General features: G+C 43.7%; 1 protein-coding gene across 1 annotated transcript; it reads right to left on the reverse strand.

Annotated features, from left to right (window-relative positions):
- Positions 1-30,258: 30,258 nt before the first annotated feature.
- Positions 30,259-32,349, reverse strand: LOC123160326 (putative F-box/FBD/LRR-repeat protein At5g22670). Its single transcript, XM_044578128.1, has 3 exons — positions 31,433-32,349; positions 30,886-31,029; positions 30,259-30,773 (listed from the first exon to the last, which is right to left on the reverse strand). The coding sequence occupies exons 1-3, from the start codon at positions 32,282-32,284 to the stop codon at positions 30,378-30,380; spliced, it is 1,392 nt and encodes a 463-aa protein (XP_044434063.1). The 5' UTR covers positions 32,285-32,349; the 3' UTR covers positions 30,259-30,377.
- Positions 32,350-72,089: the final 39,740 nt, after the last annotated feature.

The following is a 72,089-nucleotide window of genomic DNA, read 5'->3' on the forward strand; positions in this document are numbered from 1 at the left end:
GCATATAATGCTATAAGTTCGGGGTGCCGCACTTGTGAAAGTGTTCAGACTTATCACACCATATTTTGGGGAACTTAAGCCCCTGGTGTATTTGGCCGTACCAAGGCGTATGGATGCAACATGTCATAAGTGAACATATATGGATAAAAAGGAATGCAATAATAGGCAAAAAAGTGATGTATTGCTTGTTCAAAAAATACTGCAATGAAAGCAGAATGATACAAATAGTGCGATAAGCAAGGGATGGGACTGTTTAACATGTCCCCCTCCAGGGGTAGGCTGCGGGATGGTATGTAAAACAGGTATACTGCTCGTAATAGAGACCACCTGAACACTCGACGTAGCTTTTCTGCTTCCCTGGCTGTTGCATCCTGAGTTCGGCAATTGTACTGCCGACAGGGCTTCTGGAAAATGGAGTCCTGCGAATAAGAGAAAAAAGAATGACATAATTGGGAGCCCCTCGTGCGGTTGAGCCGCTCTCCGGGCATGCCGTGGTCGTGCCCCTACCCCTATGCCCATGGTATCTCCAGAGCGTAGTTATGTACGCGTGGTACTGTTCTCGCGATTTCGCGAGGGCTGGGGTTGGGGCCGCATTGCTACGCGTGCTCGGAACGTGCCAGGCGGTCTTGTTGTAGGTTACTTCGGGCGCGCTTGACGGTGTTCGGCCGCTTAACAGACGGACTCGAGAATTACCTTAAAAGGCTGCTTTGTACTTCTGCCGCGAGAGCCTCTGTATGCTCCTCCATTCAGAGGGAGCGTTCGGTGTTTCCGTTGACTGTAATGACTCCTCGAGGGCCTGGCATCTTGAGCTTGAGGTATGCGTAGTGCGCCACCGCATTGAATTTTGCAAATGCGGTTCGTCCGAGCAGTGCATGATAGCCGCTGCGGAGCGGGACTATGTCGAAGATTAACTCCTCGCTTCGAAAGTTATCCGGGGATCCGAAGACCACTTAGAGTGTAACTGAGCCTGTATAGTTGGCCTCTACACCTGGGGTGACGCCTTTGAAGGTCGTCTTTGTGGGTTTTAATCCTAGAGGGGTCTATGCCCATCTTGCGCACTGTATCCTGATAAAGCAGGTTCAGGCTGCTGCCGCCGTCCATCAGGACTCTAGTGAGGTGAAATCCGTCAACAATTGGGTCCAGAACCAATGCGGCGAATCCGCCATGGCGGATGCTAGTGGGGTGGTCCCTTCGATCAAAAGTGATCGGGCAGGAGGACCACGGATTGAATTTTGGAGCGACTGGCTCCATCGCATATACGTCCCTGAGTGCACGCTTCCACTCCCTTTTGGGTATGTGGGTTGCGTATATCATGTTCACCGTCCGCACTTGTGGGGGGAAACCCTTCTGTCCTCTATTGTTCGGCGGCCGGGTCTCCTCCTCGTCATCGCTATGCAGCCCCTTGTCATTGTTTTCTGCAGTTAACTTGCCTGCCTGCTTGAACACCCAACAAGCCCTGTTGGTGTGATTGGCTGGCTTTTCGGGGGTGCCGTGTATCTGGCACAAGGGATCGAGTATTCGGTCCAAATTGGACGAGCCCGAAGTATTTCTTTTGAATGGCTTTTTCCGCTGACCGGGTTTAGAGCCTGTGAATCCGGCGTTGACTGCCGTATCCTCAGTATTGTCGCCATTAATGCGGCGCTTGTGCTTGTTGCGACGTAACCTGCCGTTGGTGTCCTTGGTATCCGAATTACCAGGGCTCTTGGTCATGTTGTTACTACGAGCTAGCCAGCTATCCTTACACGTGCAGATGCGGGTCATGAGTGTTGTGAGGGCTGCCATGGATTTCAGCTTTTCCTGTCCTAGGTGCCGGGCAAGCCACTCGTCGCGGATGTTGTGCTTGAAGGCTGCAAGGGCCTCTGCATCCGGACAGTCGATGATTTGATTTTTCTTGGTTAGGAACCATGTCCAGAATTGTCTGGCCGATTCTTCTGGCTACTGAATTATGTGGCTTAGGTCATCGGCGTTTGGTGGTCGCACATAAGTGCCCTGGAAGTTGTCGAGGAATGCGGCTTCCAGGTCTTCCCAACAACTGATTAACTCTGCTGGCAAGCTGTTAAGCCAATGCCGCACTGGTCCTTTAAGCTTGAGTGGGAGGTATTTGATGGCGTGTAGATCATCACCGCGGGCCATGTGGATATAGAGGAGATAGTCCCCGATCCAGACCGCCGGATCTGTTGTGCCATTGTATGATTCAATGTTTATGGGTTTGAAACCCTCAGGGATTTGATGATCCATTACTTCGTCTGTGAAGCATAGTGGGTGTGCGGCGCCTCTATATTGGGCTATATCACGATGCAGCTCAAATGAGCTTTGTCTACTATGTTCGGCTCGGCCGGAATTACCATATCCGGCGTGACTGTTATCATGATGTATTGTGGGGTGCCCACGCGATCCGTAGATCGATCTTGTTTGCCTTGCCTTGTTCTCGAGTATATGCCGCAGGTCTGGCACATTCCCCCGTGGCTTTGTACTTTTCGAGGGACGCTGGGTGTGGCTGTAGCGGAGGGCTTAGAGGCCTCTCTGTTGCGGCCACGAGGTGGCCGGTTGGGTAATGTAGGTTTGGATGCTTCCTCCTCTAATTGGGGTAGCAACCTGCGTTTTGGATAGCTCTTGGAGGGGCGATCGAGTTTGTACTCTTCGGCTGCAAGGACTTCGGTCCATCTGTCAGCTAGCAAGTCTTGGTCAGCTCTAAGCTGCTGCTGCTTTTTCTTGAGGCTGCTTGCCGTGGCCATAAGCCTGCGTTTGAAACGCTCTTGTTCGACGGGATTCTCAGGCACGACAAATTCGTCGTCGTCGAGGCTTGCCTCATCTTCGGAGGGAGGCATATAATTATCGTCCTCTACCTCTTTGTCTGCCGCTCTCTCATGAGGGCTGGCTTCTCCATCCTCCTGCGCCAAATCCTGCTGGAGGGGGTTGTCTTCGGCGCTGTCCGGGGTGTTATTGTCTCCGGTGCCGGAATCTCCATTTTTGCTGTGATGGGATTTAGAGCGGCGCCGCTGACGCCGGCGCTTAGGCTGTTTCTTGGAGGGGTCATCCTCCGTTGTTCCATCGCCATTCCCATCCTTTGGGATGTCCACCATGTATATGTCGTATGACGAGGTGGCCTTCCAGTGCCCTGTAGGCGCTGGTTCTTGGTCGTCTCCTGCATCGTCGTCAATACCGTCGATGTCTTTGGAGTCGAAGTCGAGCATGTCGGTTAAATCATCGACAGTGGCTATAGAGTGGGTGGTGGGTGGGCATTGAATTTCTTCGTCGTCCGCATCCCAACCTACCTGACCATAGTCCGGCCAAGGCTCTCCTAATAAGGAGAGAGACTTTAGTGAATTCAGGATGTTGCCAAAGGGCGAGTGCTGAAAGATTCGATTGGCAGGGGCGCGGAAGGTTCAGAGTCCAGATAGGAGTCCGGAACCTTGGAGTCACGGGCTTCACAAAGGACAGGGTTGGTATTCGGCTCTATCGCCGTAGAGGTAGCAGCCCCCGAGGTGGTGTCCAGCCACCCGTCCTCGATCGGCGCAGTCGGCTCCGAGCTAAGGGTCGGAGCGGACACTTGTGCGGCCTCCTGGGCACTGTCCGGCAGCAGAGCTAGATCATGCCGATCGTGACAGTGCGACACGCTTGGCTGTGGCTCGAACCCGTCGAAGATCAAGTCTCCGCGGATGTCAGCCGTATAGTTCAAACTTCCAAATCTGACCTGATGGCCAGGGGCGTAGCTTTCAATCTGCTCCAGATGGCCAAGTGAATTGGCCCATAGTGCAAAGCCGCCGAATATGAAGATCTGTCCGGGGAGAAAAGTCTCACCCTGGACCGCGTTGTTGTTGATGATCAAAGGAGCCATCGGGCCTAAAGGTGACGACACAGAGGAACTCTCAATGAAAGCACCAATATCGGTGTCAAAACCGGCGGATCTCGGGTAGGGTGTCCCAAACTGTGCGTCTAGGCAGATGGTAACAGGAGACAAGGGACACGATGTTTTTACCCAGGTTCGGGCCCTCTCGGTGGAGGTAAAACCCTACACTTGCTTGATTAATATTGATGATATGGGTAGTACAAGAGTAGATCTACCACGAGATCAGAGAGGCTAAACCCAAGAAGCTAGCCTATGGTATGATTGTTGTTCGTCCTACGGACTAAAACCCTCCGGTTTCTATAGACACCGGAGAGGGCTAGGGTTACACAGTCGGTTACAATGGTAGGAGATCTACATATCCGTATCGCCAAGCTTGCCTTCCACGCCAAGGAAAGTCCCATCCGGACACGGGACAAAGTCTTCAATCTTGTATCTTCATAGTCCAGGAGTCCGGCCAAAGATCATAGTTCGGCTATCCAGACACCCCCTAATCCGGGACTCCCTCACTCCCTATCCCCGACGGTTTCTGGGTTGTGTGGGAAGTACCCCCCTATTGCCCACACTCACTTGGCGATGGTTCCAAATGGCATCGTGGAAAGGGGTGAAAAACCGTTTGTATAGCACCAACGCGTACCAGTATTCATTCATGATGCTACTGAAAATTATTATGAGAGGGAAAGATATGCTCATATATATTTCAACAAGATCAAGTTTCCTCTCTTTATGTTGAAAGTTTTGAAGTTGCACTTGTTTTGCCTTCCTATGCTAGTTGATTCTTCTTCCCATGAATTGTTTGCTCACAAAATCCCTATGCATAGGAAGTGGGTTAGACTTAAATGTGCTAGTCATATGCTTCATCATTCTCCCGTTGAATTTCAATTATTTACTTTTATGCGAGCATCATTGAAATCATCATGCCTAGCTAAAAGGCATTAAAGAAAAACGCTTGTAGGGATACAACCCAACATTTACCCCTACTTTACACAAGATTAAGCTACCATAGTAACATTTACCAAGTAAAGCCTTTGGGTGATGTGGACGATAATTGACTCAATTCTGTCCAAAAACAAACACTTTTGCACCCAGTAGGAATTTCTAAAATTCACTAGAACGTTCTTTTGATCTGAAATTTTTACATATGATTGATATACAAATTACCTATGTTTTCCTATTTTTTAAGAATTTTTAGAGTTGCAGAAGTATGGTGATTATTCAGATCATTACAAACTATTCTATTTTTGACAAATTCTGTTTTCAATGCATAGTTTGCTTGTTTTCTAGTTTCTATGGCTTATATTGGTAAATCTAAATTGTAGAAAGTAGGCATTGGGTGGAAACAATTATGAATCTTGTCTTGAAAGTACCAAAGTGAATGATTTTCTCTTTATCATACTAACCAATCTCACGAGTTTCGTTAAGTTTTGTGTGACTGGAGTTTTCAAGTTTTGGGTGAGATATGATATGAGGAGAATAAGGAGTGACAAGACCCTAGGCTTTTGGATTCCCAAGGCACTCCAAGGTAATATTCAAGGAAGATCCAAGCAACTAAGTTTGGGGATGCCCCGGAAGGCATCCGCTCTTTCGTCTTCAACATTATCGCTAACCTCACTTGGAGCTATATTTTCATTTGTCACATGATGTGATTTTTGCTTGGAGCATCATTTTATTTTGATAGGATTTGTTACTTTTATTTAGATAATGTTTTGCATCGTTTATTTCAATAAAAGTGGCAAGGATAGCCTTCACGATGCTTATTTTCCAAGTACATGAGTGGCTATTTCAAAACAGAAAGTTTATCTCTGTTGCAAAAATTCCCGAAAAAAGTCAGAATGTGATAAAATGTTGAATTTTTTGCACAATAAGCTCTGATAAATTTTCTACAGTGTGATAATTTACAGAATTGTTGGAGTTAGAGAAGTATGAATCTTATTGCATTCTTTACAGACTGTCCTGTTTAGACAGATTGCTGTTATGATTGCATTGTTTGCATTTGTTTGCTTGTTTAGTGATTCTATTTGAGGATAGGTCTATTAAACATGTAGAGGCCTTTGGTATGCAATGTTAAATTATAATTTTTGTGATTTGCTAAAGTAGAGAATGATAAGGTTTTGAGTTTATTTATACTAACGTATGTCACAAGTTCTTGTTGAGTTTTGTGTGGATGAAGTTTTTCAGATTTAGGGAAACCGTGATATAAAAGAAATTAAGGAGACACAAAAGCTCAAGCTTGGGGATTCCCAAGGCATCACAAAATAATATGTCAAGAAGTATCAAGCATCTAAGCTTGGGGATGCCCCGATAGGCATCCCACCTTTCTTCATCAACAAATATCGGTTAGTATTGGTTGAGCCTAAGTTTTTGCTTCTTCACATGATGTGTGATATTCTTGGAATGTAATTTTATTTTGTTTTGTTTGCTGTTTTAATAAAATACTTAGCTCTGAAAGTTTTTAAATAAGAGAGAGTCCTCAAATAACCACCCATTTACTTGACTACTCACTTGATTTTCACTCATATCTTTTGGAGTAGTTTGTTAATTACTCTTGTGCTTCACTTATATCCTATGAGTAAATTGTTGAAAATTATATGTTCAATCATGCCTAGTAGTAGCTTCACATCGGGTTTAGAAAGTGAAATCTTTTGAAGCTTAACAATCACAATATTAGTCATACAAGAAATTCATGAATGATTAGTATAAGGAAGAGAACTTTCACATACAAATATATTATCCTGGACAACTTATATGATTGTGAATACCCGTTAATTATTTTCAAACTTGAGCAAATTAGTTGAAGTTGGACAAGGAAGACAACATAATGAGTTATGTTTGGGTATATTTGCATAGAAGTTATATTGTTATGGATCCTCCAACATGTGGTGCTTACTTACGATCTTTGCTAGCCAAAAATTCGTACTAAGTAGAGATATTACTTGTGCATCCAAAAACCCTTAAACCCAGGTTCTTGCCATGAGTGTTCACCATACCTACCTATGGATTGAATAAGATCCTTCAAGTAAGTTGTCATCAGTGCATAAAGCAATAAAAATTGCTCCTAAATACGTTTGATCTTTTATTGTAAGGGAAAATAAGCATTGTACCTTATGATGGCAAGGTAATAAAAGCGATGGACTACATAATAAAGTTTGCTATCATAAGGGGCAATATAACGTGATGTTCCTTTCCATTAAGAGATTGTGCATCCAAAAATAAAAAGTGCATGACAACCTCTGCTTCCCTGTATGGGGGCCTATCTTTTACTTTTCAGTATTTACTTTTATGCAAGAGCCAATTGTATGCATTCTCATTTAAACATCAATTATTCTCTAGTTGGCAAGCATCATGTGGTGGGGAAAGATCCAAGCACATATGACCAGTCAAATATATTTGATCATGATTTATTATTGTTGACAATTATCTTTATGATAAATGAATTGGGAGGCGAAACATTAAGCCCCTATCTTTCTCTATGTTCGATGGATCTCATTTGTTCTAAAAATATGCTTTGAGTAGTAGCAATCATAGAAGACTATATGATGATTTAGTATGAGGAGCTCTTACTTAGACTTTGTTGAATACATTGAATTGCAATTTTTTGGTGAGTAAGAATATAGGTTGTTAAGTTTCAAGAAAAAGCATTGTTTGAACCGTAACATGTGGATTGATTGCTACTTTATCACGATGAGTTTTATGAGAAAGAGTTGTTGTTATTGATGCTAGGAAAAGTGATTGAAATTATTATTGATCAAACTTATGCACTATGCTACCATTCACACTTCATAAATTATTTCTTTTATCATTCACCTACTCATGGACGAGCAGGAATTAAGCTTGGGGATGCTGATATGTCTCCAATGTATCAATAATTTATGAAGTATTCATGCCATGTTTACAACAATTCTATATTGTTTTGCTATGATTTGAATGGAACTAACCCAGACTGACGCTGTTTTCAGCAGAACTACCGTGGTGTTTTTTTTGTGTAGAAATAAAAGTTCTCATAATGCACTAAAACTTGTTGACGATTTTTTTGGAAGAAAAGAGAAATAATGGAGCAAAGAACCACCAGAGGGGGGCCCGTGCTACCCACAAGACATCAGGGCGCGCCAGCCCCCTGGCGTGCCCTGGTGGTGGTGGCCCCCTCGAAACCCATCTTTGCGTGAAACCAACGCCAAAAAATCCTGGAAATATAGAAACCCCCAGAAATAACCCTAGATCAAAAGTTCCACCGCCGCAAGCCTCTATAGCCATGAAACACCAATCTTGACCCTGTTCTGGCACTCTGCCGGAGGGGGGAATCATCACCGGAGGCCATCTTCATCATCCCGGCGGCCACCATGATGAGGAGGGAGTAGTCCACCCTCGGGGCTGAGGGTTTGTACCAGTAGCTATGTGTTTAATCTCTCTCTCTCTCTCTCTCTTTCTCTCTCTCTTTCTCTCTCTCTCTCTCGTGTTCTTGATTTGGGACGATCTTGATGTATCACGAGCTTTGTTAATATAGTTGGATCGTATGGTGTTTCTCCCTCTCTATCTTGTTGTGATGAATTGAGTTTTCCCTTTGAGATTTCATTTTTATCGGATTTGAGAGAACTTGATCTATGTCTTGCTATGAATACCTGTGGTGACGATGGGGTATCATATTGAATCACTTGATATATGTTTGGACACTCAACTCACGGATTCCCGATGTGACATTGGGGTACTCTATGCATAGGGGTTGATGCACATCTTGTCTTTGTTTCTCTAGTAGAAATCTTGGGGCACTCTTTGAGGTTCTTTGTGTTGGATTGAGTATTATGAATCTAAAATTGTTTGATGCATATCGTATAATCAACTCACGGATACTCGTGGTGATATTGGAGTACCTGGGTGACATTAGAGTTGGTTGATGTGTATCATATGGTGTTATTTTAGTACGAACTCTTGGATAAATCGATCGAAAAGGATAACTTGGTGTTATTTAAGTACAGACTCTTGGAAAGATTGATCGGAAAGAATAGATTTGAGGTGTGTACCCTACAAACAATGTCTTCTTATGTTCTTCGCTAGATAGGAACTTTGGAGTGATTCTTCATCACACGTTGAGCGATTGTTATGTGATCAAATTATATTAGCATTGTTGAGAGATTGCACTAGCGAAAGTACGGACCCTAGGCCTCATTTTCAAGCATTGCAATACCGTTTGTGCTCACTTTTGTTACTTGCTACCTTGCTGTTTTTTATTGTTACTGTTACAAAAATTAATATCTACTATCGTCACTACACTTGTATCACCATCTCTTTGCCGAACTAGTGCACCTATACAATTTACCATTGTATTTGGTGTGTTGGGGACACAAGAAACTTTTTATTATTTGGTTGCAGGGTTGTTTGAGAGAGAGACCATCTTCATCGTACGCCTCCCATGGATTGATAAACCTTAGGTCATCCACTTGAGGGAAATTTGCTACTGTCCTACAAAACTCCGCGCTTGGAGGCCCAACACGAATCTACAAGAACAAGTTGTGTAGTAGACATCAAGCTCTTTTTTGGAGCAGTTGCCAGGGAGGTGAGTGCTTGAAGGTATATATTTATATCTTGCAATTGAATCTTGTAGTTTCTTGTTTTATCACTAGTTTGGTTTATAAAAATAAAACTACAAAAAAATGGAATTGAGGTGGTCTCATATGTTCATCTTTATAATGTCTTTCTTGAAAATGATGGAAAGGAAAATTTTTCTCAATTGATAGAAGAAGAATTCAATAAAATGTTTGGCATAAAAACTTTGAATGATGAGAATGATTGCAATGTTGCTAGCATGCCCCGAACGGACTCCAGATCAACCCTCCCGATGAAGAACAAGAGGTTGCAGCGGCTTCGTATCGTGAAACGCGATGAACCCTTCTCTCTGATTTTTTTTCTTGGCGTATAGGTATATATGGAGTTGGAGTTAGGGTTGCCGGAGGTCCAGGGGGCCCACAAGCCTGGGAGGCGCGGCCCCTAAGCTTGTGGCCCCTGGGTGCCCCCCCCCCTCTGGTATCTTTTTTCGCTAGTATTTTTTATATATTTCACAAGAAGTCTCGGTAAATTTTCAGGTCAATTTGAGAACTTTGATTTCTGGACAAAAACAACACCATGACAATCCTTCTGAAAACATCGTCAGTCCGGGTTAGTTCCCTTCAAATCATGCAAATTAGAGTCCAAAACAAGGGCAAAAGAGTTTGGAAAAGTAGATACGATGGAGACATATCAACTCCCCCAAGCTTAACCCATTGCTTGTCCTCAAGCAATTCAGTTGACAAACTAAAAGTGGCAAGGAAAACCTTTTACAAACTCTATTTGATCTTGTTGTTGCAAATATGTCTAACCGATGTTCAGGTTTTCAACAAATATTATGAACTAACCATATTCACAGTAACACTTAGTTCTTACGTTTAGTCATATCAATGGCACAACTAACTAGCGAGCAATAATAAGATATCTCGGATGACAACACTTTTTCAAAACAATCATGATACAATATGACATAATGGTGTTTCACTATCCCTTTCAGAGACCGCAAAACATAAATAGGGAGCACCTCTAAAGTTCAAGCACTGACTAGACATTGTAGTTCATGGCCAAAGATATCCAGTCACACTCATACTCAACATCGACTAAAAACAAAGAATATAAATGACAATAGTGCTCTCTAGCTGGTGCTTTAATAAGAATATGATGACACCACAATAAAAGTAAATAGATAGGCCCTTCACATAGGGAAGCAGGGATTTGCAGAGGTGCCAGAGCTGAAACTTTTAAAACAGAGATGAATATAATTTTGAGAGGTATGCTTTCATTGTCAACATAACAACCAAGAGATCTCACTATCTTCCATGCTAGACACATTATAGGTGGTTCCCAAATAGAATGGTAAAGCTTTTACTCCCCCTCCACCAACAAACACAAGCCATGGCTAGCCGAATCCTCGGGTGCCCTCCATGCCAACAACAAACCGGAGGAGTTTTGTTTCATTATCATATTTTGATATTGATTTTGATCATAGGACTGGGCATCCCAATTACCACACACTTTCTCGTGAATGACAAGTGAATAAACACTCATCGTGAGAATAACCCACCTAGCATGGAAGATAGTGACAGCCCCCTGTCGCTACATGAGCGATTCGGGCATACAAAATAGATATTATTTGAAGGTTTAGAGTTTGGCACATGCAAACTTACTTGGAACAGCAGGTAAATACCACATATAGGTAGATATGGTGGACTCATAGGGAATAACTCTGGGTTTAAGGAAGTGGATGTACAAGCAGTATTTCTGCTTAGTATAGATTGAGGAGCGACCAACTAGAGAGCGAGAACGGTCATAAACATGCATTGAGATTAATAAACATTGGGTACAAGCATGAGTAGGATATAAATCACCATGAACATAAAATGTCGTGGAGGCTATTTTGGTTTTGATTCAACTACATGCTGAACATGTGCCAAGTCAAGACACTTGAATTACTCAGAGGAGGATACCATCCTATCATACTACATCATAACCATTTTAAATGCATGTTGGCACACAAGGTAAACCATTATCCACTCCTAGCTAATTAAGCATGGCATGAGTAACTGTGATATCTAATTTTCATTGCAAACATGTTCATTCATAATTGGCTAAATCAAGAACGAGCTAATCATATTTACAAAAACAAAATAGGTCGAGTTTATACCAGCTTTTCTTCTTCTCAATCATTTCATAAAATTTCGTCATTATTGCCTTTCACTTGCATGACCAAACAATGTGAATAATAATAAGAGTGCACGTGCAGTGGACTAAGTTGGGATCTGCAAACATTTATTCAAAGGAGAAGACAAGTTAATATGGGCTCTTTGTTAGATCAACAATAATGCATATGAGAGCCACTCAACATTTTCATCGTGGTCTTCTCCTTACGACCCAAAGGAAAGAAAAGAATTTCAGAAAAATACACTGAAATGTTTTTGGAGTTTTTGTTTTTTTCTTGAAGAAAGCAAATTAACGAAAAGAAAACAAAAACAAGAAAAACTATTTACACATGAAAGCTCACAACAAACATAAGAAGAACGAGAAATCTTTTTGGGTTTTCTTTTAATACTACAACTAATTAAACTAGAAAAGAAAACTAAAAAGAAGCGACAAATATATATTTTTTGGATTTGATCGAAGTTTTTTCAAACACACAAGAATAAAGCAAGAAAACTAAACTAGCATGGATTATACAATGAAAAACCATGAACACCGACAACTGAAATGAATGTGTGATGCATGAATGTAATGTCGGTGAGAAATACGTACTCCCCCAAGCTTAGGCTTTTGGCCTAAGTTGGTTTATGGCCATGACTCGTAGTGACTCTCTCCTGGGTACTGCGGAGGGTCCTGAGGGTTCCACTGGTTGGTGAGCTCCTGTGGCTCCCACTAATAAACAGGCTCCTGATATGGCTCAGGCGTTGGTGCTGGCTCAGGTGCTGGGGGTTGTTTCAGACCCCAGTGTGCATAGATGTCCTCGGGCATAATAATGTACCTGCCTGAATAAATATTGAACAAAGAAGGTGCAGGAAAAGTAATAATCTCCTGAATACTAAGTTGTAAAGGAGTCACTTGTGCTTATCTTTATCAAAGAAATGGTGCGCTACCATACTAGCATAGTCTAAATACTTAGTGGGTAATGGCATCTCCTCCTCCTCCTCATGTCTAATAGGAATCTCAAAATGTTTAGCGAGGCGGGAGGCATAAATACCACCATAAATAATACCCTTCAAACGGTTTGTGTGTAACCGTCAAGCAACCTTTGCACCCAAACTAAAAGTTCTATCAGCATATAAAGCATGGCACAAAATGGCAAGGTCAGGTGCACTGAGAAATCCACTCTCCCAATGACCAATAAAACATCTCCCAGCAAATAATGAATAATAGCGTAAAACAGAAAAATATAGACTAGCCACTCTCGCTTCCGACACTCCTCTCCCCTCTCCCAATAGTTTCAAAGATGAAATCCTCCATGTCTCTAGGACGTGGATCACTGACACTGCCCTCATAAGGTATTTAACATTGCAAAAATCATATAATGTCATTTCCTTAGGCACATCATACAATTTAAATTCTACCATGGGTGGTTCCTTTCCTAGGATAAAAGCGAAAGATTTGCACAGAGGTATTAGTGAGTAGGAGGTATTGGTCACACTTATCTTGGAGGAAGGGGATGATGCCGGCATTGTTTGCCAAGTAATAGAAATCCTCATAAATTCCCACCTCCTTCAAAAATATGTCACTCGGACACTCACACAGCCGAACCTCCGCTACATGTGAAAGATTGTACTTGGGCTTTTCCTTCGGAGTTTCCTCCGAATCTAGGCTAGACGAGCCCCTTAACCACCTCCTCATGGTCCTCTTCTTCTTCGAAAAATTCTGAATTTTTTGGTGACTCGAAATAAAAGTGAACAAAACTTAACAAAATCGATAACAACTACTCCCACAAGTGTCTAGATGCTATATCATGCAACAAAAATACTTTGAACCATATAAATGTGACATGCAAGCTCAAGAACATGGTCACCACAGCGAAATTTTTTGCAATGTATAAAACACTAGAGCAAAAACTAATTGGACCGACGGAGGAGTCACATACCGATGAACAATCCCCCAAAACAGTTTCAGAAACGGAGTTCCGAGCAAGGAGATCGAAAATTGCAACAAGGGGAGCAAGAACACGAGTTTGAGAAATGGAGTGATTTTTTCTAGAGGAAAAGAAGTGCATGGGTGGCAGCAATAAGTGAGGGGGCATACATGGCCCCCACAAGCTTTCTAGGCGTGCCTAGGGGGTGGGTGCGCCCTGTGAGCTTGTGGCTCACAGGTGCACCCCTGGGGTGTGTTCAGTGCCAATACTCAAATATTACAGAAAAAATCATATAAAATTTGCATGGCATTTGGAGAACTTTTTTTGGTCATTTTAAATTGCACGAATAATTTAAAAAACAACATAAATAGGGTATTTCCATTTTATTAATTCTAAATAACATAAAGTAAAAAGTGAGTACAAAAAGTTGTGTTTACTAAATTCATCGACTACATGCCCGTCAGAAAGAATCCATTAATAAGGTTGATCAAGTCTTATTAACAAACTTCTTCCGAATGACATGAAACCGGAGAATCTTTGTCTAACACTAGGTTACCTCAACGGGGATATGTATGTCCCCAACAGTAAGAATCTCATATTTCTTTTTTAAGTAGGAATAGGGAATTCAAAACCTCCAATAGTAATTGTTGAAAATTTTCCAATAGAATTGATACTATTCACTTGAGGTTGTCTCTTCGAAAAGTGTACCGTATGCTCATTACCATTGACATGAAAAGTGACATTGCCCTTATTGCAATCAATAACAACCCCTGTAGTATTCAAAAAAAGGTCTACCAAGGATGATTGACATACTGTTGTCCTCGAGTATATCAAGAATAACAAAGTCCGTTCAGATAGTAAAATTTGCAACTACGACAGGCACATCCACACGAATACCGATGGGTATAGCGGTTGATTTATCAGCCATTTTCAAAGAGATTTCAGTTGGTTTCAACTTTTCAAATCAAGTCTTCGGTACAAAGACAAATGCATAACACTAACACCGGCTCCTAGATCACATAAAGCAGTTTTAACATAGTTTCTTTTAATGGAGCATGGTATAGTTGGTATTGCAGGGTCTCCTAGATTCTTTGGTATCCACCCTTAAATGTGTAATTAGCAAGCATGGTGGAAATTTCAGCTTTCGGTATCTTTCTTTCATTTGTGAAAATATCTTTCATATACTTAGCATAAGGAGACATTTTCAGAGTATCATCCAAACGCAAGCGCAAAAAAACAAGTCTAAGCATTTCAACAAAGTGCTCAAATTCTTCATCATCTTTATTCTTTGAAGCTTTAGGAGGAAAAGGCATGGGTTTATGAACCCATGGTTCTCTTTATTTACCATGTTTCCTGATACGTCTCCAACGTATCTATAATTTTTGATTGTTCCATGCTATTATATTACCCCTTTTGGATGTTTATGGGCTTTATTTTACACATTTATGTCATTTTTGGGACTAACCTACTAACCGGGGGCCCAGCCCGTATTGCTGTTTTTTTGCCTATTTCAGTATTTCAAAGAAAAGGAATATCAAACGGCGGAATGAAACCTTCGGGAGCGTGATTTTTGGAACGAACATGATCCAGAGGACTTGGAGTGCAAGTCAAGAAGCAGCCGAGGCGGCCACGAGAGGGTAGGGCACCCCCCCCCCCCTACAGGGCACGCCCCCTGTCTCGTGGGCCCCTCGGGCGGCCACCGACGTACTTCTTCCTTCTATATAAGCCTACGTACCTCGAAAACATCCAGGGAGCCAACGAAAAACAATTTCCACCGCCGTAATCTTCTATATCCGCGAGATCCCATCTTGGAGCCTTCGCCGGCGCTCTGCCGGAGGGGAAATCGACCATGGAGGGCTTCTACATCAACACCATAGCCCCTCCAATGAGTTGTGAGTAGTTTACCACAGACCTACGGGTCCATAGTTATTAGCTAGATGGCTTCTTCTCTCTTTTTGGATCTCAATACAATGTTCTCCCCCTCTCTTGTGGAGATCTATTCGACGTAAACTCTTTTTGCGGTGTGTTTGTCGAGATCCGATGAATTGTGGGTTTATGATCAAGTTTATCTATGAGAAATATTTGAATCTCCTCTGAATTCTTTTATGTATGATTGAGTTATCTTTGCAAGTCTCTTCGAATTATCAGTTTGGTTTGGCCTACTAGATTGATCTTTCTTGCCATGGGAGAAGTGCTTAGCTTTGGGTTCAATCTTGCGGTGTCCTTACCCAGTGACAGAAAGGGTTGCAAGGCACGTATTGTATTGTTGCCATCGAGGATAAAAAGATGGGGTTTATATCATATTGCTTAAGTTTATCCCTCTACATCATGTCATCTTGCTTAAGGCATTACTCTGTTCTTATGAACTTAATACTCTAGATGCAGGCAGGAGTCGGTCGATGTGTGGAGTAATAGTAGTAGATGCAGGCAGGAGTCGGTCTACTTGTCATGGACGTGATGCCTATATACATGATCAGGCCTAGATAATCTCATAATTATTCGCTTTTCTATCAATTGCTCGACAGTAATTTGTTCACCCACCGTAATGCTTATGCTATCTTGAGAGAAGCCACTAGTGAAACCTATGGCCCCCGGGTCTATCTCTTATCATATTTGCTTCCAATCTACTTTTATTTGCATCTTTACTTTTTGCATCTATATTGTAAAATACTAAAAATATATTTATCTTATCATATTATCTCTATCAGATCTCACTTTCGCAAGTGGCCGTGAAGGGATTGACAACCCCTTTATTGCGTTGGTTGCGAGTTCTTTGTTTGTTTGTGTAGGTGCGTGGGACTTTTGAGGAGCCTCCTACTGGATTGATACCTTGGTTCTCAAAAACTGAGGGAAATACTTACGCTACTATTGCTGCATCACCCTTTCCTCTTCAAGGAAAACCAACGCAAGCTCAAGACGTAGCATTTCCTAGCAATGAAGTCTCTCTTATCATATATTTTATTCTTACATTGTGGGTTATCAAGATCAACGGTTCTATTTCCACATCATTATCATTACTAGGTTGAGCATCAACATGAACATCGTCATTATCATTGTTACTAGGTTCATGTTTATCACCAGATTGACTTTCAGCATCAGAGATAGAAATATCATTTGGATTTTCAGGTGTGTCTACAGTAGGTTCACTAGAGGCATGCAAAGTCCTATCATCTTTCTTTTTCTTTTCAGATGGACTAGGTGCATCAGTATTAATTCTTTGAGAATCTTGCTCAATTATTTTAGGATGACCTTCAGGATACAATGGTTCCTGAGTCATTTTATCACCCTGGTCATAACTCTAACAGTATTTCATTTTTCTTGAGAGGATGATCAAGCAAAGCATTAAGTAATTGGGAAGCCTCCCCCAAGCTTGCGGGAGAGTCTCTTCTTCAATTTGCACAAAGTTAAATACTTCCTGTAGAGCATCTTGTTTCTTATGAGCAGGAAAATATTTTTCAGAGAAGTAATATATCATATCTTGGGGACTATGCACACAACCAGGAGTAAGAGAATTATACCATGTCTTAGCATCACCCTTTTACAAGAAAGGAGACAACTTAATAATATAGTAGTAGCAATTTTTTCCCTCATTAGCAAATAGGGTGGCTATATCATTCAGGTTAGTAAGTGTGCCACAACAGCTTCAGATTCATAACCATGGAAAGGATCAGATTCAACCAAAGTAATTAACTCAGGATCAACAGAGAATTCATAATCCTTATCAGTAACAAAGAAGGTGAAGTATCAAACTTAGGATCATATTTAATTCTAGCATTCAAAGATTTTTCTTTCAACTTGACTACTAATTTCTTAAGATCCTCTCTATCCTTACAAGCAAGAAAATCCCTAGCTACCTCTCCATTCGTAGCATAACCCTCAGGATAGCTAGGTATAATAGGTGTTTCAAAGTTTCCAGTTTAAATAATTTCATCAGTTTCAGCATTCTCATTTTCTTTAGCTCTAGCAAGTTGTTCATCAAGAAATTCACCTAGTGGCACAGTCTTATCAAGCAAAGTACTAGCATCATCATAAACATCTTCCATAGCAGAAGTAGCATCATCAACTACTTGCGACATATCAGGATTAATGGTAGGTGGTGGTGTCGCAAGCTTACCCAAAATAGAAGGTGAATCAAGTACAGAGCTAGATGGCAGTTCCTTACCTCCCCTCGTCCTAGAGGGAACAATCTTGGTTCTGGTATCTTTCAAATACTTCATAGTGATCAACAAATATAAATCCCAAGTGACTCAGCAAATAGAGCTATGCTCCCCGGCAACGACGCCAGAAAAAGGTCTTGATGACCCACAAGTATAGGGGATCACAATATTTTCGAGGGTAGAGTAGTCAACCCAAATTTATTGATTCGACACAAGGAGAGCCAAAGAATATTCACAAGTATGCAGTTGAGTTGTCAATTCAACTACACCTAAAAGACTTAATATATGTAGCAAAGTATTTAGTAGCCTCCCAAAGTAGTATGATAGTAACGATAACAGTGGCAATAGTGACAGTAGCAGTTTTGTAGTGATTGTAACAGTAGCATCAACGAAAGTAACTTAGCAAAGATCAACATGCGAAAAGCTCGTAGGCACTGGATCAACGATGGATAATTGTGTTGGATGATATTCACCATGTAGCAGTCATAACCTAGGGTGATACAGAACTAGCTCCAATTCATCAATGTATTGATAGGAAACTCAGATACATGTGTGGATACATAGACAACACCATGTCCCTAGTAAGCCTCTAGTTGACTAGCTCGTTGATCAATAGATGGTTACTGTTTCCTGACCATGGACATTGGATGTCGTTGATAACGGGATCACATCATTAGGAGAATGATGTGATGGACAAGACCCAATCCTAAGCCTAGCACAGAGATCATGTAGTTCGTATGCTAAAGCTTTTCTAATGTCAAGTATCTTTTCCTTAGACCATGAGATTGTGCAACTCCCGGATACCGTAGGAATGCTTTGGGTGTACCAAACGTCACAACGTAACTGGGTGGCTATAAAGGTGCACTATAGGTATCTCCGAAAGTGTCTGTTGGGTTGGCATGAATCGAGACTGGGATTTGTCACTCCGTGTAAACGGAGAGGTATCTCTGGGCCCACTCGGTAGGACATCATCCTAATGTGCACAATGTGACCAAGGGGTTGATCACGGGATGATGTGTTACGGAACGAGTAAAGAGACTTGCCGGTAACGAGATTGAACAAGGTATCGGTATACCGACGATCAAATCTCGGGCAAGTACAATACCGTTAGACAAAGGGAATTATATACGAGATCGATTGAGTCCTTGACATCGTGGTTCATCCGATGAGATCATCGTGGAACATGTGGGAGCCAACATGGGTATCCAGATCCCGCTGTTGGTTATTGACCAGAGAACGTCTCGGTCATGTCTACATGTCTCCCGAACCCGTAGGGTCTACACACTTAAGGTTCGATGACGCTAGGGTTATAAAGGAAGTTTACATGTGGTTACCGAATGTTGTTCGGAGTCCCGGATGAGATCCCGGACGTCACGAGGAGTTCCGGAATGGTCCGGAGGTAAAGATTTATATATGGAAAGTTGTTGTTCGGGTTCCGGAAAAGTTCAGGTTTTTTCGGTATTGTACCGGGAAGCTTCCAGAAGGTTTCGGAGGATTCCGGAGGGGTCCGGAGGTCCGGAAATTGTTCCACCACGTCCAATACAGTAGCATGGGCTGTAGGGGGGCGCCCTAGCCTTAATGGGCCAGGGGCACCAGCCCCCCCCCCCAAGGCCCATGCGCATGGGAGAGGGAAAACCCTAAGGGGGGAGGGCCTCCACTTGACTTGGGAGGCACTCCTCCCCCCCTTGGCCGCCGCCCCCTCCTCAGATTGGATCTGAGGGGGCCGGCCCCCCTCTCCCTTGCTCCTATATATATGTGGGGGTGGGAGGGCAGCCGCACCACAAGTTCTGGCGCAGCCCTCCCCCTCTCCCAAGTACTCCTCCTCTCCCGCGGTGCTTGGCGAAGCCCTGCAGGATTGCCACGCTCCTCCACCACCACCACGCCGTTGTGCTGCTGCTGGATGGAGTCTTCCTCAACCTCTCCCTCTCTCCTTGCTGGATCAAGGCATGGGAGACGTCACCGGGCTGTACATGTGTTGAACGCGGAGGTGCCGTCCGTTCGGCACTAGGATCTCCGGTGATTTGGATCACGACGAGTACGACTCCTTCAACCCCGTTCTCTTGAACGCTTCCGCTTAGCGATCTACAAGGGTATGTAGATGCACTCTCCTTCCCCTCGTTGCTGGTTTCTCCATAGATAGATCTTGGTGACACGTAGGAAAATTTTGAATTTCTGCTACGTTCCCCAACAGTGGTATCAGAGCTAGGTCTATTGCGTAGATTCTTTGCACGAGTAGAACACAAAGTAGTTGTGGCATTGATTTGTTCAATATGCTTACTGTTACTAGTCCAATCTTGTTTCGACGGTATTGTGGGATGAAGCGGCCCGGACCGACCTTACACGTACTCTTACGTGAGACAGGTTCCACCGATTGACATGCACTTGGTGCATAAGGTGGCTAGCGGGTGCCAGTCTCTCCCACTTTAGTCGGAACGGATTCGATGAAAAGGGTCCTTATGAAGGGTAAATAGCAATTGGCATATCACGTTGTGGTTTTGCGTAGGTAAGAAACGTTCTTGCTAGAAACCCATAGCAGCCACGTAAAACATGCAAACAACAATTAGAGGACGTCTAACTTGTTTTTGCAGGGTATGCTATGTGATGTGATATGGCCAAGAAGAATGTGATGAATGATATGTGATGTATGAGATTGATCATGTTCTTGTAATAGGAATCACGACTTGCATGTCGATGAGTATGACAACCGGCAGGAGCCATAGGAGTTGTCTTAATTTATTGTATGACCTGCGTGTCATTGAACAACGCCATGTAATTACTTTACTTTATTGCTAACCGGTAGCCATAGTAGTAGAAGTAATAAGTTGGCGAGACAACTTCATGGAGACACGATGATGGAGATCATGATGATGGAGATCATGGTGTCATGCCGGTGACGATGATGATCATGGAGCCCCGAAGATGGAGATCAAAAGGAGCAAAATGATATTGGCCATATCATGTCACTATTTGATTGCATGTGATGTTTATCATGTTTATGCATCTTGTTTACTTAGAACGACGGTAGTAAATAAGATGATCCCTTACAACAATTTCAAGAAGTGTTCTCCCCTAACTGTGCACCGTTGCTAAAGTTCGTCGTTTCGAAGCACCACGTGATGATCGGGTGTGATAGATCCTTACGTTCACATACAACGGGTGTAAGACAGTTTTACACATGCAAAACACTTAGGGTTAACTTGACGAGCCTAGCATGTACAGACATGGCCTCGGAACATAGAGACCAAAGGTCGAGCATGAGTCGTATGGAGGATACGATCAACATGAAGATGTTCACCGATGATGACTAGTCCGTCTCACGTGATGATCGGACACGGCCTAGTTGACTCGGATCATGTAATCACTTAGATGACTAGAGGGATGTCTATCTGAGTGGGAGTTCATAAGATGAACTTAATTATCCTGAACATAGTCAAAAGATCTTTGCAAATTATGTCGTAAGCTCGCGCTTTAGTTCCACTGTTTAGATATGTTCCTAGAGAAAATATAGTTGAAAGTTGACAGTAGCGATTATGCGGACAATAGAAAGCTTATGTCCTTAATGCACCGCTCAGTGTGTTGAACCCCAAACGTCGTCTGTGGATGTTGCGAACATCGGACATACACGTTTTGATAACTACGTGATGGTTCAGTTAAACGGTTTAGAGTTGAGGCACCAAAGACGTTTTCAAAACGTCGCGGAACATATGAGATGTTTCGAGGGCTGAAATTGGGATTTCAGGCTCGTGCCCGCGTCAAGAGGTATGAGACCTCCGACGATTTTATTAGCCTGGAAACTAAGGGAGAAAAGCTCAATCGTTCAGCTTGTGCTCAGATTGTCTGAGTGCAACAATCACTTGAATCGAGTGGGAGTTGATCTTCCAGATGAGATAGTGATGTTTCTCCAAAGTCATTGCCACCAAGCTGCTAGAGCTTCGTGATGAGCTATAACATATCAGGGATAGATATGATGATCCTTGAGGTATTCACGATGTTTGACACCGCGAAAGTAGAAATCAAGAAGGAGCATCAATTGTTGATGGTTGGTGAAACCACTAGTTTCAAGAAGGGCAAGGGCAAGAAAGGATACTTCATGAAACGGCAAATCAGCTGCTGCTCTAGTGAAGAAACCCAAGGTTGAACCCAAACCCGAGACTAAGTGCTTCTGTAATAAGGGGAACAACCACTGGAGCAGAATTACCCTAGATACTTGGTGTGATCAAACATCGCACGCTCCCTCTACCATCAAGATTAGTATTAAACCTGAATAATTGTCATTTGGTGTTTTGCATTGAGCATAGACATGATTGGATTATGTCTATCGCAATACGGTTATTCATTTAAGGAGAATAATGGTTACTCTATTTATTTGAATAATACCTTCAATGGTCTTGCACCTAAAGGAATGGTTTATTGAATCTTGATCGTAGTCATACACATTTTCATGCCAAAAGATATAAGATAGTAATGATAGTACCACTTACTTGTGGCACTGCCATGTAAGTCATATTGGTGTAAAACGCATGAAGAAGCTCCATGTTGATGGATCTTTGGACTCACTCGTTTTTGAAAAGTTTGAGACATGCGAACCATGTCTATTGGTGTATACGCATGAAGAAACTCCATGCAGATGGATCGTTTGGACTCACTTGATTTTGAATCACTTGAGATATGCAAATCATACCACATGGGCAAGATGACTAAAAAGCCTCGTTTTTCAGTAAAATGGAACAAGATAGCAACTTGTTGGAAGTAACACATTTTGATGTGTGCAGTCCAATGAGTGCTGAGGCATGCAGTGAATATCGTTATGTTCTTACTTCACAGATGATTTGAGTAGATGTAGAGTATATTTACTTGATGAAACACAAGTCTGAATTATTGAATGGTTCAAGTAATTTCAGAGTGAAGTTGAAGATCATCGTGACAAGAGGATGAAATGTCTATGATATGATCATAGAGATGAGTATCTGAGTTACAAGCTTTGGCACGCAATTAAGACATTGTGGAAATTGTTTCACCATTAATACCGCCTGGAACACCATAGTTTGATGGTGTGTCCGAACATCATAGTTGCACCCTATTGGATATGGTGCGTACCATGATGTCTCTTATCGAATTACCACTATCGTTTATGGGTTAGGCATTAGAGACAACCACATTCACTTTAAATAGGGCACCACGTAATTCCGTTGAGATGACACCGTATGAACTATGGTTTAGAGAAACCTAAGCTGTCATTTCTTAAAGGTTTGGGGCTGCGATGCTTATGTGAAAAATTTTCAGGTTGATAAGCTCGAACACAAAGCGGATAAAATGCATCTTCATAGGACACCCAAAACAGTTGGGTATACCTCCTAATTCAGATCCGAAAGCAATAGGGATTGTTTCTTGAATCGGGTCCTTTCTCGAGGAAAAGTTTGTCTCGAAAAGTTGAGTGGGAGGATGGTGGAGACTTGATATGGTTATTGAACCGTCACTACAACTAGTGTGTAGCAAGGCACAGGAAGTTGTTCCTGTGGCACCTGCACCAATTGAAGTAGAAGCTTATGATAGTGATCATGAAACTTCGGATCAAGTCACTACCGTACCTCGTAGGGTGACAAGGATGTGTACTGCTTCAGAGTGGTACAGTAATCTTGTCTTGAAGGTCATGTTGCTAGACAACAATGAACCTACGAGCTATGGAGAAGCAATGGTGGGCCCAAATTCCGACAAATGGTTAGAAGCCATGAAATCCGAGATAGGATCCATGTATCAGAACAAAGCATGGACTTTGGTGGACTTGCCCGATGATCGGCAAGCCATTGAGATAAATGGATCTTTAAGAAGAAGACGGACGTGGACGGTGATGTCACCATCTATGAAGCTCGACTTGTGGCGAAGAGTTTTTCACAAGTTCAAGGAGTTGACTACGATGAGATTTTCTCATCCGTAGCTATGCTTAAGTACGTCAGAATCATGTTAGCATTAGCTGCATTTATGAAATCTGGCAGATGGATGTCAAAACGTGTTTCCTTACCAGTCTTCGTAAGGAAAGGTTGTATGTGATACAATCAGAAAGGTTTTGTCGGTCCTAAGGATGCTAAAAGGTATGCTAGCTCCAGCGATCCTTCCATGGACTGGAGTAAGCATCTCGGAGTTGGAATATGCACTTTGATAAGATGATCAAAGATTTTGGATTTATACAAAGTTTATGAGAAACTTGTATTTCCAAAGAAGTGAGTGGGAGCACTATATAATTTCTGATGAGTATATGTTGTTGACATATTGTTGATCAGAAATAATGTAGAATTTCTGGAGAGCATAAAGGGTTATTTGAAAGACGTTTTTCAATAGAAAACCCGAATTAAGCTACTTGAACATTGAGCATCGAGATCTATAAGGATAGATCAAAATGCTTAATAATACTTACAAATGAGCACATACCTTGGCATGATCTTGAAGGTGTTCAAGATGGATCAGTCAAAGAAGGAGTTCTTGCCTGAGTTATAAGGTACGAAGTTAAGACTTAAAGCTCGACCACGGCAGAATAGAGAAAAAGGACGAAGGTCGTCCCCTATGCTTCAGACGTAGGCTCTATAGTATGATATGATGTGTACCACACCGGAAGTGTGCCTTGCCATGAGTTAGTCAAGGGGTACAAGAATGATCCAGAAATGGATCATTGGACAGCGGTCAAAAATTGTCCTTGGAGTAAATAAGGACATGTTTCTCGATTATGGAGGTGATAAAGAGTTCGGCGTAAAGGGTTATGTTGATGCAAGCTTTAACACCTATCCGAGTGACTCTGAGTAGCAAACCGGATACGTATAGTGGAGCGACCATTTGGAATAGCTCCAAGTGGAGCGTGGAAGCAGCATTTACAGAATGACCTAGAGATTTGCGAAGTACATATGGATCTGAAAGTTGCAGACCCGTTGACTAAAACCTCTCTCACAAGCAAAACATGATCAAACCCCAGAACTCATTGAGTCTTAATCACATGATGATGTGAACTAGTTTAATGACACTAGTAAACTCTTTGGATGTTGGTCACATGGCGATGTGACATGTGAATGTTAATCACATGACGATGTGAACTAGATTATTGACTCTAGTGCAAGTGGGAGACTGTTGGAAATATGCCCTAGAGGCAATAATAAATTAGTTATTATTATATTTCCTTGTTCATGATAATCGTTTATTATCCATGCTATAATTGTATTGATAGGAAACTCAGATACATGTGTGGATACATAGACAACACCATGTCCCTAGTAAGCCTCTAGTTGACTAGCTCGTTGATCAATAGATGGTTACGGTTTCCTGACCATGGACATTGGATGTCGTTGATAACGGGATCACATCATTAGGAGAATGATGTGATGGACAAGACCCAATCCTAAGCCTAGCACAGAGATCGTGTAGTTCGTATGCTAAAGCTTTTCTAATGTCAAGTATCTTTTCCTTAGACCATGAGATTGTGCAACTCCCGGATACCGTAGGAATGCTTTGAGTGTACCAAACGTCACAACGTAACTGGGTGGCTATAAAGGTGCACTACATGTATCTCCGAAAGTGTCTGTTGGGTTGGCACGAATCGAGACTGGGATTTGTCACTCCGTGTAAACGGAGAGGTATCTCTGGGCCCACTCGGTAGGACATCATCATAATGTGCACAATGTGACCAAGGGGTTGATCACGGGATGATGTGTTACGGAACGAGTAAAGAGACTTGCCGGTAATGAGATTGAACAAGGTATCGGTATACCGACGATCGAATCTCGGGCAAGTACAATACCGTTAGACAAAGGGAATTGTATACGGGATCGATTGAGTCCTTGACATCGTAGTTCACCTGATGAGATCATCGTGGAACATGTGGGAGCCAACATGGGTATCCAGATCCCGCTGTTGGTTATTGACTAGAGAACGTCTCGGTCATGTCTACATGTCTCCCGAACCCGTAGGGTCTACACACTTAAGGTTCGATGACGCTAGGGTTATAAAGGAAGTTTATATGTGGTTGCCGAATGTTGTTCGGAGTCCCGAATGAGATCCCGGACGTCACGAGGAGTTCCGGAATGGTCCGGAGGTAAAGATTTATATATGGAAAGTTGTTGTTCGGGTTCCGGAAAAGTTCGGGTTTTTTTGATATTGTACCGGGAAGCTTCCAGAAGGTTCCGGAGGATTCCGGAGGGGTCCGGAGGTCCGGAAATTGTTCCACCACGTCCAATACAGTAGCATGGGCTGTAGGGGGGCGCCCTAGCCTTAATGGGCCAGGGGCACCAGCCCCCCCAAGGCCCATGCGCATGGGGAGGGAAAACCCTAAGGGGGGAGGGCCTCCACTTGACTTGGGAGGCACTCCTCCCCCCCTTGGCCGCCGCCCCCTCCTCAGATTGGATCTGAGGGGGCCGGCCCCCCTCTCCCTTGCCCCTATATATATGTGGGGGGTGGGAGGGCAGCCGCACCACAAGTTCTGGTGCAGCCCTCCCCCTCTCCCAAGTACTCCTCCTCTCCCGCGGTGCTTGGCGAAGCCCTGCAGGATTGCCACGCTCCTCCACCACCACCACGCCGTTGTGCTGCTGCTGGATGGAGTCTTCCTCAACCTCTCCCTCTCTCCTTGCTGGATCAAGGCATGGGAGACGTCACCGGGTTGTAGGTGTGTTGAACGCGGAGGTGCCATCCGTTCGGCACTAGGATCTCCGGTGATTTGGATCACGACGAGTACGACTCCTTCAACCCCGTTCTCTTGAACGCTTCCGCTTAGCAATCTACAAGGGTATGTAGATGCACTCTCCTTCCCCTCGTTGCTGGTTTCTCCATAGATAGATCTTGGTGACATGTAGGAAAATTTTGAATTTCTGCTACGTTCGCCAACACTATAGGCATGTATTCCGTATATAGTCATACATGCTTATGGAAAAGAACTTGCATTGTATCTTTTGTCCTACCCTCCCGTGGCAGCGGGGTCCATAAGGAAATTAAGGGATATTAAGGCCTCCTTTTAATAGAGAACCGAAACAAAACATTAGCACTTAGTGAATACATGAACTCCTCAAACTACGGTAATCACCGGAAAGAATATCAGTCACCTTGGGGTATGCGGATCATAACACGTAATAGGTTCATATAACTTGCAAGGTAGGATCAAGAACACATATATATTCATGAAAACATAATAGTTTCAAATATGAAATTATGGCACTCAGGCCCTAGTGACAATCATTAAGCATAGCAAAGTCATACCAACACCAATCTCAGAACATAGTGGATATTAGGAATCAAGCCCTAACAAAACTAACTCAGTTACATGATAAATATCATCCAACCCATCACCGTCCAGCAAGCCTACAAAGAAATTACTCACTCCCGACGATGAGCATCATGAAATTGGTGATGGAGGAAGGTTGATGACGACGACATCGATTTCCACCCTCCGAAGCCCCGAATGGACTCCAAATCAGCCCTCTCAATGAAGAACAGGAGGTGAAGGCGGCTCTGTGTCGTGAAACACGATGAATCCTTCTCTCTGATTTTTTCTTGGCGAATAGGTATATATGGAGTTGGAGTTAGGGTTGCCGGAGGTCCAGGGGGCCCACAAGCCTGGGAGGCATGCCCTGGGGGGGGGGGGGTAGGCACGCCCCCTGAGCTTGTGGCTCCTGGGTGCCCCCCTCTGGTATCTATTTTCGCCAGTATTTTTATATATTACACAAAATTCTCCGTAAATTTTCAGGTCAACCCGAGAACTCTGATTTCTACACAAAAACAACACCATTGCAATTCTGCTAAAAACAATGTCGGTCCAGGTTAGTTCCACTCAAATCATGCAAATTAGAGTCCAAAACAAGGGAAACAGAGTTTGGAAAAGTAGATACGATGGAGACGTATCACTGCCTCCTTGCTCGCCGTCCCTAGAGGTGGCCGACGATGAAGGGGAAGGCGGTGGTCTCGCATGCCTTGGCCGTGGCAAGGCTGCCTGGAGGGGCGAGGCACGGGTGCGCTGGATCTTCCTACGTCGGCTGCTCCTCCTGGCGGCGCGACGCCACCCCAGTGACAACGCGGGGAGGACGGACTCGGCAAAGATCTACCACGCAAGGACTATGGAGCAGCGGCTCTAGGCACGGCGGCGGCGGCCCTTCCGTCAGGGATGACTGTCCAGGACGTGGCTTCATGTGGTAGTGCCTGTGGGCGGCAGATCAAGGGATCATGTGCCCGGGTTCGCCGCTGGAGGCGCATGGCGCCCGGAGCTTTCTCCGGCATCGACAGTGCTTGATGCTAGAGATCCGCGACCCTCTAGGGTTTGCAGATCGGAAGCCAACTGTGGGTTCGGGGAGGTGTGGTCGTGTAAACTACGTCGGCTTCGGTCATGGCGGACAATGCCGGTGTATTTGTGTCATTGTTGTCTAGTCCGGCACATTGCCAGGACGGGTCACAAACGTCATGCACAACATGACCGCACACCTTACCACAAACATCCATGTAACCACGACGGTCGGCTCTAATATTAACTTGTAACGCCCCGGACACACCCGCCGGTTACTGGCCGTTACTCCTGGCGGGATCTAGACTGGCCCCACAGATCAACACTAGTCTTTCCTGTGCACTTTGTCCTCACTCGTGCGCACCCAGACCAACTTTCCACTCGGTCACCCATCCTGAAATTACTACAAGCCGAGCATGCTTAACTTTGGAGCTCTTTCCGAATGGGCTCCCAGAAAAGAAGGAATTCCTTACTGATATGAGTACTCTATCTTCCCTATTGATCCAGGCTGTCACACCATCGGAGACACACATCCAGACGCCCTCCGACGATGCTAGAGGCCACCGGTATTGGGGCTTGGCAGGGAGAACCTTATTCCATCTTCAGGACGCCGCCACTGTCTCGCCTTCCTGAACAGGACACAAACCCTAACAAAACTTGAAGAAACACCTAAAAACAGAGACCTCCCGCCGACAAGGGCCGGAATCCAATGTGCCCCCATGGCCCTAAGGTCACAAGAGATGTGGCAGATTGGCGACGTTGCCGACAGGAGGCAGGAACCCTTGCCGCCTTTTCCCTTCGGAGGAGAGACCGAGGGGACGAGACACAGTTAAAGGTTTCTTTGAAGGTTTGATTTGAGGAGTGTGGCTACCCGACAACACATATGAGGGGCCATCCGGGACTGTCTAGGCGCGCTCGCGGATGTTTAGGGACCCGTATTTGCTAAGTCCGGCTGTAGATCTAAAGGGTCGAAGGAAGGTTTAGCGTGATCACCGATTTCGATGCCTCTGCTGGTACCCCAGATTTCAGAGTGCCGAAGCAACAACACAGAACAGTCAACTTTTCCAGCCTGAGTACAGTTCTTAGGTGTTTTTGCAGCTAGAAAGTACAGCAACGCCAAACCATAATGGCTCCCTTGATCAGTGGCTTCAGTGACAAATCCATCCACATTCATCTTAATCCATCCCGAGGGTGGCCATTTCCATGGCTCTGGGCAACCGCGGTACTGAATTTTCTGAACTTCAGCCCTACAAACATCGCCGATCTTCCTTCCATGTCAGGATTTGTTCCACCAGTTTGATCACGAGATTGGAGATGGCTTTGCAGGAAGCGTACTGAAGCAAAGATGTGAGATTTCTTTGGCCTTATTATGAGCTGTGTTGTTCCTAACGTGTCATATGGCCTTTGTGCAGGATAACAGCAGGGTACAAAGGTCAAGTTTCAGAACAAGATTTAGAGCCTGTTCGGCAGGCCTTCACTCCCAACTTTTCAACTCCCAGCTCCATCTACATGCGGAGTGCGTGGAGCGGCAATTTTACAACTCCGAAAAAATGCCCTACAAGCTGCTCCGCTCCGCCCCGGAAGAGCATGGAGCCAATGCGTTCGGTGACACCCCCACAAGCTGCTCCGCTCCGCTCCGGGAGAGCATATAGAGCCAATGCGTTCGGTGCCACTCCGCAGCTACTCCAGTCGCTCCAGGAGCGGAGGCCTGCCGAACAGGCACTTACTTACCAGGTGGAGGAGCCAGTCAGGTCCTGTGTAGTTGAAATCTTCTTCTGGGACTAGCTCGGTTTTTGCACACAAAAAACCTTCATTGACTCACGTCAGAAAAAAAGGACACCTTCCGCGGCTCAGTCATATGACCTTTGTGCATATAACAGCATCATGCCAGAAGCCTTACTCAATTAAGTTCTAGCACAAGTTTAATTTTTCTTTTTGTTGCAATAGCACCAGAAAACTTGTCAACCTAGCTCGGTATATTCTGATGATATGAACGAAAACTGACAAGAGGTGTTTGTTAAATTAACTGACGAAGGTGACACTCTGCAGAAGCAAAGCGAAGCTAGGAAATTGGCACCTAACACATGCTACAGAGCAGGCGTACTATATTCAGATTCCAGAATGTGATCTTGACAGTGTTGCTAATTTTATCACTAATAATACACCACGTTGCATATCATGATAATATAACACTAGCGGATTCAGTAGTTCTGCTAGCTTAGATACTTAAATACACACACTCATGGTAGTTGAAACTTGAAACATACATACTCCCTCCGTTCGGAATTACTTGTCGTAGAAATGGATGTATCTAGATGTATTTTAGTTCTAGATACATCCATTTTCGAGACAAGTAATTCCGAACGGAGGGAGTATATACTAAAGGTAGTTGAAACATGGTCCAACACAAAGGAAGGCATTGCCTTACAAACTTAAACTGTGTGATCTTCCAGTACAAATGTCAGTGAGTCCCCAAAAGACGGATCGATCAGGTATACATATAGCTAATTAGCCATGCATCGAGCAGCGAAAAGGGTCGTCGACCGTAAGGTCAGCTGATTTCTGCAAGCTAAAACCAATGTCTACTTTAGTCAACACCAGCAACACTTTAGAGGCCCATGCTCGAAACCGTGGACACCCCAGTCTGCCTATCATCTCATTCACCTCGTCCGGTAAAGAAATTTTTTCTTTAGGTGGCACAAGCACCAAAGACTGCAGCTCCAGCGCATCCTTGGAGATGAACTTGAGGAATTCAAACTCGTTTTGATGCCCTTGATATTTGTGGATAACCATCCTTTTGACATGTGATCGCAAGCATTTGATCGGACTGGCCTCCTGCCAGAACTTGGCATAGTGCTCCCCAGTGGGATCATAGCCAGGTATGGATGGATCATGCAGGAGAGACTGCAAATTTATGCCAGTGCGTAAACAGTTCAGTTACATATATGGACCATGCTGCTAGTAATTGATTATAACATTGCCGAATGATCAACTAACAGAAAGAATTGGGAGAAACCTCGATGTGAAGCATGTCAACATTGGGAAAGCATCTAAGGAAGCTGGCAAGCATGTTAATCTCCTCGAAAACACCAAAATTCACCTTCACGGCCAATATCTTGACGCCTGGAAGCACAGTTCTTGGGCTCACCATTATGTTTGGCTGCAATGCGGTGCACCAAGACAGATACACATCATACTGATTAACTGTTCTTGACGGATGGAAAGATAAGTATTATAATCATTAACTGTTCTTGATGAATAGACAGACTGACAGATACACATCATACTCACACATATGAACCACAGTTCTTGATGGATGGATGGAATAATATGTACCAAAAGAAATATAAATATCATAACTCATTAACTGTTTTATAATCGTAGAGAAGACCATGGTGGATGGATCTCAGTGAATGGAATGATTTTCTAAATCCTAAATAATTTAATGCTGAGATAGATCACCTATCCTCTTGTACGCCTTGACAAGATTTATGAACATATGCAACACCCTTTGACCATTTAAAAAAAATCATGTTGAGATAGAGATGGAGAGGTAACCGTACCTCGATGACATCATCGCCAATCTGCAGCTTGTGAGCTCTCGGCTCCAGGTAGCCAAACACCCGCAGGTTGGGTGCACAGGTAATCTTGACCCCCATACTAGCACCTCCAATAGCACTAGGAGGCAGTTCCACCAAGATAAGGCGATCCAAGAGCGGCGTTTCCATCACGGCGATCTCCTTCACCGGGGATCCTCCAACGACCACGCAATGGAGGCTTTGGCTGCAGAGACGCACATGCTTGGGCTTGTTGCGGGCGAGCACAAGGGTCTTTAGAACGGGGCTGGCAGCAATCAAACACTCTAGGTCATGATCGCTCATGTCAATCCTTATCATATTGAGACTGTGGAGGTGGGGAAGAAAGACGTCGGCGCCGTGGGAGACGTCGGCGGGGAACGTCCAGAAGCCCAGCAAGAGGCGCTGGAGCGAGTCGCAGCGGAGGATTTCAGCGGGGAGGCGCGGGGAGGCGTGCTGGGGCTGGATGTGCTTGTTGACGATGACGAGTTTCTGAATGCCCTTGGTGACGAGGAGGCGCGGCCACTCGGCGAGGTCATGGTCCAGGGAGGCGAACTTGCATCCGGCGAGGCGGACGGCGCGGAAGGGGCCCGGGTGGTCGGCAAGGACCCGGGAGACTATGGCCTCTCGGGCGGACTCGTTCAGGTCGACATCGTCGAGGACGAGCGGTGTGGAGTGCCAGAGGTGGCGCCAGCGGGGGGAGAGGGCGGTGGTGCGGGCGGCGTCCGTGACGGAGAGGCGGGAGATGATGGCGCAGAGGAGGTCGTCGTGGAGGGCGCTGATTCGGTCCTCGCCGTCGTAGCCGGCGGTGGGGAGGAGGGAGGCGGCGCCGTCGGCCATGGTGGGACGCGAGGGTTTGGTATGATTTTGGCCGGAATGGAGCAGCCCACTAAGCGTCGTTCCGCTTTTCTTTTTTGCTCTCTTTTTGAGACGGGCTCACTCTCTTTTTTATTTATCTATGGCAGGTTAGTGAAATTCCTCTCTTTTTTATCCAAGCTTGTACTAGTATAATTGTATATTGAGATGCAATTTATGTCATTACATCAATGCCCCTTATATTGCCCGATATATCTGGGGCAGACTGATGGGTCAATAGGGTCAAGAAGTAGACATCTCCGGCTAACCTAGGACCCCACATCAACAGACAGTGAGGCCCTCGAACCACAAGCACACTCAAGTGTTCACCAATAATCATTTCACTCGGATGTCATCCATCCGCTCGGATGTTGTCTGCTTACTCGACCGCTCTGCATTCACTTGGTTACCCCATCCACACCCATACCGGGGAGGCGAAGGGACCGCACGAGATCTGAAGCGACCGAGGAGCACGACGTCGGGCGTTACTAGCAATTAAACCTTCAGTTATCAGTAGTAACGCCTGTAATAAACATATTCATCAACCCCTCCTCATAATGGGCTAGCTCAAGGGGCGACCCATTCTATATCTAGTAGACCCCTTAAATCCATGACCCTTATAACCGGGGTAAGGGCCGAGAAAAGCGCGTTTTAAGGGTCGAAATCGGTTGCGGAGGATATTCTCTTTTACCGCTCGGGTTTTTGGGCTCTGTTCGGCGCGCTGCCGATTTCGCCCCTCAAACTGTAAAACCGCACGATGCAATGACCGCGATTTTGACAAATAAAACACAAATTCGAAGAATTCAAACACAGTTTTGGTGTCATTTTAACATGGTTTTCAGGCCACAACCCAAAAGACATCGCATCCATCATCACTTCATCATCATCATCATCATCATCATCATCATCATCATCATCAGCATCATCATCATCACAAGATGAAATCTTCATCACCACCATTGCTAGCACCACTTGTCGAACCACCATCGAACATTGGCACTGATTGCGGCTATCCTCCTCCTCTCCAAGATCTCCAACCTTGCAATGTCATGCCATTCTTTGGTGACCTCATCCATCTCATTTCGATTCATCATCATGATCTTGTTCTCCTCGGGAAGAAGCTTGGCCATGGCTTTGTTCCTTGCGCATGATCTCCTCCTTGAGTAGTTTTCACTTCTGTTGCTTCTCTTGAGCCTTCTTCTCGGCCAACTCCTTTTTTGCCTCCAATGTCTTGATCACCAATAGCTCATTGGATTTGACCATGTGATCTAGCTTGTCCTGCGAGCTTGAAGACTCTGCTTCCTTCTTGATCTTGTCCTTGGCCTTTTTGTTTCCATCGGGCTTGTTTTTGTTTCTTGGGCCATCGTCATCTTCATCTTCATCATCATCAATCTTGGTGAGTGCAACTCTCTTCGGTGATGATTCTTTGTCAATCAACTTCCACTTCTCGATGTCCTTGAGAAGTTCCCAACAATGCTCTAGTTGAAATGCCTTCTTACTGGAACCTTCCATGTCTTTGTACCTCCCTTGCGCAATTTTGTCCTACAAAATGAAAATAATATCAAATTATGCAACCACTCCGACGACTACAAAAGATTTGCACAACTTGTGACATGAAAACAAACTCACATAGTCGGATACGGTACCACTTGGAGGTGCATTGCGGACTTGTTGCAAGCATGCAGCCCAACGGCTAAAAATCGGCTTGATCATGTCCCAATGACCTCGGAGACACCGAAAGGTGCACACTACCAGGGAAAAGCCTATACACAGAATCTTATCAGCAGCGCGCTTTAAAATTAGGCGCTGCTGCTAATTAGCAGTAGCGTGCCCAGCCGAAACTCACTGCTGAAACAAATATAGTAGTAGCGTACCCGCTCAAAGACGCGCTGCTGCTATAATTCCCATGAGGCCGCCGCGAGGCTAGTTATAGCAGCAACGCGTTATAGCGACGGGCGCTACTGCTACGTAGCATAGTAGCAGCGCATTTCTCAGATAAGCGCTACTGCTAAGTTTCCTACAAAAATTTAGTCCCACCTTGCTCCGTGAAGAGAGTTTCTACCACCTTAAATATGTTACTTCTCAAACTTTGACAAGCACTTGGTCTTCATTGAACTCTATGTGTAGAATTTGTGGCTGCAATATGAGTCTTCACCTGTTCCTAAACCGGTGAGGACTCATATTGACAAATCAGATTGTACACAAAAAGATCGTTGATGATCAATGTATTTTTGATATATTGAACAAAGTCTATTTTTACATGCTGACACATAGCAGTAGAGCTTTATTGTGAAAGGCGCTGCTGCTAGATAGCTTAGCAGTAGCGTATTTTCCTACAGCGCGCTACTTCTAAGCCATTCATCTCCCACCCCCATCTCCTCTATCCGATCAACTCACACAGTCACACACTCAATCCTCCGTCTGCGCCGCGCGTCGGTCCACCCCCGTCGCCCCTCCTCCGTCTGTGCCGCGCGCCGTCACCTTCTCCTCCTTGCTGGACTCGGTACCGGCCTCCTCCTCCGTCCTCCCTCTCCACTCGCCGCTGGCCGGCCCCTCCTCGCTCCGCCTTCCTCCTCCGTCCTCCCTCAACTGGCCGCGCCGGCCGGCCCCTCCTCGCTCCGCCTTCCTCCTCCGTCCTCCCTCAACTGGACGCGCCGGCCGGCCCCTCCTCGCTCCGCCTTCCTCTTCCATCCTACTCTCTTCTCCCTCCTCGAGTCGCCCCTCCTTCTCCCTCCTGCCCGCTACATTTTGATTTAGTAGGCTAGTTCATATGCAATATTTTGATTTAGTTGATATAATTTAGTTGATTTAGTAGGCTAGTTGACTTAGAACATTTTGATTTAGTTGATTTAGTAGGCTAGTTCATTTAGTTGATTTAGTTGACTTAGAACATTTTGATTTAGTTGATTTAGTAGGCTAGTTCATTTAGTTGATTTAGAACATTTTGATTTAGTTGATTTAGTAGGCTAGTTGATTTAGTTGATTTAGAACATTTTGATTTAGTTGATTTAGTAGGCTAGTTGATTTAGTTGACTTAGAATATTTTGATTTAGTTGATTTAGTAGGCTAGTTCATATGCAACATTTTGATTTAGTTGATATTATTTAGTTGATTTAGTAGGCTAGTTGATTTAGTTGACTTAGAACATTTTGATTTAGTTGATTTAGTAGGCTAGTTGATTTAGTTGATTTAGAACATTTTGATTTAGTTGATTTAGTAGGCTAGTTGATTTAGTTCACTTAGAACATTTTGATTTAGTTGATCGTTAATCCTTTGCTCATATTGCTTTAGGAAAAATGACGCCACCACCACCACCACCACTATGTCAACTGTGCAAGTCAAGATGCGCCAGCAGCCTTGCAACTAGCAAGTTGTTCGGCATCTACTTCCAGCCGAGTTTTCGTCATGCGACGGTAAGAAATTAGATGAAATGTAATAACTATTTTATTTTTAGTGTTGGCATTACTGCATTGTGTCATTTTGCTTATTTTACACAGACGGTTCCATGCAATGTGAGGTTGAAATTCAACAAGCTGACAAGAGACACTGTGACATTTGAGGCTCCTGGGGTGCCGTACACTATGGAGGTCGAGAAATGACGCAATATGTCGCAGATTGGAGGAGATGGATGGGCCCATTTCGTCGCTCGCATACGTCTTACTGGTGGTGAGTTGATCAACTTCTCCTTCCGAGCAGAAATACCCAAGCTAGCTGTCATTTATCTCAACCTGGTGGAAGATGATGAAGATGATGAAGATGATGAAGATCATGAGGACCCACTCGATGAAGATGATGAGGACCCACTTCATGAAGCCATCGTAGCTCAAAGAACAAGGCTGAGTGAGGAGGAGGTGTCCAACCTGTGGGACATAATTCCGCCACGTGCTGACTTTGTCGAGGTGCCATTCGTGACCCTCTTGACAAATACCATGGTTAATCGACATGATATGGTATGTTATACTTACAAATGCAAATTATCCGATGAATTACTTAGTGTACAGTCCAATGATATGGTATGTTGTGTGAAATCTAGTCGATGATATGTTTTAGTGTAGAGTTCTATCACATGCTTATTAGTGTAGAATCTAAGGAAACTATTAATACTGTAGATAATCCATATGTACTTATTTGCGAGGCTATTTATTAATTGATATGTTTTCTTATTTAGAAATTGGCAAAGAGCATATCTGTGAGTTATGGTATCGAGCCTGATGAAGAAGGCTCAGCTGGACTACGCCTTACTGCAAGGGGCTCCGTCACAACCTATACTTACCGCATGGACACGGACGGTCGCACACACTTAAACTTGGTTGGGTGGAAGAAATTCCTCGATGGCAAGAATCTTCGTGTTGGACAGGCCATCCTAATTACTATCAGGAACACCAACCGCCCAGGCTTGAGGATGATGATTGTCTTCGATATCATCTAGAACTACATATGTGTGTGTGTGGCTATATCATCTAGAACTACATATGTGTGTGTGGCTATATCATCTAGAACTACATATGATGATCGTCGTCGATATCATCTAGAACTACATATGATGATGGCCGTTGATATGACCTTGTACTGCTTAAGGATGCATGTTGACTATGCATGAAATTGTTATCTAGTACTCCCTTCGTTCCAAATTACTCGTCGTGGTTTGAACTAAAACCACGACGAGTAATTTGGAACGAAGGGAGTACTACCTAGTAATGGTTTATGAATTTGATATCTACTAGCAGTACCTAGTATCTAGTATCTGAAAGGGAAACTGAAAGGGAAAGGTGTAATGGGAAAATGATGAAAGATATAGCAGTAGCGAGGGATGGCGAAATCGCTACAGCTAGTTAATAGTAGCATGTTCTTAAAAAGCGTTGCTGATATCGTCAACCGTAGTAGCACGGGTTAGGGCCGCGCTACTACTATGAGTTAGCTGTAGCGCCTTATTAGTAGCGTGGCCACCTGCGCTACTGCTAGCCTCAAAACCCGCGCTACTACTAGGGTTTTCCCTAGTAGTGGCATGGCGTCCTGTTGGGATACTTTACCATCATGCAGAGGTATTGATCCTCGATCCTTTGCCAATACTGCTTCGCGGTTTGGTCGGTGCCGATGCACGCATCAATAGAAACTGCTTCCCAAGCCTTGATCAAGACTTTATCTTCCAATGGCGTGTAGTCCTTTGATCTTGCCCGTGATTTTGAATGTGCTTCGTCGAACACCCCCTCGTCAACCTCCTCCATATCATCTCCTTACTCACCGTGACCATGCATGCCACCATCCATCTCATTCTAAACGTAATCACTGATCGGGGCTTGATCGATGTCGACAGTGTTGTCGTCCAACATTTGCATGAAGTCGGCAATCGCTTCATGCAAACCGGCGCTGCAAATTGGTTGGACGATGAAGAGGACGATGTTGTCGTGACGAATGAAAAAGCCACCGTGCCAAAGGACAACCGCCAAGTCATGGGAAACAAGTGGGAGAAGGCACGTGCTGCCTGTGATGCCGCGGCTACCAAAATGTCGTCCACATGGGCAGACATTTTTTCAGTGAGGGAGAACAAGGAGGAGAGGTACAAGCTCATGTTGGATGCGCAAAAGGAAAGGATGGAGTGGGACCGGAAGAGGCCGGAGAAGAAGCTGGAAATTGAGAGGGAGAAGATCGAGTTGGAGAAGCAACAAGCGGCGATAAAATGGGAGTTCAAGAAGGCCAAGACATTTGGCGACATAGAGCTTGAGAAGGAGAGGTTGCAACTAGCACGGGACGTGAAAGATGCGAGGATCATATTGGCGGACGAGACCCTCTTGGATGAGCATGCGAAGAAGTGGCTTGCGGACAATAAGGAGATCAACGACCGTAGGCACTACGAGGCAGCGAGGGTGGCTGCACTCGGATGCAGGCAGAGTGGGCAGCCCGACTGTAGGCGGAGGAGACAGCCCGGATGCAGGCAGAGCAAGATGAGCATGACGCATTCCGCACAGAGCAGGCGCCTAGCCAGTGATTCAAGGTCATCCGTCACGCTCGGGCATTGATTTCATTTTGCCATGTTCGATTTGTTATACTATGATTTACTTTACTTTGTTCCGAGCTTTGGCATTCAAACAGTTTGTACCGCATGATGGACGTGCATGGATTTGAGGATCGAAATTTACGGAATGCGAATTTACTGTCAGGACCCCGACTCAATGCCACATCGATCTAGCATGTAACACCTCATATCACTTTGCGGCCTCACGCACGGTATTCCCACGGGTGTCGCCTTACCTTTGCCCGGGACCGTTTGCGCCTTTTGGCACACGTATATGATAGTGTCGCTAGCATCCATATGATAAGGAGCCCGGGCTGACATGGCTAGTCGTAAGCCCAAAGTGGCACAAACTTACAGGGACAGGCATCCATGACCCAGCATCGAACGTGTCGGTCATCAGCGAGTGAATCCAGGCTGTAGCACTGGGCTAGCAGGACTCCGGTGAACCGGGCTGTAGCGGGCTAACAGGACTCCGGTATTCAACGCGTGACATTTCCCCGAAGGGACAGACACAGGAACGAAGAAGGACACATGCCGGCCAGCCTAAGTGTCCCGGAGCAGTAGCAAGCTACCATGGCTCAGTGGAAGCACTAGGAGACATTTCCCGGTAAGAGAGGCTACTAAGGATAAACAACTAGATAGTCAGATCCCACACATACCAAGCATTTTAATAACATACACACAATATGCTTGATATGTGCAAATACAACATGGCATCACAACATGACTCTACGACTCAAGTATTTTATTCAATAGGATCCAAGGAGCGAGATATTACAAACATGGTCTCATGACCCAACATTCAGAGCACACAAGTCAAAGCACAAGCGGAAGCTCAACATGTCTGAGTACAGACAACTATAAATGAAAAAGGCTGAGAAGCCTGACTATTTACTAGATCCTGCCGAGGGCACAAGATCGTAGTTGAGGTAACAAGCTAAACGTCGAAGTCCACGCGGAACTATTAGTGAGACTAAAGTCTCTCTGCAAAAACATAAAATAGGAAAACGTGAGTACAAATGTACCCAGCAAGACTTACATCAGAACTAACTACATATGCATCATTATCAACAAAGGGGATGGTGGGGTTTAACTGCAGCAAGCCAGCTTTGACTCAGTGGCTAACCTGAACTACGACTGCAAGTAACTCTTTTGAGGTGGCGCACACGAGTCCACATATTCACCATATCAACACACCACTATGGATCCGCTCCCGTCTCCCTACGAGAACGCCATCCATAGCACTCACACTTATCTTGCGCATTTTAGAGTATCCACTTTCACTTGTCTATGAACTATGCAAGGGGTCCAAGTTTCCATATCCGAGGAATCCGGCTATTCGAATAGATAATGATAACCCTGCAGGGGTGTACTTCTTCACACACGCTCTGCCACTTATCGCCCTGTACACGTCATGTACCTCGACAACCGTCAAGCGGAAGCCGGGCGAGGGAGTCGGCCACGACCTGACTAACCACACAAGTCTCTCGTCCAGGTTTATCGCCTATTTGGGTTCCATCCGCAAGGAGATCCGGCCGGGGTGTCGCTCACGGCCCCAAACGATGTGAGCAGGGTTCCCAAGCCCACCTCGACGGGTGGATCTACGCTTGGTACACCGTGCCACGGTGCCTAGTCTGTCCCAAGCCCACCTGTACCGGGTGCCACTTGGTAGACTACTAACACTACCTACAAACACCAGAAACTAGTTGCAACTCCTGGACAGAGATCAGGTTGATTAATAAGTCGAGAGAGTCAATTAAGGATCCCAATGTGTGGTAGTAGCTGTTCATGGATCACAAACACAGAACTCAGTTCCTGAGGACGGCTGCAATGAGACAACCCACCATGTACTCCTACATGGCCTCTCACCGCTACCTTTACCAAATCGTGTTCACACACTTAGCTCTCAACAGTAGGACATGTTCACACACCTCCAATTCATCCCCGATGAATCAGACCTGACACAACTCTAAGCAATAGCAGGCATGACAAACAAGCATGAATGAGTAGGCACATCAGGGCTCAAACAACTCCTACTCATGCTAGTGGGTTTCATCTATTTACTGTGGCAATGACAGGTCATGCAGAGGATAAGGGGTTCAACTACCGCAGCATGTAACAGTTGAATCGTTGTTGTCCTAATGCAGTAAAATAGAGCAAGAGCGAGAGAGTGGGATTGTATCGGAATGAACAAGGGGGTTTTGCTTGCCTAGCACTTCTGAAGATAATATAGTTCTTCATCGGTGTCATCGAATTCATCGTCGGAACCAAGCCTATCGAGAGGGGACAAATACCGGCAACACAGAGAAAACACAATCAATGCAATGCAACAATATGATGCATGAATGTGACATGGCAATATGCTGTGGTTTGAGCTAATGCAGCTAGCAACAGGTTAAATGAAGTTGGTTTGAACCCTAGGTTCAAATTCAAACTCCATATGTGGATATTCAAATGCCATTATTTGTTTTGCCCAATTCAGCAACTATAAGTTGTTCTAACATGCATGAAAACAGTACAGATGGATAGATTGGATTTTTCTGATCATTTTTCATATATAATTTATCTCATTCTGAGCTACGGTTGAATTTATATGATTTTTAGAAGTTTATACTATTTTCTGGAATTTCCTGTATAAGAATAAATCCAGTAAATGATTTACTGCGTCAGCATTGCGTCACTATGACGTCAGCAGTCAACGAGGCCGGTCCAAGTCAAACCTGGCCAGTGGGTCCCGTCTGTCAGTGACTAACCTAACTAATCTAATTAGTTAGCGTTAAACTAACACTAACCTAGTTTAGTTAGTGGCCTGGGGCCCAGACGTCAGTGACCCAGAGGGGGTCAAACTGTGGTCAACCCCGGGTCAAACTCACCGGAGTTGACCCGCGGCTCGTCGCCGGCGATGCCAGAGACGGCGGAGGGCGTCGGAAACGCTCCTCCGACGACCAAATTGATGGCTGAGAGGTTCTACGCGATGCTGGAGCTCGTCCGCGTCTTGTGGTGCACGTAATAGCAGCTCAGGTGACCTAAATCGACGGCGGCGGCAACTTGCACGTCGGCCGGAGTTCGGGCGCGGACGGTGTCGACGCTACGGTGCACTAGAGGAGAAGCCGAAGAGTGATAGGTGCTCCTGGGAGGGTTCTGAGCGTGCTGATGGGCTCGGATGCGAGCGACAGCAGCTGTGGTCACGGCGGTGCCATGGCCGGCGGCGAGGAGCACTCGGCAAGGTGGTTAGAGCGGTTAGGGAAGGCAAACGAGCACGGGTTAGGGGGGGGAAGGACCGTGGCCTCACAGCGGTTGCAGGGGTCGTTGAAGCGGCCTCGGAGAAGGCTTGACGGCGTCGGAATCGCGGCGGTGATCTCCTGTGGCCGAGGAAGAAGATGAGGTCGAGGACGACGCGTCGGGGCTCTTCCGGTCGCGTGAGCCGACGGAGAGGACAAGGGAGGTACTGCGGAGCTCGGGAGCGCGTCGGAGAGGAGAGGGGGTGGCGGTGGCCACGAGGGCAGCGAGGGGCAGCGACGGTGGCGCTCGGCCGGTTGCGTGCGAGAGGGACAGAGGAGGGAAGAGGCGATGGGAGAGGTCGAGGGGGTTCCGGGGGTGTCGTGGCATTCTCAGGGCGACGGGGAGACAGGCAAGCAGGGTGGAGGTGGCCGGGGCGCGTGCTCGCGTGCAGCGGCCACGCGCGTGCTGTCCTCCTGGCGGGAGGTAGGTGATGACTGGCAGGGCGCTGTGGGCTGGGCCGCACAGTAGTAGGCTGGCCAGGTGGCTTTGGTGGGCGCCAGGTAAGTTGGCCCAGGTTAGTCTCTCTCTCTCTTTTATTTATGTTTTTCTATTTTTCTGTAAGTTTGTGGCTTTATTAAAAATAGTTAGACACCTGAAAAAATCCTGAAAATAATCATAGGATCTATTTAGATTAATTCCAACAGCCCACACTTATTTCCAGAATTATATGAGCATTTAAAATATTTACTAGCATTTAAATGCCCAAATGCAAAGTACATATGATTTAATTCAGTGACCAAATATATCATGGAAAAATGTGCAACATCTCTGGTTATGGTTTCTAGCATTTTCCAGAAATGATGAACATTTTTGAAAGCCATTTGGATTTACTGAAAATATTTTTAGGTTGAACCTATTTGAATTCCATTTGGTACTAGGGTTTGGACATCCCCATTTCAAGTTTCAATGAAAATTAAACATGATGCAAACAAGATGTAACACTAGGCAGCATCAGAAGCTAGGGATGTGACATTTACGGTATGCAAATGTCAGTGCCCGTGGACGCGGGCGTGTGAGCGGCCGGATTTGCCAAATCAGGCTCGAGATGCTCCAATCTCTCCTCTCTACATCAACTCTTGAGGGTGTCGTCCTTCATGTCGTGCATTGTTTCTCAGCTGAATACCTTTGGCGCCTTAGACCCGCTTCGATACAACCCCCACTTGCAAAACATATAAAGGGTAATATGGACCTTTGACACACCGTCTTCATCTTCTATATGTATGATGGGTCACCGCCTGAATGTATATGCCGGACGAAGGCCTCTTGTACGAGGCAAAGCGGCTGGGCCGGCCCATCAAGTCACTAAGTCACGTTCATCAGTAGGGAAATAACGCAAAAACGAAAACCCATGAGGAATCGAACACGGATGCTCGCACTCTTTGGAGACGCTGCCTACCACCCGACCTAGCAGCTGCTTTTAATTTCCTGCAGCGCGTACCCTAGAAGAACAAATAACACGTCTATATATAGAAATATTTCTGTTAAAAACGAAACTTTTCTTGAAACAAATGTGAACAACTTGGAAATGTAGAATATTTCTTGGAAAGCAAATAATTTATAAGACCCCAATCATTTTTAAAAAATTGAACAATTTTGAAAATATTGTAGAATTTTCGGGATTCCTTACATTTCTTTAAAAAATGTGAACTTTATAAAAATACAAACAATTTTTTAAAAAAATTAAAGAATAAAAACACGAAAAGGTTTCAAAAACACGATTTTTAAAAAGTCCACAAACATTTTTTAAAACTTGGACCAAAATTTGGAAAAAGCAAACATTTTATGGATGTGTGAACTTTTTTGGATGCGGGAACATTTTTTCAAATACATATTTTTTAATTTGTGATTTTTTTCGAAAAAACTACCGCCCACACGTGTGGCGTGTTGCACATCGCCCACACGCCTCCTTTACCACTTATTTTGCCACATGTGAACAGATGACATCAACATGAATCTTTTTGGTTTTCGGCTTAAAAATGTTTTATCTCCTAATTAAAAAATCGAATTAAAAATCCGTTTTCACCATTAAATCCGTCTCGACGAGATCTTCAAAACTAGACCCCATATTGATATGTTTCGACAAAAATTTTTTTTGCCTAAAAGTTGCCATGATGTTTACGCTGGAGTTGCCATAGGGCTTAGAGTAAAGTTGCCATGTGGCAATATCAGTTTATAGAGCATGACACTTTTAGTATTTTGATGATGGCAACTCCAGTACTTTGACTATAAAAATTATTTTTTGTATGAACCATGGCAATTTTAAGTGTATGTATCATGGGAATTTTAGTTTATGGTTCATGGCAAGTCTAGTTTCTTAATTTCCCGATTTATAAATGTTAAAATTTACTTTTAAATGTAGAAGAAAATAGCTGAAATATATCATGACAACTTTAGTGTAAACACCATGGCAATTCATGTGCAATAGACATGGCAACTTTTAACCGAAAAAAATCGTCGAAACATATCAACATGGGATCTAGTTTCGAAGATCTCGTTGTGAGGGATTTAATGGTGAAAACGGATCTTCAATCGGATTTTTCGTTTAAAAGATAAAATATTTTAAAAACTGAAAATCCAAAAAGATTCCCTCCTGCATGCATGCGGTGACGTGGCGCAGTCTGTGTGTTATAGGGCGTGTGGACGGGTTTCGCTCCTACCACACGTGTGGGCGTTAACGTTGTCCTTTTTTTACAAAAGGACTATTTTTTAACTTCTAATATTTTTAAGGCATGACAAATTTTTATATTCCTGAACATTTTTTAAACAAACAACATATGAAAATACAAGCATTTTTTGAAATTTGAACAGAATTTTAATAATATGTATATTTTTTGAAAACATGAACAATAGGCGCCTGACGGGAGCGTACCGTCGCCTAGTTGGTCCGAGGCCTAAACATTTTTCTCCTTTTATTTTTTTATTCTTCTCTTTTTTTTGTTAATTCATTTTTCTCCCTTTTGAACTTTATAATTATTTTTGAAATCTAGTCAAAAAATGAAATATTGTTTGGAATACCAAAATAATAGTTTTAAGCAAATGTTTTAAATTATGTTTCTAAATTCTTTTTTCATAAATTCTTTTTTTTTCATGTGCTTATATAACTAATTCAAGGCACCATGCCAAGTTTTTTGGTTTTTGACATTTTTAACATTATGGCTGAAAAATGTTAATATTAATGCTTTTTTAAGAAAAATGATGTTTTCAAAATGTGTTCAAGTGTTCACAAAATTGTTGGATTTTCAAACATTATTTGATCTTTAAAAATTTATTCAGAAATTCCAACAAATGTTCGAAAAAAATGAAAATGTGTCCGGATTCTACGTTTGTGTTACCTATGTTCGGGATTTCTAGGCTAGAGGAAGTCCACTTTTGTAAGGCCGGTTGCTATTCCCTACTCCTGAATTAATAACCAGTTTGTTAATCGATGAAAATTAATTTCAAGTAGTTAAGAGAAAGTTGTGGTCTGATTGGGCCATGGCCCATGCGCCATGCAGCCAATATGCGTGTGGCACGGGTTCATACACCTAAAGAATACAACCAGTACTGGTTCTTCCGCAATATGAGGGCTGTGTGGGATCTGGCCCAGGAAGTAAAAATCCGCCCGCTCGAGAGCAATCTTTACATGATGCAGTTCTCGTGTTTGGGCGACTGGGAACGTGTGATGGCTGAGGGCCTGTGGACTTTCAAGGGTAATGCGGTGGCGATGACAGAGTACGATGGATTTACAAAGCCATCGGAGGTTAACTTGAACATGCTGGATATCTGGGTGCAGATTCACGATCTGCCTGATGGTTACTTTCCGATGGTGAATGCCTTGGCTGGAAAGATTGGTGAACTCATATATGCTGAATCGAAGTCCCAAGATTTTGAAGGAAATTTCGTGCGTGTCAGGGTGAAGATAAACGTCCACAAACCACTCAAGAACGCAGTCTCGGTGGTGAAGGAAGGGAAAAGGAAGTTTTTCTTGGTTAAATATGAACAATTGCCCGATTGGTGTGCCGTCTGTGGCCATCTGGGCCACCAATTCAAGGAACATGGTGACGTTGTTCATCCACCTCAAGCACTGGTCTTTAAAAACCTCAAGGCGTCATGGTTCAGAGGCCCAAGATGGGGGCCAGGAGAAGGAAGGGGGCGCGACCGTCAGGGTCGCGATAGGGGTCGTGGATGCAGTGAATCACAGAGGAATCAGCGGGATTGGCAGGGTCAGGAACCGGAAGATAATGCAGGAGATGTGTCTATGGATGATGCGGAAAATAGCAGGAAAAGGGGAGTAATGGTTAAGAGCTCGACAATGCAAAGTAGCTCGCTGCTTCTGCTGCCACCTCCAGGGACCGTGACTAGCTCCCCATCGAAGCAGGAACCAAAGAGGACCAAGACAATTCTCCCCAACAGTGACAACTCTATGGTGAAGAACCTAGTTCTAAACATTGACAATGATGTGCGTTTGGCAGGCTCCCAAGTGGAGTCGCGGCTAGCGCATTGAGTCTTTTGTGTTGGAACTGTCGCAGGGCTAGCAAACCCGTGATAGTTCGTGAGCTTCGTGATCTCACGAGGCAGCATGCCCCCTCTATCACATGTATTCTTGAAACACAAATAGAGGGTTCTAGAGTTGAAAACTTGGTCGGTTCTTTAGGATACAATAAAAGTTTCGCTGTAAGCAGTTCTGGTAGAAGCGGAGGTTTAGGTATTTTTTGGAATGAAGAAATAAAGCTTGAGGTTGTGGGTTACTCAGAGTATCATATTGATGTTGTGGTTGATGAGTTGGTAGACATCCAAACCAGGGTAACTTTCGTCTATGGTGAGGCTAGAACAAATGAACAGTACAAGACATGGGACATGCTCCGTGGTATTGCAGGTACGAGTACAATGCCATGGCTGGTAGTGGGTGATTTTAACGAAGTAATCCATGCATAGGAGCATGATGGTGTGGGGAACCGAAGCCAGGCCCAGATGGATCTGTTCCGTGATGCACTAGATACTTGCGGTCTGTCTGACATCGGCTATGTTGGCACAAGTTGGACGTTTGAAAAAAGGGTGACAGGAGGTACTTATACAAGGGTCAGACTTGATAGAGGAGTGGCCAACCCAGCCTGGTCAATTGCGTTTCCAGGGGCAGAGCTTCGACACTTGACTACGGCCGCTTCAGATCACGTACCACTACTAGTCCACTATAGCGACGTGCATGCATGCAAACGGGCCCCACGGCCTTTTAAATATGAAATATGCCGAGAAAGGGAGGAATCACTGCCGGGAGTAGTGGATACAGCATGGGAAGGCGCAGCTGCGGATTCGGTCGGAGCACTCCAAGATAGACTACAGACGCTGTCGGGCGACCTGTCGCGATGGGACCGCACGCACTTCGGTAATGTCAGGCGGGAAATCGCTTGATTAAAGCGCCAGCTATAGGAGATGCGGGAGATCTGTCACACCCTGATTTTCATGCCACTACACTTAAGCTAACAATCATGATAAAATGTGGTTTGACAAAAACTTTTGACTGTTTTGGACCTTGCCTTGATTGGTTTTTGTCTGTTGTTTGCAAGTGCTCTAAAAATAAAATAAATCCTCCAACTCTTATACTCCCTTCTCCTTAATCCAAAAACCTTTCCCAATGATCATGCCATGTGTATAGGACATAAAAATAATTTCTTACAAAAATAATTTGGCCAAATAGTATTTTCAAAAATTAGTTTTCCAAAAACCCCTGAATTGAGATTTGCACTGCAAGTACTTAATTAAAGGTAGTAAAAATCTTTCCAAAAATATATTTGACTCCTATTAGATATAGGATACCCAGAAACCATAAAAATATAATTTTAAAAGTTATTTTCCTATTTTCTTTAAAGCTTTTTCTTAAGGCCAGAAATGGTCTTTAATAGGGAAAAATTATTTTTAATGCTTTAAAAATATTTTTGAAAATTTAGGGAAACTCGGTGGACATATATTATCCATATATAAGAGTTTCAACACATGGTCATAATTTATGTAAGACGGTATGTATGGATGTAAGACTCTTGTTATTCAGCTTCTGTGTGTTCAGTGAGCATTGATCTCTGGGATCACTGTACACGTGCATTCGGTGATCACGACTTATGAGTCGGGGTCCCCACAAGATCCCAGGCAGATCGGGTCCCAATTATTTGGAAATAAAAGTCGTTGACCGCTTGACCGAACTTTACCACCGGGAGGAAATGCTATGGAGACAACATGCACGTTTAGAATGGCTGACGCATGGGGACAAAAATACATATTTTTTCCATCTGCGTGCTAGTAGGAGAAGGAGGAAGAATCAAATTAAAATGCTACAGTGGCCAGATGGGCAAATGACAGAGAACATTGATGAGATGGAGGCGCTAGCCACTTCTTTTTACGAGGTTTTGTACACCTCGGAGGGGGTCACCAATATGAATGAGGTCCTGGATACTATTCCTTGCAAAGTCACTCAGGCAATGAATGGAACTCTTAACGCCCCGTTGATAACCCACAAGTGTAGGGGATCGCAACAGCTTTCGAGGGTAGAGTATTCAACCCAAATTTATTGATTCAACACAAGGGGAGCCAAAGAATATTCTTGAGTATTAGCAGTTGAGTTGTCAATTCAACCACACCTGGATAACTTAGTATCTACAGCAAAGTATTTAGTAGCAAAGTAGTATGATAATAAAGGTAACGGTAGCAAAAGTAATATTTTTGGGTTTTGTAGTGATTGTAACAATAGCAACGGAAAAGTAAATAAGCAAAACACAATATGTGAAAAGCTCGTAGGCATTGGATTAGTGATGGATAATTATGTCGGATGCGATTCCTCATGTAATAGCTATAACATAGGGTGACACAGAACTAGCTCCAGTTCATCAATGTAATGTAGGCATGTATTCCGTAAATAGTCATACGTGCTTATGGAAAAGAACTTGCATGACATCTTTTGTCCTACCCTCCCGTGGCAGCGGGGTCCTGATGACCCACAAGTGTAGGGGATCTATCGTAGTCCTTTCGATAAGTAAGAGTGTCGAACCCAATGAGGAGTAGAAGGAAATGATAAGCGGTTTTCAGTAAGGTTTTCTCTGCAAGCACTGAAATTGTAGGTAATAGATAGTTTTGTGATAAGATAAATTGTAACGAGTAACAAGCAATGAAAGTAAATAAAGTGCAGCAAGGTGGCCCAATCCTTTATGTAGCAAAGGATAAGCCTAGACAATTTCTTATAATGAGGAAGGAGCTCCCGAGGACACATGGGAATTATCGTCAAGCTAGTTTTCATCACGCTCATATGATTCGCGTTCGGTACTTTGATAATTTGATATGTAGGTGGACCGGTGCTTGGGTACTGCCCTTACTTGGACAAGCATCCCACTTATGATTAACCCCTATTGCAAGCGTCCGCAACTACAAAAGAAGTATTAAGGTAAACCTAACCACATCATTAAACATATGGATCCAAATAGCCCCTAACGTAGCAACGCATAAACTAGGGTTTAAGCTTCTGTCACTCTAGAAACCCATCATCTACTTATTACTTCCCAATGCCTTCCTCTAGGCCCAAATAATGGTGAAGTGTCATGTAGTCGATGTTCACATAACACCACTAGTGGAAAAGACAACATACATCTCATCAAAATATCGAACGAATACCAAATTCACATGACTACTAATAGCAAGACTTCACCCATGTCCTCAGGAACAAACGTAACTACTCACAAGCATATTCATGTTCATAATCAGAGGAGTAATAATATGCATTAAGGATCTGAACATATGATCTTCCACCAAGTAAACCAATTAGCATCAACTACAAGGAGTAATCAACACTACTAGCAACCCACAGGTACCAATTTGTGGTTTTGATACAAGATTGGATACAAGAGATGAACTAGGGTTTTCAGAGGAGATGGTGCTAGTGAAGATGTTGATGGAGATTGACCCCCTCCCGATGAGAGGATCATTGGTGATGATTTCCCCCTCCCGGAGGGAAGTGTCCCCGGCAGAACAGCTCTGCCGGAGCTCTAGATTGGTTCCGCCAAGGTTCCGCCTCGTGGCGGCGGAGTTTCGTCCCGTAAGCTTGCCCATGATTTTTTCCAGGGTAAAAGCCCTCATATAGCAGAAGATGAACACCGGGGGGCCACCAGGGGGCCCAGGAGACAGTGGCACGCCCACCCCTACTGGGTGCTCTGATGTATTTCTTTCGCTCAATAATTCTTATTAATTCCAAGAACAGGTTTCGTGGAGTTTCAGGATTTTTGGAGTAGTGTAGAATAGGTTTCTAATGTTTGCTCCTTTTCCAGCCAGAATTCCAGCTGCTGGCATTCCCCCTCTTCATGGCAAACCTTGTAAAATAAGAGAGAGTAGCCATAAGTATTGAGATATAATGTGTAATAACAGCCCATAATGCAATAAATATTGATATAAAAGCATGATGCAAAATGGACGTATCAACTCCCCCAAGCTTAGACCTCGCTTGTCCTCAAGCCGAAGCCAATATCGAAAAATATGTCCACATGTTTAGATATAGAGGTGTCGATAAAAAATAAAATACGTACATGAGGGCATCATGATCATCTTATAACAGCAACATATATAGATTTTATCATATGATTTCCTATGCTCAAGTAACAATCAATTCACAATGTCAAGTATGGTTCAAAAACTTCATTGAGAACTAACAAACTATAATCTCAGTCATTGAAGCAATTGCAATTTATCGTAACATCAGAAAGATTCAATGATAGAGCCTTTTCAGCAAGTCCACATACTCAACTATCTTGTAGTCTTCTACAATTGCTAACACTCACGCAATACTTGTGGTTATGGAGTTTCAGCCGGACACTGAGAAAGATAGGGGCTTATTGTGTTGCCTCCCAACGTATTCACCTTTAGGTGATGTCAACAATAATAATCCATGCTAACTTACATCCAATTGGATATATATATATATATATATATATATATACATATATATATATATATATATATATACATATATATCATGATCTTTCAAACAAGAGGAGCTTGCCAAACGATAAAATGAAAAAGGGAAAGGTGAGGATCACCTTGACTCAAGCATAAAGTAAAATCATAAAGTAAAAGATAGGCCCTTCGCAAAGGGAAGCAGAGGTTGTCATGTGCGTTTAGGGTTGGATGCACAAAATCTTAATGCAAAAGAACGTCACTTTATATTTCCCCTTGTATGTGGACCTTTATTATGCAGTCTGTCGCTTTTATTACTTCCACAACAAGATCGTATAAAGCTTATTTCTCTGCACTAATAAGTCATCCATATTTAGATAGCAATTTTTATTGCCTGCAACATGACAACTTACTTTAAGGATCTTACTCAATCCATAGGTAGGTATGGTGGACTCTCATGGCAAAACTGGGTTTAAGGATATTTGGAAGCACAAGTAGTATCTCTACTTGGTGCAAGGAATTTGGCTAGCATGAGGTGGAAAGGCAAGCTCAACATGTTTGGAAGGTCAATGACAATATACTTTAACTGAGATGTATGAAAACATAAACCATTACGTTGTCTTCCTTGTCCGATGTCAACTCTTTTAGCATGTCATACTTAATGAGTGCTCCCAATCATAAAAGATGTCCAAGATAATATATTTGTATGTGAACCTATCTTTCCTTATCACTTCCTATTAATTGCAACGATGACCAAAACTACGTTTATCAACTCTCAACAACTTTTATGCCTCATAATTTCTATGTGTGAAGTCATCACTAACCATAAGATCAATGTGAACTCCTTTATCCTTTCTACTTTCTCAAGATCATAGCAACATAGCAAAGCCCTTGACTCAACACTAATCTTTATTATAGATAGCTCACGGACTCCATTACACAAAGAGATCACAAAGCAAAACTCAAATCTAATTGATACCAAAACTTCAATCTACTAGATCAAGATACTACTAAAGGGATCGAACTAAATAAAATGGTAAAGATAGCAGTATGATGGTGATACGATACCGGGGCATCTCCCCCAAGCTTGGCAGTTGCCAAGGGGAGTGCCCATACCCATGTAATTATGTCCTTGGAGGTGGTGAAGTAGGAGTTGTTGATGATGTAGGCTTGTTGTCCATCTTCCAAGGCATAGGCTCACCATCATAGAAGGATGATCGAGTCTCTGGGATCCTTAAATCTGCAGCCAAACTCATCCTCTTGAATCTATATTCATACTCACAATTTTGGTTTTGCAGGTCATAGATCTGGGCTTGGAGGTGCTCGATTTATCTTGAAGCTTAAAGATGGTCTCCCCAATGACCTTGGCATCTAGCTTGTGGTTGTTGGTGAACTCCGTGATCATCATCTGGTTGGCGTTGAGTCCACGCTCCACCATCCCTTGGCACTTGAAAACTTGCTGCTCCACGGCTTCGAGCTTTGTCTCCACGCTTCCAGTACGCCTTGGTCCCTCCACATCGCAGATGTGCAGCACCCCCTCACACATCTCAATGGTTTGAGGGTGTTGCAGCACCTCCGCGAGATAGGGGTTGATAACCCTCTCGAAAAACTTGTCCTTGGGAGCGCTTGGAGACGACATGATGCTCTAGATCTGAAACAGAAACAGCTCGAAACAAAAACAGAGGATATTTGCGTGATACAGTGTTCAAAACCTTCAGGAGTATATATAATGAATTTTTACCGACCAAAATACGTAACGTGCAAGAAAATGGAGTCCGGGAGGCACACGAGGTGTCCACGAGATAGGGGGCACGCCCAGTAAGGGTGGGCGCACCCTCCACTCTCGTGTAGGCCTCGTGTCCCTCTCGGACTACTTCTTTCTTCCTAAAATTCTTAAATATTCCAAAACTGATAAAAATTGCCATTGGAGTTGCTTTGGAGTCGGTTTACTTACCGTACCACATACCTATTCCTTTTCGAAGTCTGGAACGTTCTGGAAAGTGTCCCTTATGTATTCCTCCGGGGTTACGATTTCAATAATATTAGTTTCAACATTAATAGGATTACCTGAAATATAATGTTTAATTATTTGACCGTTTACCACCCTCGGACTTGTTCCTTCAAAGTTGTTGATTTTTATGGCACCAGAACGATAGACCTCCTCGATAACGTAGGGACCTTCCCATTTAGAGAGAAGTTTTCCTGCAAAAAATCTTAAACGAGAGTTAAATAATAACACATAATCGCCTATGCTAAACTCACGCTTTTGTATCCTTTTATCATGCCAACGTTTGACTTTTTCTTTGATTAGCTTGGCATTCTCATATGCTTGGGTTCTCCATTCATCAACTGAGCTAATATCAAACAACCTCTTCTCACCGGCAAGTTTGAAGTCATAGTTGAGTTCTTTAATAGCCCAATATGCTTTATGTTCAAGTTCAAGAGGTAAATGACATGCTTTTCCATAAACCATCTTATATGGAGACATACCCATAGGATTTTTGTATGCAGTTCTATAGGCCCATAATGCATCATCAAGTTTTTTGGACCAATTCTTTCTAGATCTATTCACAGTCTTTTGCAAAATTAATTTGAGCTCTCTATCGCTCAACTCTACTTGACCACTAGACTGCAGATGATAAGGAGATGCGATTCTATGATTGACATCATATTTAGCAAGCATCTAGGGAAAGCACCATGAATAAAATGTGAACCACCATCAGTCATAAGATATCTAGGGACTCCAAACCTCAGAAAAATAACTTCTTTAAGCATTTTAATAGAAGTGTTATGATCAACACTACTAGTTGGAATAGCTTACCCACTTAGTAACGTAATCAACAGCAACTAAAATATGTGTGTAACCATTAGAGGCAGGAAAAGGTCCCATATAATCAAAGCCCCAAACATCAAACGGTTCAATAACAAGAGAATAATTCATAGGCATTTCTTGACGTCTACTAATATTACCAATTCCTTGACATTCATCACAAGATAAGACAAACTTACGAGCATCTTTGAAGAGAGTAGGCCAATAAAAACTAGATTGTAGTACCTTGTGTGCAGTTCTATCTCCAGCGTGGTGTCCTCCATATGATTCAGAGTGACACTTGTGTAGGATCTATTCCTGTTCATGCTCAGGCACACAACGTCTAATAACACCATCTACTCCTTCTTTATAAAGGTGTGGGTCATCCCAAAAGTAATGTCTTAAATCATAAAAGAACTTTTTCTTTTGCTGGTATGTGAAACTAGGAGGTATAAATTTAGCAACAATGTAATTATCATAATCAGCATACCAAGGAGCAGTACGAGAAGCATTAACGACCGCTAATTGTTCATCAGGAAAGCTATCATCAATAGGCAGTGGGTCATTAAGAACATTCTCTAACCTTGACAAGTTGTCTGCAACGGGGTTCTCAGCTCTCTTTCTATCAATAATATGCAAATCAAATTCTTGGATCAAGAGAACCCATCTAATGAGTCTAGGCTTAGCATCTTTCTTTTTCATAAGATATTTAATAGCAGCATGATCAGTGTGAATAGTAACTTTGGAATCAACAATATAAGGTCTAAACTTATCACATGCAACACAACTGCTAAGAACTCTTTTTCAGTAGTAGCATAATTTCTCTGGGCAGTATCAAGAGTCTTACTAGCATACTGGATAACATTCAATTTCTTATGAACTCTTTGCCCTAGAACAGCACCTACAACATAATCACTAGCATAACACATAATTTCAAAGGGTAAATTCCAATCAGGCAGCTGAACAATAGGTGCAGTGATCAAAGCTTTCTTAGTATTTCAAATGCTTCTACACAATCATCATCAAAGATAAAAGGAATATCTTTTTGCAATAAAATAGTCAGAGGCCTAGAGATTTTAGAAAAGTCCTTAATGAACCTCCTATAAAAATCAGCATGACCAAGGAAACTTCTTATACCTTTTATGTCCTTGGGACATGGCATCCTTTCAATAGCATCAACTTTGACTTTGTCAACTTTGATACTTCTCTCCGAGATCTTGTGTCCCAAGACAATGCCTTCATTAACCATAAAGTTACACTTTTCCCAATTCAGGAAAAGACTAGTGTCTTCGCATCTCTGCAAAACTCGGTCAAGGTTGCTCAAGCAATCATCAAAAGAGGATCCATAAACGGAGAAATCATCCATGAATACCTCACAAATCTTTTCACAAAAATCAGAGAATATAGCCATCATACATCATTGAAAGGTAGCAGGTGCATTACATAAACCAAAAGGCATACGCCTATAAGCAAAAGTACCGAAAGGGCAAGTAAAAGTAGTTTTTGATTGATCCCCCGCTGACACATGTATTTGAGAGAAACCAGAATAACCATCTAGAAAGTAGAAATGTGTGTGTTTGGATAGTCTTTCTAGCATTTGATCAATAAAAGGTAAAGGGTAATGATCTTTCTTAGTAGCTTTATTTAATTTCCGAAAATCAATTACCATCCTATAACCTGTAATAATTCTTTGCGGGATCAATTCATCTTTATCATTAGGAACGACAGTAATACCTCCCTTTTTAGGAACACAATGGATAGGGCTTACCCAATCACTATCAGCAACGGGATAAATTATACCTGCCTCAAGGAGCTTTAGTATCTCCTTTCTTACCACTTCTTTCATCTTGGGATTCAGTCGTCGTTGAGGATCTCTAACTGGTTTAACATCAGCCTCCAAATTAATTTTGTGTTGGCATAACGTGGGACTAATGCCCTTAAGATCATCCAGAGTATATCCAATAGCAGCGCGGTGCTTCTTCAGAGTTTTCAATAATCTTTCTTCTTCTTGCTCTGAAAGGTTAGCACTAATAATAACAGGATATATTTTCTTTTCATCAAGATAAGCATACTTAAGATTATCAGGTAATGGTTTGAGTTCAAACACGGGATCACCCTTGGGTGGAGGGGGATTCCCAAGAATTTCAATGGGAAGGTTGTGTTTCAGCATAGGTTCCTATTTAAGGAACACTTCATCTATTTCCCTTCTTTCCTTCATAAACATTTCATCTTCATGGTTTAGCAAATATTGTTCTAATGGATCAGTAGGAGGCACGACAATGGAAGCAAGACCAATAATCTCGTCCTTACTAGGTGATTCTCTATCACGAGGTTGTCTATGAAACTTAGCAAAATTAAACTCATGAGACATACCCTCTAAGCCAATTGTAATAGTATCCTTTTCACAATCAATCCTAGCACTAGCTGTATTCAAGAAGGGTCTACCAAAAATAATGGGGCAAAAATCATCTTGTGGGGAACCAAGAACAAGAAAATCAGCAGGATATTTAACCTTCCCACACAAGACTTCAACATCTCTAACTATCCCAATTGGTTTAATGGTATCCCTATTAGCAAGCTTAATAGTAACATCAATGTCTTCTAATTCAACGGGTGCAATGTCATGCATAATTTCTTTATATAAGTCATAAGGTATTGCACTAGCACTAGCACCCATATCACATAAGCCATGATAACAATGATCTCCTATTTTAACAGAAATAACAGGCATGCCTACAACAGGTCTATGTATCTTAGTATCTGGTCTAGCAATATTAGCAGTCTCACCACAGAAATAAATAACATGCCCATCTAAATCATCATCCAAGAGATCTTTAACCATAGCAATACTAGGTTCAACTTTGATTTGCTCAGGAGGTGTATAAGTCCTAGTATTACTCTTACGAACAACAACCAAAGTTTTAGCATGATCCTTTATCCTAACAGGAAAAGGAGGTTTCTCAACATAAGTAGTAGGAACAATAGGATCACTATAAGAGACAGTATTTTCTTCAACTGTAATAGGTGCAACTATTTTTACTTCAACGGGAGGATTATATTTAAACCACTTTTCTTTAGGGAGATCAACATGAGTAGCAAAAGATTCACAGAAAGAAGCTACTATCTCAGAGTCAAGTCCATATTTAGCACTAAATCCACGAAAAACATCGGTATCCATAAAAGATTTAACACAATCAAACTTAGGTGTCATACCTGACTCCTTACCATCGTCGGAACTGTAAGGGCATATATATCCCCAAGGTGTTTTGGTGATTGATGATAATGCTTTTGTGGACTAATCGTGTGCGTTGAGTTTTTCAGAGATTCATTCTTTGGCACGAGATGACTCCTTCCCCTTGGTGCTTTAGTCAAGACGGTGTAGCTCTTTCGTCTCTCTGTTGGTGGACTAGTTTCGTAGGAGTCACCGTACTATCAAGAGGGGATCCGCTTTGGAAAGGCTAGGGTGGAATCAACACGTACACATCCTTATCACACCCGTCGTTTTGGAGCTACCTTTCCTCTCCTTGCCTGCCTTGACCTGTCCCAGCGGTAGTACCACGGTCCTCAACGGTAGTACCGCCGAAGCACGTCAAGCGGTAGTACCGCTCCCCAAGTGGTAGTACCGCTTGCTGTCTTCGGCCGTAGTACCGCTGTGGTTCCGGGATACTACCGCCTCGACTCGAGACCCCTATTTTTCGTGTCGGGTTCTGTGGTACTAGTAGCGGTAGTAGTGGCGGTAGTACCGCCCCAAGCGGTAGTACCGCCCTTACTCCCGCGGTAGTACCGATCTGGGCCCAGGTCCCTACTACCCTCGTGAGCGCGGCAGTAGCACTGGGAGGGAACGGTAGTACCGCTGGCTCAGCGGTAGTACCGCCCTGCCCAAGCGGTTGTACCACTCTGTGCGTGGCTGCTTGGGAGGTAACGGTTGGATTGTTCCCCCCACTATATAAAGAGGTCTTCTTCCCCAATGTTGACCTACCTCTTCCCCCAAAAGCTCCATTGTTGCTCCAAGCTCCATTTTCGCCCGATCTCTCTCCCTAGCGAATCAAACTTGTTGATTTGCTCGGGATTGGTTGAGAAGGCCCCGATCTACACCTCCACCAAGAGAAATTTGATTCCCCCACTAATCCCTAGCGGATCTTGTTACTCTTGGGTGTTTGAGCACCCTAGACGGTTGAGGTCACCTCGGAGCCATAGTCCATTGTGGTGAAGCTTCGTGGTGTCGTTGGGAGCCTCCAATTAAGTTGTGGAGATAGCCCCAACCTTGTTTGTAAAGGTTCGGCCGCCGCCGTCAAGGGCATCAATAGTGGAATCACGGCATCTCGCATTGTATGAGGGCGTGAGGAGAATATGGTGGCCCTAGTGGCTTCTTGGGGAGCATTGTGCCTCCACACCGCTCTAATGGAGACGTACTTCCCTTTAAAAGGAAGGAACTTCGGTAACACATCCTCGTCTCCACCGACTCCACTCTTGGTTATCTCGTGCCTTTACTTGTGCAAGCTTATTTCTGTTGTATCCCTTGCTTGCTTTTGTGCTAGTTGTTATTGCATCATATAGGTTGCTCACATAGTTGCATATCTAGACAACCTATCTTGTTACAAAGTTTTATTTGGTAAAGAAAAGTTTAAAAATTGTTAGTTGCCTATTCACCCCCCCCTCTAGTCAACTATATCGATCCTTTCAATTGGTATCAGAGCCTCTTCTCTTTATTAAGGACTTTGCCGTCCGAAGAGTATGGTTGACACCGTAGATGGTGGGGAGGAGGAGCACTCCGGTGTGAATCCAATCTCGTCTACGGGTAATGGGGAAACCGCGGTGTCCCATGAGGAATTCAATGTGGCCTTGGACACATTGAAAACCTCCATGACAACAACGGTTGAAAGCATGTTTAATAAATTCTTAGAAGGACTTAAACTACCTACCTCGCCGTTGAAAGTGGGTGATCCCGCTAACAAGGTGACGGATGCTAACTCCGACAAGGGGGAAGCTAATAGTGAGAAGGGTCCTTCTACTAGTGGTAGAAATGGCACCGGCATCTTTTCCCATGTGGAATCTCCAACTTATGGAGGACCGATTCCCTCTACTCATTTAAATCATGCCGGTCCTCCTCCTAAGATTGTGAAAAATGAGGATTTTGATTCTTGGGTGTATTGCTTCAAGCGTCATTTAAATCATGTGAATACTAACCTTTGGAGAATCATTGAAGAAGGTTTCTATCCACATGACCAAAGCAACTTCACCCCGAGAGAAGTGGTGGATAATCAATTCAATGAGAGTGCTCTCTTCATCATCCAAGATGCAATCCTTCCCGAAGATCTCCCTCATCTTCGACCCCATGCCATTGCCAAAGACACATGTCAATGCGTTGTGTCTCTCTATCGAGGAAGTGCTAGCATTCAACACTCCAACTATGAAGTGGTGCAAGATGAAGCCGATGAGTTTGCAATGAAAGAAGATGAAGAACCTCGTGAGCTCTTTCGAAGAGTGACCAAACTCGCGGTCTCACTCCGAGATCATGGGAGCAAGTACACGGATGAAAATTGGATCAAGCGCAAGTTCCTCAAGGCCATGATGCCCAACAACAAGGCCATGTCCTCCGTCATTCGTCAAAGACCGGACTTCCACTCCATGACCTCAAGCAAAGTGTTGGATGAGTTCGTTGCAATGAGCATCTTGGACAAGACCGCCAACAATGTGGTTCTCCATTCTCAAAGGGCAAAGAAGCCCAACCTTGCCTTGAAGGCCAAGGTTACTGTGGAAGAAGAGGAAGAAGAGGAGGATGAGGAGAGCAACCCCAAAGATACGAAATATGATTATCATGAGCACATGGCTCTTGCTTCAAGAAAATTTTGAAGCAAGAAGAATTCAAGACCCAACTTCAACAAGAACAACTCAAGTGGCGTCAAGGGCAAGCAACGAGTTAGAACTTGTTTCAACTGTGGCAACGTAAGCCATTTCATTGCGGATTGTCCTTACGAGAAGCGGGAAGACAATGGTGGCAAGTTCATCCGAAAAGACAAAGCCAAGTCCTTCCCCAACAAGAACAACTTCACCAAGAATACTGATGACCCACAAGTATAGGGGATCTATCGTAGTCCTTTCGATAAGTAAGAGTGTCGAACCCAACGAGGAGCAGCAGGAAATGATAAGCGGTTTTCAGCAAGGTATTCTCCAGCGTGGTGTCCTCCATAAGCTTCGGAGTGACACTTGCGTAGGATCTGTTCCTGTTCATGCTCAGGTACACAACATCTAATAACACCATCTACTCCTTCTTTATAAAGATGTGTGTCATCGCATAAGTAATGTCGCAAGTCATAGAAAAACATTTTCTTTTGCTGGTATGTGAAGCTAGGTGGTATAAATTTAGCAACAATATAATTAGCATAATCAGCATACCATGGAGTGCTACGAGAAGTGCTTATGACATTTAATTTTTCATCAGGAAAGCTATCATCAATACGTAGTGGGTCATCAAGAACATTCTCTAACCTAGATAAGTTGTCTGCAATAGGGTTCTCAGCTCCTTTTCTATCAACAATATGCAAATCAAATTCTTGCAACAAGAGAACCCGTCTAATGAGTCTAGGTTTTGCATCTTTATTTTCCATAAGATATTTAATAGCAGCATGATCTGTGTGAATAGTTACTTTAGAACCAACAATATAGGGTCTGAATTTATCACAAGCAAATACAACTGCTAAAAGTTCCTTTTCGGTAGTAGCATAATTTCTTTGAGCATTGTCTAGAGTCTTACTAGCATAATGAATAACATTTAATTTCTTATCAACTCTTTGCCCTAGAACAGCACCTACAGCATAATCACTAGCATCACACATAATTTCAAAGGGTAAATTCCAATCAGGTGGCTGAACAATAGGTGCAGAGACTAATGCTTTCTTAAGTATTTCAAATGCTTCTATGCAATCATCATCAAAGACAAATGGTACATCTTTTTGTAATAAATTAGTCAGAGGCCGAAAGGTTTTTGAGAAGTCCTTAATGAACCTCCTATAAAATATGGCGTGACCAAGGAAACTTCTTATACCTTTGATGTCCTTGGGACATGGCATCTTTTCAATAGCATCAACCTTGGCTTTATCAACTTCAATACCTCTTTCGGAAACTTTGTGCCCCAAGACAATACCTTCATTAACCATAAAGTGGCACTTTTCCCAATTCAAGACAAGATTAGTTTCTTCACATCTCTACAAAACTCGAGCAAGATTGCTCAAGCAATCATCAAAAGAGGAACCATAGACGGAAAATTCATCCATGAAAACCTCACAAATTTTCTCGCAAAAGTCAGAGAATATAGCCATCATGCATCTTTGAAAGGTAGCAGGTGCATTACATAAACCAAAAGGCATACGTCTATAAGCAAAAGTACCAAAAGGGCATGTAAAAGTAGTCTTAGATTGATCTTTAGCCGGCACAGGTATTTGAGAAAAACCAAAATAACCATCTAGAAAGCAATAATGTGTATGTTTGCATAATCTTTCTAGCATTTGATCAACAAAAGGTAAGGGGTAATGATCTTTCTTAGTAGCCTTATTTAATTTTCGGAAATCAATTACCATCCTATAACCTGTGATAATTCTTTGCGGAATCAATTCATCTTTATCATTAGGGACAACAGTAATACCTCCCTTCTTAGGGACACAATGGACAGGACTTACCCACTGACTATCAGCAACGGGATAAATTATACTTGCCTCCAAAAGCTTGAGTATTTCTTTTCTTACCACTTCTTTCATTTTAGGATTCAAACGTCGTTGAGGATCACAAACTGGTTTAGCATCCGCTTCCAAATTTATTTTATGTTGACATAGAGTGGGACTGATGCCCTTAAGATCATCCAGAGTATATCCAATAGCGGTACGGTGCTTCTTCAGAGTTTTCAATAATCTTTCTTCTTCATGCTCTGAAAGGTTAGCGCTAATGATGACAGGATATATTTTCTTTTCATCAAGATAAGCATATTTAAGATTATCAGGCAACGGTTTAAGCTCAAACACGGGATCACCCTTGGGTGGAGGAGGATCCCCTAGGATTTCAACAGGCAAATTGTGTTGCAGAATAGGTTCCTGTTTAAAGAATACTTATCTATTTCCCTTCTTTTATTCATGAACATATCATTTTCATGGTCTAGCAAATAGTGTTCTAAAGGATCACTAGGAGGTACGTCAATAGAAGCAAGACCAATAATTTCTTCCTTACTAGGCAATTCTTCCTCACGATGTTGTTTACTAAATTTAGAGAAATTAAACTCATGAACCATATCATCCTAGCCAATAGTAACGACATTCTTTTTGCAGTCTATCTTAGCATTAACAGTATTCAAGAAGGGTCTACCAAATATAATCGGACAAAAGCTATCTTGTGGAGAACCAAGAACAAGAAAATCAGCGGGGTATTTAGTTTTCCCACACAAGACTTCAACATCTCTAACAATTCCTATTGGAGATATAGTATCTCTATTGGCAAGTTTAATTGTAACATCAATATCCTCTAACTCAGCAAGTGCAATTTCATGCATAATTTCTTTGTATAAGTCAATGGGTATAACACTAGCACTAGCACCCATATCACATAAGCCATGATAACAATGATCTCCTATTTTAACAGAAATAACAGGCACGCCTACCACAGGTCTATGTTTATCTCTATCACATGGTTTAGCAATTCTAGCAGTTTCACCAAAGAATTGAATAACATGCCCATCAATATTATCAGACAAGAGATCTTTAACAATAGCAATATTAGGTTCTACTTTGACTTGCTCAGGAGGTGTATAAGTTCTAGTATTGCTTTTACGAATAACAGTTGAAGCTTTAGCATGATCCTTCATTCTAACAGGGAAAGATGGTTTCTCAACATAAGAAGTGGGAACAATAGGATCATTATAAGTTACAGTCTTTTATTCAACTTTAAGAGGTGCAGCTACTTTTACTTCTATGGGAGGATGATATTTAAACCACTTCTCCTTGGGGAGATCAACATAAGTAGCAAAAGATTCACAGAAAGAAGCTACTATCTCAGAGTCAAGTCCATTTTTAGCGCTAAACTTACGGAAAATATCGGTATCCATAAAAGATTTAACACAATCAAACTTAGGTGTCATACCTGACTCCTTACCTTCGTCGAGGTCCCAATCTTCAGAGTTGCGTTTAATTCTATCCAATAAATTCCATCTAAATTCAATAGGCTTCATCATAAAAGAGCCAACACAAGAAGTATCGAGCATGGTGCAATTGTTATCAGAAAGCCGAGCATAAAAACTTTGCATAATTATTTCTCTTGGGATCTCATGATTGGGGCATGAATATAACATTGATTTAAGCCTCCCCCAAGCTTGAGCGATGCTTTCTCCTTCGCGAGGCCAAAAATTATATATATAATTGCGATCACGATGAACAAGATGCATAGGGTAATACTTTGGATGAAATTCCAATTTCAATCTTTTATAGTTCCATGATCTCATATCATCACATAGCCTATACCATGTCAATGTGTCTCCCTTCAAAGATAAAGGGAAAGCCTTCTTCTTAACAACATCATCAGGTATACCTGCAAGCTTAAAGAGTCCACAAACATCATCTACATAGCGTAGATGTTCATCAGGATGCTTTGTTCCATCTCCTGTAAAAGTGTTAGCTAGCAGTTTTTCCATCATACCCAAAGGAATCTGAAAAGGAGTTTCATTCTCAATAGGTTCAGTAGGTTTAGTGGGTTGAGGAGCAACTCTTTTCTCTACTGGACGGGGTGAAGATACCCCGAACAAGCCCCTCAGACAATTACTTTCCATTGTAACAAGTGACAAAAAATTTCAGCACACTAAATAAATTTTTCCTTACCAAATTCCACCTACCAAAGGCGCTTCACTCCCCGACAACGGCGCCAGAAAAGAGTCTTGATGACCCACAAGTATAGGGGATCTATCGTAGTCCTTTCAATAAGTGAGAGTGTCGAACCCAACGAGGAGCAGAAGGAAATGATAAGCGGTTTTCAGCAAGGTATTCTCTGCAAGTACTGAAATAAGTGGTAACAGATAGTTTTGTGATAGGATAAATTGTAACGAGCAACAAGTAACAAAAGTAAATAAAGTGCAGCAAGGTGTCCCAACCCTTTTTGTAGCAAAGGACAAGCCTGGACAAACTCTTATAATAGGAAAAGCGCTCCGAGGACACATGGGAATATCGTCAAGCTAGTTTTCATCACGCTCATATGATTCGCGTTCGGTACTTTGATAATTTGATACGTGGGTGGACCGGTGCTTGGGTGCTGTTCTTACTTGAACAACCATCCCACTTATGATTAACCTCTATTGCAAGCATCCGCAACTACAAAAAAAGTATTAAGGTAAACCTAACCATAGCATGAAACATTTGGATCCAAATCAGCCCCTTACGAAGCAACACATAAACTAGGGTTTAAGCTTCTGTCACTCTAGCAACCAATCATATACTTATTACTTCCCAATGCCTTCCTCTAGGCCCAAATAATGGTGAAGTGTTATGTAGTCGACGTTCACATAACACCACTAGAGGTTAGACAACATACATCTTATCAAAATATCGAAATAATACCAAATTCACATGACTACTAATAGCTCTCCCTTGTCCTCAGGAACAAACGTAATTACTCACAAAGCATATTCATGTTCATAATCAGAGGGGTAATGATGTGCATAAAGGATCCGAACATATGATCTTCCACCAAATAAACCAACTAGCATCAACTACAAGGAGTAATCAACACTACTAGCAACCTACTAGCACCAATCCCGGACTTGGAGACAAGAATTGGATACAAGAGACGAACTAGGGTTTGGAGATGAGATGGTGCTGGTGAAGATGTTGATGGAGATTGCCCTCTCCCGATGAGAGGAGCGTTGGTGATGATGATGGTGATGATTTCCCCCTCCCGGAGGGAAGTGTCCCCGACGGAACAGCTCTGCTGGAGCCCTAGATTGGTTCCGCGAAGGTTCTGCCTCGTGGCGGCGGAGTCTCGTCCCGAAAGGTTGCCTTCTATTTTTTTCTCATCGAAAGACTTCATATAGGAGAAGATGGGCGTCAAAGAGCCACCAGGGGGCCCACGAGGTAGGGGGCACGCCCGGGGGGGCGCGCCCCCCACCCTCGTGAGCAGGGTGTGGGCCCCCTGGCCTTCATCTTTGGCGACAATTTTTATTTATTTATTTTAAGGTATTCCATGGAGTTTCAGGACCTTTGGAGTTGCGCAGAATAGGCCTTCAATATTTGCTCCTTTTCCAGCCCAGAATTCTAGCTGCCAGCATTCTCCCTCTTCATGTAAACCTTGTAAAATAAGAGAGAATAGCCATAAGTACTGTGACATAACGTGAAATAACAGCCCATAATGCAATAAATATTGACATAAAAGCATGATGCAAAATGGACGTATCAAAGACTTCTACTCGTGGGTTGGTGGTTCAAGAAGAATACCGTGAGGATGACGATGATGATGAAGATAGAGAAGTAATGTCCATGGCATCCGTTGCCATTTCCACATCTCCCCGGATGTCTCTCTTCGATTCACCCAACGAGAACATCACCGCCAAGTGCCTCATGGCTAAAGCCACCAACAAGGTAACCCCCAACATCAAAACCACCATCATTACTAATCCCTCTTTGACGGATGGCATTGATGAAAGTGAGGGGTCTAATGAAGAAGTAAATGAATTTGAGTCTTTTATGAGTAAGCTCAAGGGCAAATCCAAGAAGCACTTTGTTGCTCTCTTGGAACAACTTGGTGAAGCCAATGACATGATCGAGGCTCACGAAGAAACCATCTCTAAGATGGAAAGTCATAGTCATGACTATGCCGATGAGATATCAGATCTCTCCAATGCTCTCGAGGAAGAGCGTGGGCATCGTTTGGCTCTTGAGGAGTCACACCACGATGACCATGCCAAGTTAAAGAAAGATCTTGATCATGCTCTTGTTGTGTCTCGTGTGCTAACTTCCGAGAAGGCTAAACTTGGGGTTGATCGTGCTAGACTCAAGGAGGAGTTTGATGTACTTGACAAGGCCCACAAGGTCTTGAAGGGTGCACATGCAAACCTCAAGGAGTCTCATGCTCAACTCCAAGTTGAGCTAACCAAGGAAAAGGCCACCTTTCCTCATATGGTATTAATTGATAATGCATATGCCACTAACCCGTGTTGTGAGCATGTGCATCTTGTGGAGGAGAATGCCAAATTGAAGGATCAACTTGAGAAAGGCCTTGTGACATGCATTCAAGGTGAGAAGAACCTCAACGACCTTTTGAGCAATCAAAAGCAAGTTGTGGCCAAGGAAGGAATTGGATTCGCACCCAAGTCCAAGAACAAGAAGAAGAACGACAAGACCAAACGACCTCCCCCTCTCAAGCAAACCTTTGTGAAAGAGGGAGAGGGTGCTCCTAAGGAGAAGAAGAACAATATGAAGGGTGTTGATGTCAAAAAGGGCAAAATCACCCCCCCCCTCCTTCAACAAAGCTGGCGACTTTAACCCTTCTTATGTGTTGTGCCATGCTAGTGATGGACATGTTTATGCTAAATTTGTTGGTTCTTCTTATGAGTACATTGAGTGGTCTATTTGGGTTCCTAAGACCCTTGTTACTAACATCAAAGGACCCATTACTAAATTGGTACCTAAAACCAAGCATTGATCTCTTGTAGGTGTTTGCTTCCGGTGGGGGATCATGGTTGCTCGATAGTGGAGCAACAAATCATATGACCGGGAGCAAGGACTTGGTGGTGGATGTGCAAAAGATTCCATCTATGCCCACCAATGTCGAGTGGGGTGATGCCTCACATTCTAAGGTATTGGGTCTTGGCAAGGTTGTCATTTCTCATGATCTAACGGTCGAGAAAGTCATGCTTGTTGAGTCCCTTGCATACAATTTACTTCCCGTTCGTCAACTTGCACTCATGGGTTTTGCCACTTTCTTTGACATTGATACCGTGGCCCTCTTGTGGAGCAAGACTCTTAAAGTAGCCTTTGTTGGGCATGTCGAGAACGGTCTCTATGTGATTAACTTTTCGGAGTGACCCACTAAGACCGCGACATGCCTAATGGCTAAAGTTGACGTGGGATGGATTTGGCATCGACGTTTAGCCCACGTCAATATGAGATCTTTGCAAAGTCTTCTCAAGGGGACCATGTCCATGGACTAACAAATGTTAGTTTTGCCAAAGATCGTGCTTGCAGTGCTTGTATCGAAGGAAAGCTTCATGAGAAGGCTCACCCTCCCACGACTATCATCTATTTGAAGAGACCCTTGGAGCTCCTTCACATGGACCTCTTTGTGCCTCCATCCATTGATAGTCTTGGGGGAAGAAAGTATTGCTTGGTGATTGTGGATGATTATTCAAGATACACGCGGGTATATTTCTTCAAGAGGAAGAGTGAAAATCAACAAACCATCATCGACTTTGAAAATGAAGCTCAACGACAACATGATTCAAAGATCTTGACAATAAGAAGTGATAACGGCAATGAGTTCAAGAACTACACCTTGGATGAGTTCCTTAGTGATGAGGGGATCAAACATCAATATTCTGCTCCGTACACCCCTCAACAAAATGGTGTTGCGGAGAGGAAGAACCGGACGTTGATGGATGCGGCAAGGACCATGATGGTGGAGTTCAAGTCTCCATACAACTTTTGGGCCGAAGCCATTAACACCGCGTGTCATGCATCAAATCGGCTCTGTCTCCGCAAAGGCTTGAACAAGACTCCTTATGAAATTCTCACCGTTAACAAGCCCAATCTCAAGTACTTCCGGGTATTCGGGTGTAAGTGTTTCATTCTCAAGAAAGGTGTTCGTTTGTCTAAATTTGAGGCTAGAGCTTATGAGGGCATATTTGTTGGTTATGCTACAAACTCTCATGCTTACCGTGTCCTCAACAAGTCCACCGGACTCATTGAGGAGACGTGTAACGTGGAGTTTGACGAAAATAACGGCTCCCAAGTGGAGCAAAGTGGTACTTGTGATATAGGTGATGAAATTCCTCCCCAAGCCATAAGAAGAATGGGTATTGGTCATATTTTACCCATTGAGGAACCCCTTGTGGCCGAAGGAGAAGGACAATGCTCCACTCAAGTGGAGCCATCACCTCCCCAAGACCCACACGCTTCCGAAGAACAAAGTGAAGGTCCTCAACCTCATGAACAAGACCAAGGGCAAGATCAACCTCAAGATGGTGGTGAACCACCAAATGATGCCCAAGGTCAAGTTCTCCCCCTCGAGCAAGTTCACGATCAAGAGCAAGCTCAAGATCTCGAACAAGCTCAAGACGGCGCTCAAGATACTCAAGTTGATCCTCCTCCTTCCACATCCGAGGAGGAATTAGAGCATCGTGCCGCAAAGATTGCTTCCAAGCTCACCACCAAAGGGCATCTCATGGAGAATGTGGTTGGAAGCCTAAGAAAGGGGGTAAGCACTCGTAGACAATTAGCAAACTATTGTGAACATCACGCGTTTGTCTCTTGTGTTGAACCCCAAAAGGTCTATGAGGCGCTCGAAGATTCGTAATGGCTTAATGCCATGCATGAAGAACTCAACAACTTCGAGTACAACAAGGTGTGGAGATTGGTGCCACAGCCGTCGGGGAACCATAACGTCATTGGAACCAAGTGGATTTTCAAGAACAAGCAAGACGCTCATGGGAACATCATTCGCAACAAGGCAAGATTGGTAGCACAAGGCTACTCCCAAGTCGAGGGTATCGACTAGGGTGAAACCTTTGCTCCCGTTGCTCGCCTTGAATCCATTCATTTGTTGATTGCTTATGCTTCCCATCACAACTTTAAGTTACAACAAATGGATGTGAAAAGTGCTTTTCTTAATGGTCCTACTAATGAGTTGGTTTATCTCAAGAAACCCCCCGGGTTCAAGGATCCTTACTTCCCGGATCATGTGTATCAACTCGATAAGGCACTCTATGGCCTCAAACAAGCCCCACGTGCATGGTATGACCACCTTACCGAGTTGTTACAAGATCGTGGATTTGAAGTTGGGCAAATCGATCCCAATCTTTTTACTAAGAAGGTCAAAGGGGAGTTGTTTGTGTGCCAACTATATGTTGATGACATTATCTTTGGTTCCCCTAACAAAGCTTTCAATGAAGAATTTGCCGCTCTCATGACCTCTAAATTCAAGATGTCTTCGATGGGGGAGTTGAAGTTCTTCCTTGGTTTTGATATCAAACAAAGAAGAGAAGGTACCTTCATCAACCAAGCCAAATACACTCAAGACATGCTAAAGAGATTCAAGCTAAGTGATGTCAAGCCGGCTTCTACTCTAATGCCTACCAAGTGCCAACTTGACATTGATCCCAATGGTAAAGCGGTGGATCAAAAGGTATATCGCTCTATGATTGGATCCTTGCTTTACCTGTGTGCATCTAGCCCGGATATCATGTTGAGTGTGGGAATGTGTGCATGGTTTCAAGCCGCACCAAAGGAAAGCCACTATGTGGCGGTCAAGCGAATCTTTCGATATTTGGCTCATACCCCAAACTTTGGCCTATGGTACCCAAGAGGAGAAAACTTCAAGCTTGAAGGATTTACGGATTCCGATTGGGTGGGAGACAAAGTGGATAGGAAGTCCACTTCTGGAGGGTGACAATTTCTTGGGTGCTCTTTGGTGAGTTGGTCTTCCAAGAAGCAAAGTTGTGTGTCTCTCTCGTCCACCGAAGCGGAATATGTGGCGGCCGGTAGTTGTTGTGCACAACTCTTATGGATCAGGCAAACTTTAAAGGAATACGATGTCATTTGTGACAAAGTGCCTCTTTGGTGTGATAATGAAAGTGCCATCAAGATTTGTCTCAACTTGGTGCAACATTTCAACACGAAGCATATTGAGATTCGGTATCACTTCATCCGAGATCACATTAGGCGAGGGGAGATTGAGCTCAAGTATGTCAACACTCATGAGAACCTTGCAGATATTTTCACGAAGCCCTTGGATGAAGCAAGATTTCGCGAGTTAAGGCATGAGCTAAATATCATTGATTCGAGCAATGTGACTTGAACCCTTGCACACCCCACCTCACTCAACTTGCTGTCTAGTTTAGATGTAAGCATGGACATAGGGGGAGTGCTGTTCTCTCAATGAACTCTCCCTCCCCCCATTATGCATAAATTGATCTAGTCTTTCACTTTAACCATTTTTGATGGTACTTGTGCTTCAAGGACGAGTTTTGGTCATGGGTCCAAGGTTAAAATCTTCGCGACGCCATACCTCTTGACTCAAACATAGGTGGCCTCGGCCACCGCCCTCTCTTGAAGAGGTGTGTTTTGGCCCTTTGTTAGTGTGTTTGTGGCCGTGTTGGTCTTTCCTCCTTCTTGGTTGTGTTTCTCCGTTTCTTTTTTGAGCTTAGCCGTTCTGCCTAGTGCCTTTTTGTTGCTGGGCGGTACTACTACTGGTGGTGCGCGGTACTACCGCTTTAAGTGGTACTACCGCCTACTATCGCTGCGGGGCGGGGTCAGGGGGTTATGTCGTGGGCAGGGGGAGGTTTCCCTTCCCCATACCCATTCGCTCGCCCCCTCGCTCCATCTCGCCTCTCCAGCAACTGGCACCGCGGGAGGGCTCTGGCGGATCTCCTTCTCCGGGGCGTCCCTCTCCATTCCCTTCGGTCGAGTCGATCCCCACCTTGCGCTCTTGCCATGGATGCCGGTATTGCCCCCGTTCCCTCTCTCTTCTTGTCTAGATTTCCAATCTAGCATCTTAGGGGCAATAGTGGTTGCATCTCAAGATTTTTGGCCAAATCTAGGCTTGAGTAAGATGGAGAAGGCATCTAGGCAGTTTGGATTAGTGGTTGGTAGAAGTATTTTTGAATTTGGCAGGACGGTAGTGCCAGATCTGACCACGATAGTAGGAAACCGCTGTTTCCCCGTCTCGAGCGGTACTACCGCTCCCTCTGGAGCGGTACTACCGCTTGGAGCGGTACTGCCGCTCACAGGTCGCGGTACTACCGCCCTCTACCAAGTTCCATCATACTCTTACCACTCAGTGATCCTTTTGTTGTGTTTGGTGGCTTATGCTTGTTCTTTCTGGTTGTTTTGCGTGTTCTTGTGTGTGGTTCCAGGTGATGAACATCCTGAGCATCAGGCTCGACGTATCAACCCCGGTCGTGCCACGTCAAAGCGTTACCGCACAACTGAGTCTGCAGGAGTATCCTCAAGTGCTCCACCTCCACCTCAACTCAAGAAGAAGTCTGCTGTCAAGCCGAAGCAATCTGGCAAAACTGTGCCAGAAATGCAAGCCAAGGAGTTCTGGTCAAGGCGTCGCCGCAACCCCTATGAGGCTGACCAAGATCCCACTTTGGTCAACCGTCCGTTCTGGAATAGGTTTCAGTTTGCCATATTCTTTGATGTGCTCAAGGCCAAGAAGAGCCTCTATGTTAACATGCACTCCATCGACACCGACCATATGGAGAAGGATCCTGAATACTTTGGTGAAGCTCTTCAGATGTGCACTCAACTGAACATTCTTGGTATCATGCTATTCAACAAAGATTATGATGCTGATATTGTGGCCCAATTCTATGCCACGGTTCATCTCGGGACTGATGAGGACAGGACACTGACTTGGATGACCAATGGCAAGTTGCTTTCTGTCAAGTGGAAGGCGTTCATGGAGTTGATTGGGGTGGAAGATCATGGGCTTGCGTCTCCTGTCGGCTTTCACCCACACCGCAACACCACCTCCACTCACAAGCAAGCACTGTGGCCCTACTGCACTCTGAAGATCAACCCTGAGACGAAGAAGGAAACGTATGAGCTGCCTGCCTTTCTGGACATTCTTCACTGTGTATTCCGTGAGACTCTTTTCCCTCGCATCGGGAATCTGGATATGGTTCATTCTTATCTCGTGGACATGCTTCTCTTTTGCCAGCGTGAGAAGGAAGAAAACACCAGCGAGTCCCCGGATATCTCTCATGTTATGTGGTCTGAGCTCTTATCTGCTATCTCCGAGTGCAAGTGCCCGATTTATGGTCCGTTCATCATGCTGCTTATTGAGAAGGCCTGGGATCATGTCTATCCCAAGGTGATGCTAGAGACTGGAGAGTTGGTCTCTCATGAGATCAAGCGTCTGAGGAAGAAGGACAACTGGGGCACTCAGGTCCCTAAATTTGGAGGTCATTCATCTGCTGCTGCCATGGAGACCGAGGAGGAGGCCGAGGCTGAGGATGATGATGACTATGAGCCTTCTGGGGCAGAGCCCTCTTGGGCAAAGAAGCTCAAGCTCAAGATGAAGAAGCTGTTCTGCTTGGAATCTCACGGTCAGTACATGACTCATGTGGCTGAGAAGAAGGCCCGAGGTCGTCACAAGGAGCTCATGCGTCAGTTGGGTGCCATCGTTAATAGTGGATCTGAGGACCAGCTTACTGAGGAGGAGGAGTGGATTTAGCAGCACTGCCCATGGACAGATTCTGATGCCGAGCACTTCCCGACCGACGACGGTGGTGAAGAAGATCCCGCTGAGATCTGATATTTGAGACCCTCACTTGCTATCACCTGGAGCCGTAGCAACACCCCCTCTCCTTTTTGGTGTCTCGATGCCAAAGGGGGAGAGAGTTTAGGGATTTTTGTCTTCCGTCTTCTGTGTGCGTGTTTGTGTTTTCTCGCCGTTTGCTTTGTTTGGTTTTGTGTAGTGAGACCTAAGTTCTAGACATATGGTGTGAGACATATGCTACCTTATCTTTAGATTATCTTTATCTATGTCTATCTAGCTTATGAGTTGCATGCTTATCCTATTATCTTTTTTGCTCTCAT

This window comes from Triticum aestivum, chromosome 7B (assembly GCF_018294505.1).
Source record: "Triticum aestivum cultivar Chinese Spring chromosome 7B, IWGSC CS RefSeq v2.1, whole genome shotgun sequence".
Classification (NCBI taxonomy): domain Eukaryota; kingdom Viridiplantae; phylum Streptophyta; class Magnoliopsida; order Poales; family Poaceae; genus Triticum; species Triticum aestivum.

Coding starts and splice junctions, on each gene's coding strand:
- LOC123160326 (XM_044578128.1), bottom strand. CDS start 32,284: ATGGCCGACGGCGCCGCCTCCCTCCTCCCCACCGCCGGCTACGACGGC. Junction 31,030..31,432: donor TTGGCGATGATGTCATCGAG/GTACGGTTACCT, acceptor ACCGCATTGCAG/CCAAACATAATGGTGAGCCC. Junction 30,774..30,885: donor TTGACATGCTTCACATCGAG/GTTTCTCCCAAT, acceptor ATAAATTTGCAG/TCTCTCCTGCATGATCCATC.